Here is a 52,358-nt window from a genome sequence, read left to right as displayed (position 1 = left end):
CAGACGTGTTTTTGCAGCCATTCCACACCCACTATAATGTAACTATAAACGGATATAACTTCCATGAATAAAAGAATCATTAATTATGAGCAATTTGCTGTGGTATACGAGAAATATGTGGAATAATAATATAATATGGTGGAAAATAAATATTTTGGGGGTGATCGCAGTGGTCATTGATTTGTTGTCTAACTGTGTTTTTGTATTTCTTATGTAATAGAATATATTAATATTCAAGTGAAAATCTGCACGCTGCCGTGGAAACGGCCCACACACTAAACATCTCAGCCTGCACCAGCAACAGTGTGAGATATGTGTACTTCCTTCTTTTTATCCTCAACATGAGGGGTTGTATATTACTACATGGATGTGACAGCTATTCTGTTTACAGTAATAGATTGTTGTAGGACTGTGTGTGTGTGGGGGGGGGGCTGTTTATGGAAATAACATTCATTATCATCGTTTGGTTGAAAAAGAACCGTGTGTTATGTAAACGTTAACATTTATATTTCTCAGTGATGTGTACAACGGAAGAAGGGATGTGATTTGTTCGTTGTTCAGAATCAGCCATCACATTATGCCTAATATTTTTTTTTTGGCTGCCAAAACAGCCCTGACACCTCGAGGCACTAGATCCCTGAAAGTAAATGTGCTGTGGTGTCTGGCACCAAGATGTTAGCAGCAGATCCTTTAAGCCATGTATGTTGAGTTAAAGGATACTTCTGATAGATAGTGACCAGTGCAGCACCTCCACAAGAGCTGCTCTGATCCAGTCGTCCAGCCATGACAATCTGGCCCTTTGTCAAACTCGCTCAAATCCTTACGCTTGCCCATTTTTCCTGCTTCTAACACATCAACTTTGAGGACAAAATGTTGACTTGCTGCCTAATATATCCCACCCACTAACAGGTGCCATGATCATCAGTGTTACTCAGTGGTCATAATGTTATGCCTGATCGGCGTATAGTTTGTTTAAAAGGGGGTTTAGATGCACATCCAGTCTATGCTGCAAGGCATTACTGCTGATGTTTTTCCATTGATGCAGTGAATAATTCTAAAACTACACATTACAGTAAACTCCCCTTATTGTTTCACACTTTTGTAACTGAGTTACCGCACTGTATAAAAAATGTAGGTGTCACTGGGTGGCAGCGGAAACCTGTAACCACACACACACACAGAACCAGAGACAAGAAGCTTTGCTCTACCTCTTCCTCTGTCGCTGCATTCCAGATACGTGTATTTATTTCTGGAAAGCTTGGTCAACATTCTTCTCTGTAACTTACCAAGAATTTTTACAAGCAGGATATATATATATATATATATATATAAAAAAATGCAACTGGGAGGAAAAGCAAGTCTCTAAATGTCTCACAAGCCATTTATTTGAAATGCACACGATGGATGCAGACGTCCTCTCATTCCACCGCTAAAGACCTTGATGCCTCGTCGTTATTGCTTATTTTTCATGGCACAAAAATAGAAATACAAACATTTGCCATGCAAACGCACTACTGACACTTTTTGTTTTGTTGTTGTTACAAACAAGCAAGATAATTACAGGAAACTATGCTTGAAAAGATGGAGAAAAAAAAAATGAGTACAAAATAATGCTTGTTAAAATAAAAAAGAAACAAAACCTGCATGTAACATTTGCAAAGTGACACAGGGGCTTAACATGCATACAAAAAAAAGAAGAAAAAAAAGAGTAACATCCTTCAGATACAATTAGTGCTTCAATGTACAAGCAAATCTGAATAAACAGTGGGCTGCATTCTCAGAATGCTGTGCAAATAACATTTGCTCGCTCCTACACACCTTTTGCAGATAAACATCCCGTTTTTACCTGCTTTCACCGACACGGAGTGACTCGAGAAAAGAAATCGAGCACGTCCTCTACCCTCTCTCTCTCTCATCTAGTGCTTCTGGCTTCCCTCCTAGTTTAGACTGTACACACGTAACACGCCCTCTCTCTCTCTCTCTTGACTCGGACTCGACTGCCCATTGTTCCTGCACTTAATGCCCAGAGCTTAATGCAAATACATCAGCACTGCTTTTCACTTTCAAGTTGCTTGATCAAGCATGGAAAGCAAAATCAGACATCTAGAAATGTTTGTTTTTAACTGATTTATATATATATTTATTAATATATATAAAACTTGGTTTCAGGTCAGTGAGCTACAATGTCCTTCAGGAGGGAAACCCAATCTCAACAAGTCCACGAAATCCAATAGAAAGATAAAGCAGGCGTCCTTGAGGACACGTTACAGTCTGTCAAAGTAAAGTTGATGGAATGTATCTTAAAATGATCCGATTAGTGATTAGTTCCAACTGTGCTCACTTTCTGTGAAATTACGACGACGTCCCGGTTGACGGTTCACCAGGATTTCGGTAAAGCTGTGTTGTCCTAGAGGACACACACACACACCACTGCTTCATGACCTGACCTTCACCCGGCCAGGCTGATTAACTCCGGGTTTAACCATAACGTCCCGGGTGTGTGACATGAGTGAGCATAATGTGACCCCTTGACTAATCTTTCCTAACATCAGATTAGATATTTTTAATAGTGCACTCGTTTCCTCTGTGATCCGTTATTTACACACGAAGCCGAGAGACATGTGATTCATAAACAGTGAAGAAATGCTAATAAATAATAATATACACCTAGTTACATAGTACTTTTAAAACACAGAGCCAAAAAAGGAGTGGGAATACTATTCAATTTAACGTTAACAAGCTTCGATTTAACGTTAAATTCTCTGGTCAGTCTGATCAACCGTCCGGTTGCTGATAAGTCACGCGTTTAAACAAACAAACAAACAAACAAACAAAAAGAGCACCAACAATGTTCTCTTGTTTATCTTGTTAGAGAGTATCTAAGAAAACAAAATAACACTAACATTCAGAGTATAATATCAGTAAGTTCTTTTAGATGAAATGTGGACATAACTGTAACACAAACATATTGTGTACACATGGAGGATGATTTTTGTTTTTGTTTTTGTTTTTTACACAGAGACGCAAAATTCTGTCCAGAACACACACATTAATAGTGTATCAGGTCCCCGGGGTTTTGGGGATGCAGTTTTAATAAATGGTACAAGTCTGAGAAAGATGCTAACTGTGGATGCGGGAGGAAGTTCTGTTCTTGCTGTCCACACACACACACACACACACACACACACACACACACACACACACACACACACACACACACACTTCATGCTGAGGATTTTCTTGCTATGATCAAACAAAATCAAACAGGCACAACTAAATATATATATAAAAAAAAAAAACCTGGGACAGAAAGAAAGTCGTCCTCTGAAAGCGAAAGCAGTCGGTTTGTAGTCGTGGATGTTTGGTGGTGTTACTGATGCTGCATGCTGGGACTCTAGATGGACTTGGAGGAGTCTTGCTTGTTGATAAGGACCTCGAGCAGGCGCAATTTGGCTTTGATGCGTTTATACTCCTTGTACTCGTCCAGCATCGGGACACGGTCCTCCTTCTGTACGTTCCTATCGGAAGAGCAGTGACTTGGTCAGTGGAACAGCCGTGTGGTCATCGTCCTGAATAAACGCTGCAGCGGGAGCGGTGTTAAGATCCGATCTCTCTATTTCTTACCTGCACTGGAGCTCAGATCGGATTGTGTATAGCTGTTTGGATATATTTTTGTGTGTTTACCTGCAAGCTTGGTCATTTTTCTTATAAAAGGCTACTAACTTTGGAAACTTGGAGCAGCGGTTTAGCTCAGTACATCAAGCAAGTCTCTGCATTTTACCTTCCATTCTGCTTGTAGAACTCATCCTCAAACTCGCGAATGGTCCTCCTCAGCTTCTTCTTCTCTGCTCTGGCTTTCCACAGTTGCTCCAGGAGCTCAGGCCTGTGGGATACAGGAGGAGTTACACAACATTTTAGTATTGCTTTTACCGGACAAGGAGATTTTGATACTTATAACGGCACAGATACATTTCACCGTTTCTGTCATTCTTAATTCCAGTTTATTTTTGTTACACCGAAACTGTTAATACACTTGCTATAGTCAGTCCCTGCATCGCATAGCAACACGAAATCTTCTACCTCGCTGTGGCTTCTTTAGAAACTATTTTGGTTACTATCTATTGTTAATACAATCGTATAAAACACTTTAGTATCACTGATATTACAGCAGCAGTCTTGCTTGTGTAAAACTGCTTAAATGTCCATATATGGTATTTTTTTACATGACCCTTGCTGCTTATAAAATAAAGTACTACACAATATGTAGTAAAATAGTAGTTTATAGTTCACCTCATGTACTTATTGGAGTCACTCGTTCTATATACATCAAATAAGAAGATTTAATGTGTCCCCCCCAATGCCCCGGAAGCATGAACAACATGCTGCTCATTTCCTTCTAGAACGATTGCCCCCTCATACAGTTTGAGGTTTTGAGGTCGATGACTCAGAGACTACATGCACTTTGAATACTCTTCCTCGTGATGGTGGGTTGCCTCATACAGAGAGAATTACAACAAGAGCTACGTGCGTACACAAACGTGCGCTTGAAGTAAACAGGTGTACAAAGCCGGTGCTAAGCAGCTTTAAAAACTACAACTGGTAGGTTGCATTAACTGTGACGAAGGTCAAAGCTGGAGTTTAAATGTGGAGTAGTGACTGTGTTGTTGTTGAGTAGAGAACAGGTCGATGCAGGTGATCACACTTACATGGAGGAGGCGTTAGAGCTGGACAGGCGCAGGTCAAGGGTCAACTTGCCCGAGCTTTCGCCCATCTTGGGCCTCAGGATGCTGTCAGGCAGAGGCTGTTGGGAGCTGGGTTGGGCTGCTGGGTCCAAAGCGATGATGACCTCCGAATCGTCACTCTGCATTCCTCCACTTTCCTGCTCATCCTCTTCCTCCTCTTCCTCTTTGATCTCATCGCAGAAGTGGGCAGTCTCACCCTCGATGATGGGCTGCAGTGTCTGATTGCGTCTCTTGCTGGAAGGCGAGGCCTGAACGAAGGGAAATAGGAAAAGGAAGAGGAAAGTGGACAGGACAAGAAAGGAAAAATGAGAGGAAGGAAGGGAGGAGAAAGAAAGAAAGGGGGGTGGACAATCGTTTCAAGTTCGCTCAGACTCAAATCTCCTGTACTAAAACTGGCACAAACTTGAATTTCTATTTTTGTCCGTCGTAGAAAGTCTATTGAACTTTCCCCTACTCACTCACTGTTTTATTGCACATACATGAAAATCTATCTAAAATCTAAAATATAGTGTCGCACAATACACAAGATTCCCAGTGAATCTGAATGTGTTAGTATGTGTGTAAATATGAGGAAGGCCTTACAATAATGGGCGTGATGCTGACACGAGTGAGCATCTGCTTCACCAGCCGGTATCGGTCATACAGTGGTTTGACAATCAAGCGTTCCTCACGAGTGACCTGGAATTTACACACAAATCAGCACTGACCTGGAGAACACACACTGCTCAGATTTTTATATGTAATTAATGGAATTCTGATGCAAAGGGTTTGAGAGTATAAAAGTGTGACGGAGCAGAGACTTACAGGACGACCGTGCAGTCCCTCATAATACAGTAAGTTCTTTTGCAGCACCGTCTTCTCACAAGCGAGCTGCTCCTTGGTCATTTTCTGTCAGAAGGAACAAACATCCATCCATTAACTTTCCACATTTCCAGGTTTAGTATCTGTTTTGCAAAAACGGTCTAAAAAGTTTTAATGCCTGTAACTATAAGAGTCACTGCAACATAAAGGATACTAGTGACAAAAGGCAGATCATTAGCGTTCCTTAAATGAGGCCGTGATAAATTAACCCTTCGCTTTTATAAGTGCTTAAAGAACAGTTAAAAGCAAACAATATGTGTGAGAGGAATCGCTACAGCTGTACTGACTCTGATGTCCTCGGGCCAGCCGTCCTCCTCTCTCCTAGTTCTTAGATGTTGCTCAATGAGTTGGAGCGTCTCTTCGCAGGTGGGCCGGCACCCCCGTCCCTCACCCTCTCTGTCAGCGAGGCCCTCAGAAGTCGAGTGTTCCAAAGTGGAGCCGAAGCTCTTGGGCAGTGTGTTGCTGCGTGGGCGTGTCTGAGGGGTCAGCTCACTCTCTGCCTTGTGTTTAGCATCTGTGTTAAAACATACACACACACACACACACACAGACCGAAAGAGAAATAAAGATGTTACAGCTAGGGTGCCACAAGGAGTAAGCAAATTGTTTGTGTTTAAATCCAGTTCATATAGATGTTCAAAGTTTGCTTCGTTTGCTTGAACTGAAGCTAATAGGCTGTAATACGAAATCTTTTTTCATAAATACTATTTGCACATGCATTTGCTAAAAAAAAAAAAAGCTCTTGAGTAACATGGATTTTTATCTATCTAGCTCCAGTGCAAGAAGAAGGAAGCAAAGCTGAATAACAAACATGATCAACTACCTGGGGAAACAGAAACTGGGGAAAAGGAAAAATGGTGCAAATTCATCTGTTTTCGCTACTTAACTTTATTTTTCAGAAGGAGTAAGTTATTAAATCTTCATATTCTTTAAGCAGATATATAAAAGGAGGTCAGCACAGAGGAAACAGATTGCTTCTAAAACATCATTGAGGTGCCAGAGACAATACGTCACCCCATTTCCTTTAAAAAGGACACAACAAAAACACACACACACACACACACACACACACAAAAAAACCAAACAAAAAGAATTCTTTGCACTGGACTAAAAAAAACCTGACATATGGCTCAGAGTCCACCCATGGGGGAACGGTTCTACAAGGCCGCAGTCAGACAAAATTAAGGAAAGAGGACAGGAGAGAGGACCACAAAATAGCTCTTATGTCTACTTACTGCTGCTTCAAAGTACTTACAGAAGTGGGGTGTCTGTCTAGAGACAGTGAGGGGGCGTGACTGTGTAAAATAGGGTGTGTTCAGAGCGGAGGAGTGGCGTCTGTGCAAGTGAAGCACTGCCTGGTGCCTCAGGGAAGCTTTGGGTAAGAGGTGCTGTCGTCCTGCTGATCAGGTCATCCAGGGGTGTTTAGTTAAAGAGAGAGAAAAACTTATTCGACAGTGCACCTCTGAGGGGGCGTCACATGGTAATGGAGAATGAAAAGGGTGGCGGCCAATCAGAATCGACCAACATGTGAGAGTGGGTGGGGGTACCGTGTGACATGGAGCAGTGATGGGGAGACCGCTCTGTTTTGAGGGTCACACTGTCCATTACTAAGCTAATGTTAATCACTGAAGACCAACTTAAGACCCAGGCACCCCCGCTAGTCACTCACTCAGGGCTTACCTTTAAGCTGTTTACGGATTTTGGTGAGGTCGGTCATCCACTTCAGGACTTTGGGATTAGCTGCCTTGTCAGCATGAGATGGCTGGAAATAAAAGACATAAATAAGTTTGAAATGATCAGAGATGGCTGGCAACATTAAAAGAACACTATTTACGGCATCTGTAGTGTATGATTAGAAATAAAAAGCCTGTTGACTTAAAACTCACTTGTAATAGCAGTCAAGGTGCATTTGTTGGGGCAAACAACAGACATTGTTAAACTTTACCGTTTTAAGAAACACGCTTGTGTTACCATAACAAACACCAAAGTGTCTCAGTTCCACTTGATTATGTAAGTAACCAGAAATTTGCACTTTAAGTTTCAAGTGAACACATTTTCCATTCTGTTACAAATACTGGAAGATTGCCTCTGGTAATCTCAAACACATTTCATATGCCCATGTTGTTAGATAAAGGAATTAGGCTTAAATGAAAGAGGAGCAGTGCCAACCATGTAGTTCTTGTCTTTTTCGAACTGCTCTTCAAACTGCTTGATTTTTTTCTTGAGGTTCTGGAGTTTCTTGGTGAGCTGCTGACAGACACTGTCTCCCTTTGCACTCTCCCTGGAGCTAAAGGAGGCCCGGCGAGGCCTAGAAAAGGAATGGAGGGAAAGACAGATGAGCCATGCTGCAGCAATTCTCAAACTCTAAACTTTAAACTCATTTAAATAGTAAGGGTTGTCCATGGATCTCTTCACCTTCCACAGGATAGTGCTTTATTTGAAGATGTTGCATCAGAGTCCTGCTGCAGGAAGCGCTGACTGTGACCGAAATCCAGGAAGTGACGTGCCAGTAATGGCTGCGCGTCTTCCCCTAGAGGCAATGGCAACATGCGGCCTGCCAGTGGAGACAACTGCGCCTCTCCAGACTCACTCTCCTCCTGCCATGACATGAACACTGGAACGGGATCTATAACACACACATGCAGGGTCAGCTAAAATGAAACCACAATCTCAGAAGAGACACATTTTGGCATTATGTATTAACACCCAGAACCTTTGGTCACATGAGGCTTGGGGGAGCTGCTGCAGGACCACCGTGAAGCATTTAGTAAGGGATGCGGCCAGCAGAGCACGCTAAGGACCAGAGGGATCAGATGACCCACTGACTGCACTGCATAATAGACACCCCAAAATAGTTACGGGGGGGCTTCCAAAACAGGCTCACACAATGAGGGCATATTCACACTTGGCCCAGGAATGGCTGCAGACTAATTTGGGGAAGGTTTGTTTTCACACACACACACAAATCCCTTTCAAATTCTATCGATTGTGTAATTTCACATCACTCCTGAGGTCCATGAAACCTTTGCAATACAAGAGATAATGGGTACATTCCTTGATTGTTATTATATGGGCTTGCTTTTGGTAAAGATTTTCGGTCCAAGCCGTTTACTTATTTACAAAATTAACTCAACATTTCTATCAGCTGTAGTCAACTGGGTTTAAATGATCCATATAATCAGCTGCAACATTTTCTGTTAGAAGAAAAACCTATAAAACCATTTATTTTTCTGTCATTTACTTGCAATAGTTACATGACTATCACGTTATTCAACACCTGCCCTCAGTATTGGTCACCTTCACACATAGTGCAGACCACACATAAGTTCATTATCATTTTTAAGTAGAGATTGTTTTAAGAACCATGCCTGAGAAGGAAAACAATTTTCACACGTAATCAAAGTCTCAGGTCTGCTTGTGGAAGTGTGAAAATGCCCTTAAAAAGCACCCAAAAAAAAAAAAAAAAGTCAGCAAACGGAAAATTATGAGGAGGCTTAGAGCTACTAAATCCATTGCAACACAAGGCTTCACTACTGCTGTGTAGCACTGGGTGCAGCGGAGCATGCTAACACAATCACACTGGGTTGCAGGGTCTAGAGCGAGATTCCAACCCCTAGAGCCAAAGAGGCCCAGAGTGTCTACGGATGAAGAGAATGTACTGGAGCGCAGCCCACTGCTATGGAAACTTAGCCGGTCCACTCGACACTTTCCATGTCCGAGCCAAGTGATCATTAGGGGAAAGCTGTTGCATTTGCGGAGGCTAGAACAAGACCAGTGGGAAACAGCCATACTAATTGGGTGTGAGGGGATTGAAAGGGACACATGTTAGTCGTGATCTCAAAGGGGTGGTTAGCTGAGATGCTCGTTAAAAAGAGGAACGCAACAATGGCTTTCGAGCTAATACTTACCATGCCCTTCTCTCTGCAGGTGCATACATGTGAAGTCTATGAGGGGGAAGGTGTTGGGGCATGAGGCTGACCAGACATAAATAAAGGATAGAGGAGACAGAGGGACAGAAATTAAGAGAGAGATAGCAAAGAAGAAGGGGCTGAGCTTTACGTAATGGCATCTAAGAATGATTTGGAGTAATGGCTGAAGTGAAAATGAGTGATGACTAATTAGGTACACACTGCCCCTGAGCAAAAAAAAATATATATATATATAGGGAAATTTTTAAGAGCAGTTAATAACTGATCCATTAGAAACTGGTTTCCTCTATTAACCTTTCATTAACAGTTGAGTTATTAAACCGATCTATCTGCTTATAAGTCATTTATCAAGGACACAGGGTCGCCACCATGTACGCCGGAAGAGCAAGCACAGATTAAGTTGATATAATTGCATGACCATGTGTAAACGGAAACAGGCTTTAAGACGCGTCTCTTTGTGCTGGGCATGAATTTGCAAAAGTGCAGCGTGTGCATCGAACCTTGTTTTCCATACAGCAGTGTTCATGTATAAATGATCAGCTGTTGCAAAGTTGAAGATTAGAAGTTACTCATGAACAACACAAGTAGACTTACCTTCCCACACTCCATCATGGGTGACAGAATGGGATTGAAGTTGATGGGCCACCAGGTTGGGCTGCTCTCTGCTTTCTGTGTTGGCATTCAGATCACACACTTCTGCAGCAGACTCCTTAAAAAAGAGGAAAAAAAAAGAAGAGAGAATTGCATAAGGGTAGCTTTTGAGCCAAGAGTCAGCATTGGTTTTAGCATAAGCCCCTGGCAGTATACTCACACAGGCGGCAACATCGTTCTGTTCCATGTGCTCACATTCAGGGTACATCTCTAGCCTGTGTGGTGAATGAAAAAACAGTTAAAATGTAGACACAGTCCATAAATATGCTTCTATTATAAAAGAAGCTATAGGAGATTCCCAATAATAAAATTGAAATAATCTACAATAAGAAAGAAATATGGACAAACATCACTTTACAGGCCTTAGACATGTGCAAAGAGCCCTGGAATGTGGACTGCATGTCTATGCAAATAGCTAAATAGATTTCTTTATAAGTTAGACACTGCAGTAAAAAATAAATCCATTTACTATTTTATAGTTCAGCATCAAATACCAGTAAAATCTAAATCCAAGCAAAACTAACCTAGGAGTTGTGTTAATGTTATTCTCAGCATCTACAAGAGCCTCTGTGTCGAGGTCCATTTTCAGATTTTCCTCTGGCACAAGGACACTAGGCTGGGAATCATGAAATGCCTGGGGAAAAAAAAAAGAAAAGAAATAGGATTCTGTTTTATGTATAAACATAAACATTAATGTGTAGTCTTCTGCAAGCATTAGCAGGAACAAGATTGTAATGCTTGGCTGACTTCGTGTGGGTGTACACACACAGGACACAGAACTTAACTGTTTTTAAAGTACTTGAAACTCAAGGCAGTAGGGAAAAAACTGAGCAACAGTCCTGAATCCTCTCAAGGTTAACTAGTGATAATGACAAGTCGTTGTGGTATGTCTCCGTGTACGTGGGTGTAGCTAGAGACAGGCCAATGATTCGATTTGTATAAAAACAGAATTAGTGCTGATTGTGGCTTAAGAACATTAAACACTTTGTTTATTTGAAGAAAAAAAAAAGCTCATGTACTCTGTTCTGGCGGTCAGCATGCGGAACAACTTTGTTCTGTACCGAAAGAATTCTAAAACTTCCTGAAAACTGGAAGCACACTTTGTACTGGTGAGATCCAGGGCACACTGCAACAGCCCTTAATATCTGGAGTTCTTCTTACACAGATCTGAGTGCCCGGTGTTGCTGTGAGGAAGGCTTAATGGACACACACAAACTAATGTTGACAAACCTCTTCATCTTCTGCATACTGGTTGGTGTCTGCAGGAGAAGGCAATCCAGCATGAGTCTCCTCTTCCTCGCCATGCTCTTCTGCAGTCTTTTCACTTGTACAGACCCTGTGGAGGCCAACATGTTAGGGTCAAACACACATGAGAAACCTGAGATAAGCACTCCAGTTATTGTATACACAGAAAAGGGTTTGTTAGAACTTTGCTATAACTGTTTGCGGATCTATACGCTCACCCCAGGCCAGCTTGGCAGGATGGGCCTTGGCTCTCATAGTTGCTGAGATCTTGTTCGATGGAGTTCTGCAGATCCAGAATATGCTGCTCCACTGCAGCTCGGATGGTTCTCTGGAGGATGCTGAGGACACAAACACAAATGTTTATTACTTATTCTTTGAATTTATACTTCTACAGTATACTACAGCATTGCTGAGCGCTAGATTCTTATTAGTCAGAAGCGATGATTAATTTTCGATCAACAGAGGTAGCAGATAACACAGGAACTTCTAGGTGCATGGTCCATGTTAACAAAAGAGAGGAAGATAAGGGGACAAACTGCCATTTGTTAGGCATTATAACAATGGTACATGAGGAACTACTTTGTTTTGCCAGCATCCCAAAACAAAAACTATAAAGTAAAATGTGTCATTCTTTAATGAATTAAAATTAGAAATCCTTACTGTGTTTGTATTGCCCAAACCACAAAAATAGAAACCAAAACAAATAACAATTAACGTGTACATATTTCACCCTACTGACCTTATGTGAAACCAAGGTCATTTAGGAAGAACATTTCAAAAAGTTCTGCTTCAAGACGCTTGTGAGATTAAAAGCGGCACATGGAGACAATGTGAATATCAATCGTTCACTGGCACTGCTGTTATCTGTAAAGCGCACAGTTTTACATTTAGGCCAGTACATTCAGTTCCTGAGCTGTCTGATATTGTGTGACCCATTTAGAGCTCGAAAGTGGAGTTTAACAAGGTTAGAGACGATTCTCTCACAGGGAGGAATCAGCTCTGCCTTGAGTCCTGAAAAATAACCCACCATCTTAAGCACCCCAATCCACTGAGGTCTGCATTGAAGGTATTTTGGGCTTGAGGACACTTTGACAAAGTTTATAGCCAAGTATTTGAAGGCCACACCGCCATGTAGGGCAATGGCTTGCACAGCTGAGGCATGAAGTTTGGACTGGGATGCCGAATGCTCATGGCTCCTACGTGTACAACTGGGCCAGTTGGTGGGCCGCTCGGACACTCTACGTGCCAAACACCACAGCTTACTCATCTCTCTGTGGAGTCTTACTTTATTGTCTATGCTGGTGTAGTAATTGCTGAAGACCTGGGCTTTGGCCAAAACATCCTGAATTATTTGTTCAAAATTATATTCATCACCTTTCCCTGAATTAATGCTAAATATATGCTAAGGCTATGTGAGCAATAGCCAATAGATCAGTGCACTGACAGCACAGTTCAGTGAAATCAGTAACAGGACTGCAGCAAGTTTCCTGTTATTGCTCCTTACACTATTTAGTTTTGTTGCTATGCACTCGTGGCATGAAATTAGCCAACAACTAAAACATCTGGACAACCAGAACCAGCACCCACCAGTATGTCACTGTGAGTCTTTAACTATTCTTCACCGCTCACACTTGATACTACTGCAGTGGGCTCATAGGTTGTGTTCGGACTTGCTCTATTCATGCTAAGCATGGCTGTTGTGAGACCATAAAATATAAGTCATTGGGAATAATTTAGAACTGCTGGTCTGACAGACTCTCTCTTCTCTCTGGGGAAGCATGTCTGCAAGCCTAAGCCTTAACTGGGTTAAGGGCTATAATGTGATTTGTTCAGCTTTATCTTGCTCTCTATCCACCGTGCAGGAAATGTTTATGACATCACTGCTACTGTACAATTGGTCAGGTTTACATTATAATGCAAAAAAATATAATCATGAATATGTGGATATCACTATTGGTTAATAAAGGGCAAAGCATATTGAATGCTGCTTGCCTCATATTACTTTGAAATGAAATGAACAAGCAAATGTGTAGTGGGAAAGAGGATGCATGAGCACTTACTCTGCAGATCTTGGAAGAATGCTGATGGAAGTGATGTGTGAGCTGGAAAGAAGAAAAGGAAGGCAACGTTAGGACATTTTCACAGCCTTTGACCTTACGTGGCATCGGGCCTCAGTTACTACATTAATGAATGCAGAGGCACTGACTGCTAGATATTTTAAACTGAATTGGCAAAGGAAGCTGCAGACATTAAACATGATCAGCCTGTATTTAGTAAAATTAGGACACCCAAGTTTACAGTGTAAGAAAACTTTGCTAACCTTGGGTTAAGTGCCTGATAAATACCTTTTTTGAGAATTATGATTAAGGAAAGTGGGTCTGTTGTTCCATTTTGTCCATTACCAATCACTCCGTCACTGATACTCAATGATCAAGTCTTGAGAGATGTTTACATTCAGTCTAATTTTCTAACAAATGGAGGCATGTAACAAAGCCTTGGTGAATAAATGTAGTAGTATGCAGGTTTGTCACTGTGTAAGAGACAGGATCATGGAGTACTAGCTTGCCCATACACTATATGTATGCCCATAAACTATCTATGTCTATCTAATCTATGTTACTAGGTTTTGTGCTAATAGTACATGTAGTTCTGGGTTTATAAGCATAACCCTGAAACACAGTGCCCTAGACCCATTTACAGACAGCCTGAAGCCTTTCCTTCTCTTGCCACCAGGGGCAGGACGTGCAGTATATTTTGCCCTTCCTTGGAAGTGACAGGTTTACAGTGCACAGATCAGGAAGACGGTGTATGACAGGAAGTGTGGGGGTGGGGGGTTAATCGTCAGTCCGCGCCGCCTTATTCTTATAAACAACCTTTGGCATGCTGTTTACATGACATGCTGAGTTCCAACTTTTGCTTAAAGTCAGATTAATGGCCTGAGTAGAAGAAGAAATGACATTAACACAACAGGTGCTTTAAGAACTTGCCATTTCATCGTAATTCAGTGTAACGAGCAACAGTGACATAAATAAACACTCACGCTCATTCACAGCGGAAATGTACCTTTCGCGTCATCTAGCTATTTGGGTGCTGTGGTGCAGCCTGGATCGATGCCAGCATCTACAATGAACTGTGCTGCTGGGCAAAGCTTTCTTTACAGATCTGTGCTCTGCCTAATCTACGTGCTTTGCTTCTTTCTCTTAGTAGGAAGTGAAAGTGTTATGTGCCGGTGTCTGTGTCTGCTTTATTTAGCATATTGAAAAACACCCCCCCCCCACATGAAACGAGAAAAATATATGAATACAGTTTTAACGAAATAATTGAGTATTATGAAATACATTTCTCTGAGCCTGGAATTCTGATGTGATCTGATCATTGACAATAATATTATATTATAATATAATTTAGACAGCGACTAAACATCACTACCATGATTATTATTATTATTATTATTATTATGTACTTATAGTATACTTCTCTAAAGAAAAGCAACTCAGTGTGCTTCCTCTTCTACTTTCATCCAGGACAAAGCCACATAATTGTACTCCAAAACCAAATAACAGGAACATTAAACAAGAACTTCACTAAAAAAAAATTAGGTAATAAGAATAATGATCTGGGCAAAGCTCAAATCATCAAGTCGTCAAAACTTGAACAAGCAAATATCTTCTTCTTCTTCTACCTTAGGATAAAATATATGAATATTTAAGCCATTTACACAGAGAAAAATGTGCTGTAAAGGTAGAAATGAAAGGGGATACAGAAACAATACACTTCCTCTGACTTGGCAGTTTAGCCTGCCAACAGCTCACATACGCACAGCTCTAACCAAATGTGTGTAAAGCATAAAGATGTCAAGTACAGAAGCTGGTCATGATTCAGCAGATTTACACTTCCTGGCAAAATTAGCAATGTTTTCTTTAATTAAAAAAAAGAAAAACACAGTCATTAATCATAATATAGATGCACAGACATTCATTCTCACTCAATTCCCAGAATTACATTATCGTAAGCAACTCTGCTGATATACGTACAAAAAAACAGCACTGTCAAAAATAGTCTAGTGTGTCATTTGCTGTGAAGCTAGGCTAGTGGGTAACTAGCACATAATCTGATCCAAATGTCACACGAAACCCTGTCCAGAGCAAAAATATCAGTCAGCCCTGACCTAGAGATCCAGAGGGATAAACGCACTATCATTTGTGCTACTCCAGAGAACAGAGCTCTGAATTAGCAGCTCACCATTTCCATAACCTTTCACAAGTAATTCGGTCCCATTATGAAAGACAGTATGTCCCTAGAGATCTATCTCGCTCTCTCTCTCTCTCTCTCTCTCTCTCTACATCACCTGTGTAGGAGGACTTCACAAGCCATTTTGGGAAGCCTGGGTTGCGTGAGTGAGCCGTTTTTGCCGTGTTTCCAGCTAGGGCACTTGGTTATCCGGACTGGGCGCTTTGAGGAGATAAAGTCTGTATTAGCAGGTCAAAGAGCAGGCACAGGCTGCCGGCGCTCATCATGCGGCCTACGGTCTGCGCTGTGTGTGCAGGGCTCGGCACTCTGCTGGAAAGTGCTGCAGTAAACAAGCTGGACCCTTGCTCAAATACAGGGCTGTGTGACGCAGTGCAACCAGCAGCCGTCCGGACCAATAAAAAACCTGCAGAGGAGGGCCTTATCCTAACCTCTTCCACCCAACTCGCTGTGGAAATCTCTCACTCTCTCTCACACACACAACCATCTGAACACTGCAGATCTCAGACAGACAGACAGCCCAGCACCTGTCACGCTCTTATTTTATATAACTTGCTCATCAGCTCTGGTGTTCATTTGGCATCCTGATGCACTCCTCTGTGATCCCTTACTGGATTGTACTTGTATCGTTCTGAGAGAACAATTCAACATCTGCTCCTCGGAGGAAATCTGATGCAGATACACCCACACAGACAAGACAGTCCATTTCTTTGGTACCAGAAATATTCTTCTCCTATCAGACGTTTCTAAACTGCAGCAAGACCACAGCTAAATGTGACCTAATGCAAGTCAGGGACAATTGTATCAGGAAAAAGTGACTGTGTGTACAAGCACAATTCTGCCTGAACCTGCACCAACCCATTTATCTTCGCAACAGCAGCTTTGTTGAGTTAAACATAATTTTACAAGCAGGGCAAAATAAACTGATAAGGAAGCAGTTTGAGATTAACTCTTATCAAGCACTAAAAGCTCTCTATATGCACAGACTGTGCTCTACCTTTCAGATTTCACTGTGGCTGAGGAAGCATTCGGTCATTCCCACAAACCTAGATGTCCCTGGGCATATAGCAGCCTGCTAAAGTGACTCTGACTTTGACAAAATAGACAAAAGAAAAATCAGGTTTTGTCTAATAACATATATGGTGTTTCTGGCATATAACCTAGGAGCCAGTTGAACAAACATGGTTCAAGGTGTCTAAAAGAAGCTAAAAGTGATTTCCTCATATCTTGAATGTCACACTTTCAAGTTGACGGCTAGTTACGTGGCATAACTAAACAGACATAAGCCAGATTCCATTTGTAACCAGTCATCATAAAATTCTCCTAGTCTCCTGCCCCACAGTAAAAACAAAATCTTTCACTAGACTTTAAAGTATTACATTAGACTTTAAAATGCTATACAATACAGTACAGTACAGTAAGAATTTCACAAGCTGCTACATATTATATTTTACACATATTTTATACTATATAGACCGATTTTGTGGACTCCTGGCCAGCACACCTATATGTGCTTTTTGAATATCCCATTCCAGATATTGTTCCCCTTTGCTATTATAATAACCTCCACTCTTGTAGGAAGACTTTCCACTATTTTTTGGAGCATGGCAGTGGAGATTTGCTCATTTATCCACAAGAGCATTAATCTAGCCATGGGGTCACAGTCCAGTGACTTCTGTGCTGGTCCCAAGCCTGGATAAATAGAGAGGGTTGCGTCAGGAAGGGCATCCGGCGTAAATCGTTACCAAACATAATCATGTGAATCATCAGTACTTGTGATAGAAAAATATCAGCAAGAATCAAGGGGAAGGTGTACAAGACAGTGGTGAGACCGGCCATGCTGTATGGTTTAGAGACAGTGTCACTGAGGAAGAGACAGGAGTCAGAGCTGGAGGTAGCAGAGCTGAAGATGTTATGGTTCTCTTTGGAAGTGACACGGTTGGACAGGATTAGGAACGAGTACATCAGAGGGAAAGCTCATGTTGGATGTTTGGGGGACAGGAGGTTTGGGAGGCCAGATTAAGATGGTTTGGACATGTTCAGAGGAGGGAGAGTGAGTATATTGGTAGGAGAATATTGGACGTGGAGCTGCCAGGACGGAGACAAAGAGGAAGGCCAAAGAGGAGGTATATGGATGTAATAAATGAGGATATGAAGCTAATGGGTGCAAGTGTTGAGGATGCAGAAGATAGGGATAGGTGGAGAGAGACGATTCACTGTGGTCACCCCTGAAGGGAAAAGCCGAAAGAAGAAGAAGATCCACAAGAGCACTGATATCAGGTGAGGGCTGGGATTCAGTCAATGTTCCAAATCACCCTAAACCATGTCTTCCTGTACCTTACTTTGTGCACAGAGGCACTGTCATGCTGGCACAGGTTTGGTGAAGGGAAATAGCATTCTATACTAGAATTCTGTGCCTCCAAATTTGTGGTAACAATTTGGGAAAGAACCACATTTGGGTGCAATAGACAGATGTCCCAAAAAAAAAAAAAAAATACAAACATAGTACAATATAGTGATTTGATTCCTGACCATAAAAATGACACACCAAGAGGAAGAGATGTCTGCACATGACTTCTGAACGTGTTATAAAGGTCAGAGACATAAGCGATGAGTCAACAGAGCATTTGCTTTTGATTCCTCAACACATGATCATGTGGTCAAGTAATGAGCTGTTTGGTTTGAGCACCTAAGGGGAGGGGGGAAGCAGGAAAGAGGTTGGGTGACACTTCTGACTGACAGGCTAGTCTGAAATGTATTTAGAATTTAGACTCCCTCTGTCTGCCAGCCTAGACACAAAGCTCTCCACTCGAGAAAGGCTGAGAGAATTATTCAACAATGATTCTTTCCACCTCCCACTGACTACAACATCAAAACTTCACACACTCCACTCCCTGGCCACTAGCAACAAAGTAGCTCAAGAACACCAAAGTTTATTTCAGGGGCAGATACTTTCCATAGCTGTTGAAATGGATATACAGTGGGGTTTAAATTTAGCTTTGTAGAGAGTCGGCCTGTCGTATTCCAACTGGGAGAGCTGCAGGAATGCGACACAAACAACTCGGGACTGTCCTGACACTTATTTGTCAAAGCGTGACAGTAACTCAAACTTGTATTTACTGCTTCATGAGTCTTTGTAAATGCCTTGAGTAACACAAGTAACAAACCAGAGTACTTAGGTTTCATGCAAGCCTCTGCCAAATGATGTCTGGTGAGTCTTCTAAATGATACATGAGCAAATTAACAAACACAAAATGTATACTGTATACATGCCTGTAATATATGCTGTGACCTGGAGATTTCTATAAAAACTTTTTCCCTGGCAATAAAATAGAAATGAAATTCTGTTGCTAACGAATGTCCCCGAGGTTAAATAACAGACCAAATCTGTGTCCACCTTAAACAAGTGATTTAAGATTACATTGTTGGACGACAGCAGGGCATGATCCAGATTATAATATTTTTTTATTACAATAGTCACTATGGTTTAATTAGTATTTGAAGAGACCTTTTGTTTAATAGTTTAAAAATGTTTCTTACTAAACAATAATGGGCTCGTTAATGTTATCGCAGGTCAAAACAAACTAAAAAAAAATCTAGATTTATAAAAGTTTTGGTAACAACTGGTCTCCCAAGCTCTCAGCTGTACATGTTAAGAAATGCCAAGCTCTGGTTAGTTACAAAGCATGTTCATGCCAAAGCTGATTTAGATTTATTTCAACCACAAAACTCAATAAAAGGCTAAACTCACAGAGCTGAAAATGACAAACTGATCAGTGAACGAGTGTGTCTGAAGAGTGTAGCTCAGACAGTGTAGCACATCAGCTATCATAGCTACACACTGGCTCTTTTTACAGGGTGCCATTACTTCTTTATTTATTTGTTTATTTACGACTGCTTTCTTTCAGATCATGCATCGTAATTTTGCTATTAATTTTAAGGATAATTAAAATAAGCTATTTAAACTTAATATTTATCTTATGAAATTGCAGTAACTCATGCTATTTATACACTCTAAAGCCTAAAAAAAATCAAAGGTTCACATTAGCGAGTCTCCTTATTCATAAAACTCAAAAGCTCCTGTAGGAGACCACAATTTTCTCAGAACTAATTGGATAATTGGTCACGAACACCACAGTCACTTGTGGAATAAATCTGTTTGTATACAGTTCGATAAATCGTGCTCAGTGTCTAAAGAAGACTTGTGTTTTATGAAGGACGAAGGGGGAGAAGAAAAACAAATGGCCTCTTTGTTCAGATTAGGGTTTTAATGTACTTAATCACTTAAGTGTTTGGAAGCTTTCTTTACATCTATAGGCCAATAAGTATCTGTTAATATTATTACACGGCATTGTCACTATACATACACTACACTATCACACTATGAACTAATTGTAAATAAAGCTAATGGTACTACATTTCTGTATTATAGCATATAATGATAAATGAATGAAATATTTTCATTGAATTGTTAGTAAACTGTCTGTCTGTCTTGCACCAGGTGGTGAAAACGCACCATGTGTTTTTCATGTTTACTGTTGTGCCTGGCCATGGAAAGAGTACTAGGGCACGGACACTCGTAAATATACTGACTGGTGTCCATAGCACACAATATTTTAAAAATGTGAAGCATGTCTATAAAAACAGACACGTTTAAAACGCACGTAAATGTGGACTGTACATTTTCCCTGTTCGTACAGGCCCCTCGTGCACCTGCCTTTAATGATTTAACAGTATTTCCCCAGCATGACAGACTAACACTTAGGACACGGCAGGCTAGAGCAATACTATAAAGTCCCTGACTGCTCACCTTGCATCAAAGCTGGAACAGATGGGGAGGATCAGTGCTCAGACTGTGAGCCAATAGATCTGTTCTGGTTTCGACCTCCAGGCTCAATTCTCTTCTTCAAACAAGACTGTACCCTTTTAGCCTAGCAGGGATCATGGGAGCTTTGGTGGGAGAAACAAATACCGGCCACACAAGTAGGAATGCCAAAGCTGAGCACGACAGTGCTTACAAAAATGTGTTATAGTCTTAACTGAGAAAATAAAAATAAACATGTGTGCCATTTAATTTTTTTTTGCCCTGCTTGCACATTAACAGTCTAGATGCATGTTTCAAAATATGCTTTACATAAGATAAACATAAATTCTCGCCGAACTGAAATATGTTGAACTTAAAATGAAAAACGACCTCGCTAAAAACCCTGAGTCTTTATCTGGTACAATGTCTCACAATCAGCTGTGCGCAACACAGGGATGTCTTCCACTACCAAATCTGAAGGTCTGTGCCACTATACACTAAACAGCGCTTTTCCACCCAATGGTGACTCAGCAAATTACCCATGATCCTCCACATCCAAGCCTTACTCAAGTACCCCTGATGAAATTTGTCATACTTGTTGCCCAGGTAAAGCTGATGTGGAAGCTGAAAACAGTGCAGACCAAATCCCAAGTGTCTTTCTATTTACTTTTTAATGTCTCTAAATAAGGTGCACTCATGCATAGAATAAAACAACATTGCATTGCACAGCCCCGTGTGTTTTTAACGTCTGGCTTGGTTGAAAAAGTGACTTTCACTGAAGATTAAAGTATTCTTGTAGTTTCTTGGAGATTTGAGTGTGTAGAAATGTTTACATATTTCACTTTTTAATAGAGTACTGGTGACTGTCTTGTGATTATGAGACACACAGCAAGCCCACATCTGCTTAGACGGTTTCATTTATGTTATAGCACAAAGGTGTTGTTTTCATATCAGCAGAGAAATTCTTTTCTAAAGGACGAGCCTTGCCTGTTGCTGTTTATCTGGGTAAGCTACATTCATGCTTTTGAGACTAGATTTGGCTTTAGGCCAAAAGGATAGAAACAGGATGACAATCATTCCTAACATTGCTGACATTTCATTTAAATTGCTCTTGGTTATTTATGTTGAAAATCTGTAATTGCTTTTCGATTTCAGACATGAAGCGAAAATTCCAGAGAGGACGGTCACGTTTAGTCGGGTATATTAAAAGGCACCTACCTAGAAGAAGGGGTGACACTGGGGTGTTGGGGGGAAAGTGAAGAAGGCCCGTCCTCGCTATCCTGCAGGAGCTCCTCACACGCGTCTATCTTCTCGTCTTCCAGGAGCTCAGTGATCTACAGCATGAAGGGAAACGTGTCAGAGGCATATCCTAGCAGATATCATCTAACAAACATGTCAGGATTTTGCATCACAGTGTCAATGTCTTACAGACACAAAATAACAGTCGTCAAAAAAAAAACATTGACCTTTACTTGATCATGTGTCGTAATACACTGTGACCTCTTTCATCATGATGCGAAATTAGGCTAAATGTAGACACCAACCTAGACGTAATACACAAATCATTTCATGATAGCCGAGTCTGTAATTCAGTCTTCTGTAATAAAGCAAGCATCTTAAAAGTAGGTAGAAAAATGATTCAGTACAGGACATGACATACTGCAGAGTTATATAACCTCTAAAAAAAAAACACAGTATTACTGATGAATGCTTCATGCTGATGCAAGATGATGACAAACTAATAAAAACAGTCATTATGGTAATGCGAAAAGCCTTTTGTGTACATGTAACCCGAGGCCCCGTGGCCTACACCATCGCCCGCAGCACCGCTTTGAATCCCAAACGTCCTCTACATCTGCTGCAGTGTTACTGCCACATTGCCATAGCAACCACAACGACAGCTTCTGATTGGCTGGGTGCAGTTGCTACTCATCATGTATGCAGATATGAGTCATATGCGGCTCGAGCAATGGCTGTGCTGCAGGCTCTGGATCTTCACACATCTTTATAGGCTTAGAGTCATTATCCCATTAATGGAATAGTGATATTGTTTAGCACTAGTGTTTATTCACTATTCCTTGTCTCACTACTCGATTCAGCCCAAAAAAAAAAAAAAAAATGTTGCCCATGCTGCGTTATTGTGATTCTGTAGTGTACTAATTAGTCCACCTCCTAACACTTGTCACTTGTCTAGATAGTTATGACGTAAATGCACAGGCCATAAATGGAAATACATGTTTACCAGGACTGCCACTGTTCCGTATCGGAGCTTTAGCTTCAGTAGCAGGTACAAAGCAAACCAGCAAGCCAGTGCAAATAGTGTGGTTTTATTCCCTATACCCTAAAAGATTATCATCTTTCCCTTTGTCATGTACACCCGTAATGAGCCGAGATAAATGCAGTGCAAGGCTGGAGGATAGTGATGCCATTTAATTTACATTATCAAATGGTAAGTGTGTGCAATATGATTACTGCTACTGACAAGGCAAACTCTGAGCGAAAAAAATTTCCTCCATTAAATCCTAACCAGTTTTTGGATTTAAAGTGGCACGCTTCAGTGAAACTGCCCTGGTGGCTGTTACTGGGAAACTTCAGGCTCTCATATTAGCCAAGCTACTACTGGTTTTGATGCTTCTTGATTCTTCAGCTGGAGGGACATTGGATAGAATGGAGCAGGTCGCCACTAGCTTTGTGCAGACTCTTTACTGGAGTCCCAAAAGGCTCGATGCTTAGACCTCTTTTATTTTTCAGTAAGGTCATATACTACTGTAATACTAAGGACACACAATGTTCATCCCATGAAACACACAAGTTAGAGCTTGCATCTTCATATGTCGGGCAAACAACTCGCAATGGAAGGCAGCTTATCACCTAAACCTAAATCCCTAGAGAGCTCTCTGATCACGCCATGTGACAAAAACTCGGTGTGCTTCTGGAAAACAAACAGGTTTGCAGGAATGTAGTGACACTGCATGAAGGTATTTATAGCAAATACCATGTCATGGTCACTTCATGACTTTTTGAAGGTCTCAGCATGGTGCACACTCGGGTGTTTTGCGCTACCCCTGGTGTTTAGAAATGGCGTTGAAATAGAATGATTTTCCCCTAAAATCTTCATCCAGCATTGAAAAGAGTCTGGAATCTAATTTGAAGCCTGTTTTTTTTAAAAGCTAATACACAATTGTATGCCACCTTGATGTAGGTTTAAGCCAAGATAAACACTATTCGGTGATATTTAGAAGAGTGTAAGGGAATGATGCATTGCCTATAAGGTTCAGCACCCCTGAGGGGAGAACAGTTGTTTTTTTTCCAGAATGCTGAAGAAAAGCATTCAACATCATTTTGTTAAACAAAGAGCAGTGCTGTAATAGCTAACAATACAAGTCTCCCAAACACTAAACCCTGACATGTGGCAATCATCAAAAGCTATTTATAAAACATTAATGAGACACCTTTTTTTTTTTTGGTTTATTATAAAACCAAAAAAATACATAACCAACGAAAACACCCTTAACACATACCTGATAGCAGCAGCTACAGTAAATTCATTTGTCTGTTAGCTACATATCTTTTCGTTAATCATTAAAATAATCCAAATGAGTATGTTTCATTCTCATGGCTACAGACTTCACAGGGTCAACATTCTCCATGTTTCCTGTCTCGCTGCTTGGCAACAGTAAGCACACTGCAGTCTTTGACATCGGAATGGGGGCAGAGGAAGATGATGATGCATTAGAGTTTTTGATTATTTTGATCAAATGTGCATTAAATTATTCTATGATTCATCTTGATCATTTAGATAAAAATAACAGGCAATCACTTGAATGTTGCCACACCAAATCATATCCCAAACCAATAGTATTTATTATATTTATCTGAGTACACGTGATGCGTGAACAGCTCTAAACACAGACAATAGTCTAAATTCAGGATACGTCCTTCCGTGGAACTGGGTGTGGTGTCATGCAAGCAGCTGAAGTATGCAGAGTTTGTGTTTTGTCCCGCGAGGCTTTGTTAATATGCAGAACTTTCTGATTATGCGACATATGCGATAAAAAGTGTGGTGAGCAGACTGGTTGTCTAATTAGCAGTTGCAATGATTAATTAACGGCTATTAAGGGTAGACGTTCAAACAGACGCACGGAAGGTGTTTACTCTAACTCTCTGAGGAATAGATGATGAGCACACACTGCTGTCTGAGCACATAGGTGGAAAGTTTCAGCTGCACTGACAAATGAGCTCTCTCTGTGTTGGCACAGTTGGTTTACCCACACAAGACTAGTGGGAAGCTTCAAAAATGTGAACAACATAAAGACAGTTCCTTCAGCTTGGAAGAGATCTTAGATGAGAACAATGTGTAGGAACGGATGGCTTACGGAGGGTTATTCTTAAAAACACCCAATACATCCGTCCAAGTCCAGACGTGAAATTAGTGCCTCAAAGAGGACAATGCACAACAGAGATATTCCACCATCATTATGAGACGAGCCATCGGGAACTTGAAAGTCTTTTTTAAACAGTGTGATGTCTGAATGGTTTAACCAAGTCCACCAAATACATGCTAGGCAACATCCAAAGCAGCAATAGAGCCAATCACCTGCTCGGTTTTATTTATACAACAAACTAAACTCAGATCCACCCCAAACCACCCTTTATATTAGATCCCAAAATAGGTTTGCACTAAAGAAGTGATAATTCATCCAACTACACAAGTGATCAACTGTGTTGTTATTTCAAAAGAGAACTGATGAGAGTGTTTTTTCCATATTCTACCCCTTCTCCAGACCACATGGCGTAGGAGGTCATAACCTGCTATAGCTCCTACCCTTTCAATTAATTAATTGCTACAAGCAATAACACCATTGACTTGAATTGTGTTGAAATTCCGTAAAACGCGGCAAATTAGCAGTGAGAAGGACGAAAAGATTTTTTGTTTTCATTTCCATTTGAAAACAGCTCTGGCAAGAAGGCTCAGCCCACGTTAGGTCTACACATGCCTTCCCTTCTGCTTCCCCACCCTTCCCAGAAGGGTGCTCAGAAGGCCTTGAAACATGCATGAGGATAAATCCCAGCTCATAAACTCATTCAGGATATGGACTCCTCACATGTAGAGCAGTGAGCCTGTAGATTGTTTGCATAGGTATGGCCTAGCTCAATTCACTCAAATTAGGAAAACAAGACAGATTTGCATGTTTCAGTTCCAATGTCCATAATGCTAGCTGCCAGATTATAAGAAATATCATTTCACATGGGAAGGAATGTGTGGACTGTAGGGTTTAGGCATTGGATGGACACAGGTCTGGCTTCCTTGCATAAGGAAGCAAGAAAGGAAACCTAAGTTCAGTGACATGAAAACAATGTACCATGATCAATGTGGACTGCACATAACAACAAACTCACACACTTTTCAGTCACAGTAGTGCTCTTGTAAAAGTATTCAGTGAAATAAGCACATCAGTATAATGTATCCTTAAGCCAGATCTGGACAAGATTATTGTCTCTGGATAAAGTGTGTAATACCTCTTTTACATGTCTCTTCTGTGATAAATCTTAATTAAATTAGTGTGGGACAAGCAGGTTTCTCAGGGGTTATCGGTCCTAAAAGCCTAAAATTCCCTAATGCATTAGTGATTTAAACATAATGAACATTTACGCATCATTCTCAGTATTATTTTTCTCAAATGAGATTATGGTTCTGACAGTGATGCAGATGTTCAAAGCTTCACGGATTGTGCATCTCTTTCACAAGCAGTAACAAAATATTCTACGGGCAATTCCATGGGATCATCTAAAGATAAATCATTAACAGAAAGTCATTATATCACATCCTGATGCACAAACATGGTGAGAATAAAGATAAGAAGGTTGTACTGGCATAGATAAGGACAGACTGTGAAAATGCATGTTTGTTGGCATGATGAGATGGTGGCTATATATGTGTACCTGTTCGTTAATGGAGCTGTAGTCGTTAGAAGTGGAAAGATCATCCTCAGAGTCAAAGAAGTCCTCCCAGTTCTCAAGCAGCTCAGCCAGAATGCGGCTCATTGACTCCTGCTCCCTCAGCTCCTCCGCGTCTGTATCTAAGCTGCAGGCCGCAGAAAAATAGCGAAGAACTCAGTGAATAAAAAAAGTTAGATAAGAACAGTAATGAAACCTGAAGTTGGAGTTGAAGTTTTAGATGCAAAATCGGTTATCAATATCACAACCATGTAAGGGTCTTACTGAAAGATGTCGGGACCAAAGACGGCCGCAAGGGCGCTGGTGCTCCAGCTTTCCTCCTGAAGAGAAGCCACGTTCGAGAGGAAGCGGCACAGGAAGCGCAGCAAGCTGTAGTTGACCTGGGGAAGCTGCTGCAAGATGTATTTCATGTTTCTCGCCAACTCGTCTTCGCCGCCGTATTCTAAAATCGGTCAGAACGCAGTCAGCAAACAGATCCCAGTTGTCAAATGTGTGCGAGATAAACAAGACTGCAGACGTGAGCATATGGAGGAAAGGGTGTTACTGTTGCATGCAAGATTGGCACGCAGATAGATACAGCAGAAAAGACACAAAGATACACAGATAGAGTGTACACTGTATTTCGTCTAAGCTGACGTTTTTTCAAGACCACGTGATTGTGTAGATGATGTAATGCTTGAAGTATGGGTGGGTGGAGGGGTGGGGGTGCCAGCCATGTTTACACTTGACCAAATGTCTTTCTATTGTTTTTCTTCTCCCTTTATGGTGGTTTGTATTTATAGTTTTAGTGCATATTCAAAAACATATTCAATCTTCAATGTTTCAAAGTAATCGCCCATTCTGCATAGAAAGTCCATTCAATAACTCTAGTTTCTGGGTTTTTTTTTTTTTTTAACTTTCCAAATTTATCTATATACTCTCTATTATCAATAGTCACACCGGCATCTGCTCACTTATGACAATTTGCCTTGCAACAAGTTTCAGATGCCTGTAACAAAACCTGATCTGTTTAGAATTATGCATACACAGAACCAAGTGAACAGAAGTGGAATATGCAAAGTTTGTTCACCATTCTCCGAACATTCCAGCACACCACCCACATCAACAGGCGTCACGTAATCCTCTGTTGTGTTCATTTCCACTATAAACACGAACGGTTAATGGGAAACGAGGCCACAACACAAAGGAAACTTTGTGTTGTGACACTGTCATGCCAGCAGGTACGATTACAGGTGTGAGTATATGTAATATGAGACAAAGGAGAGTCGAATATTTATCCAATTTTACAAAATAATCCAAGAATAGAAGGTTAATGAGAAACATGTATTCACCTTGATAAAGGTGCTGTATGTGTTTTTGTAGGTCGTCAGGGATGATGGGCTCTGGGAGCTCCTGCAGGAAGAGGCGCAGCAGGCTGACGGCAGAGGCCAGATCTGCCTCTTTCTCCAAATTCACCTCCTCACCACTGTCATAGCGCTGCCGCAGCCATTCGACACGCTCGGCATTTCCGTTCACCAGGAACAGACCTTCAAGGCCCAGCCCCCCTGTGAACACAAACACGCATTCACACACAATGCTATTTTGCAAGACCAAGTGTCTGTTTACTGCTTTATACAATGCTGACATGCTTGGAATTTTTAAACAGATACAATCGAAGACACGGAGAGTCACACCTATTCACATAGCAGATCAAGTGAAGAGCTAGACTTGAACTTGCATCAGCATACAATCCACATATGGGGGAAAAATCTCATTAACTAAAAGTTATTTTCTATATTGTTGCTAAGAATTAACAACTAGATTGTTTATCAACCAAATTAAACATTAATAAACCATGATTAAAACAACACTGTTTCTCAGCAGACAAGATTATGTCCTGCCATCTGCAACCAGCAACTTCATCTGTCATAAATTAATGAACTCTTGGTAAAGGGCAGAAAAAGGTTTGTGGCCAAGTGTGGTCATGTGGTTCACATGCCTGGTTCATACCCCACATCTGCAACCCTAAAATATCTCATGCTCCATGAGTGACAGCTTATGACACACCTGAACATGGCACTAAATACCTAGTAGCTCCAGCATATGCTAAAAACTAAATTTATTCTGCCTGTTGTCCTTGATCCAAAATCAAATCAGCCTCCATTTTTCAGAATTAGCCTTTGGCATACACACTTGGCTGACATAAAAGCCTACTATCTTTTGAATTCAACTGTTGATCAAATTAACAATTTAGCTCCAGAAATGTTCCTGGAAAATTACAGAAGCTGCTTTCACTGTCGAGTCCCGGGGGGGTCTGGTTTGTCCTGGTGTATACATCACTAGAACTATAATTAGCATGCAGAAAGCATTTTGCTTGTGCAGAAGCTGCTTTTATAAATCCCAGATGCAGCGAGAAGATAACCACTTACTTGGCGGGTGGTCTCACTAACTTCCTCATAGACATTTAACTGAGCCTTGTTGTATTTAATTATGCTTTCTCTTGCATCATGTTCTAATGAACTGAAGGGAGATGCCACAGGGCTGAAATTACTGGGGTGAACTGCTAAATGGAAATAATTGTAGAGGTGACTGTCCAAGCCACAGTCCACCTTTTTTTAAAAGACAAGCAGCAATAACGGGGACTTCGCGTTTCTTTGAAGGATGCTCTGTCCTGTACTATTACACCTGACGAAGACAAACCATGTTCTCCATGACATGGGAACAGAAGAAAGCTAAAAAGGCACTTCAACTCAATGCACTAAAGAGGGCTATAAACAGAATCCTTTGCACAAAATGTCACATGAAAAATGCATATGTACAGTTGATAGGGCTGTGGTTTGTTTTCCTCTTAGATGTTAAATGCATATTATGATCATTTTACACCCAACATTGCTTTCATAAAACTTACATTCTCTTGAATGCCCACAAAATGAAAATATAAAGTCTACAATCTCCCAAATATCCCCATACATAAGAGAAATTAACCATTTTTTACCAAAATGTCTTCCAGCATTGAAATGCAGGAGGTGTCACATTCATTGAATCTGGGTTTATCTGCTGTGTTCTTGTAGAGAACTTCAAACCATACATTTTGTGTCATTTTAAAGAAGACTCACCATGCTCCTCAATGTACTCCACGATGGTCCTAACCAACAGTGGGACTTCGTGGCCTGGTTGGCCGCTCTGCTGCACCTCCTCCAGAGGGATACCGAACACCCTGGCTGTGCTGAGGGACTCGCTCAGGGTACGAGAGAGGCTCTTCCTCATCGCTTCCACAGCCGCTTCAGTCGCTCTGCATGATCAAAAGACACAAAACGCACTCATGGAAATGCTACAAAAACAAAGCAGCCTGAGGCCCCAAACCGGGAGCCGTTCTCATCTTGCTCAGACTTTGGGACGAGGAGCCGGGGGACAAAGTTATGTAAATTGATCCGACAAACTGCAAACATGGTACACAGCCCACACTGATGGTAGCAGGTGGTTGAGCTGCCCGGTTATTCATCACATCATATCCTTATCCATACATACATATTATATAACAATAATAACAACAACACCACATACATGCAGCGATTCTTTAAATAACAAACAAAATATTACTCACCGTGTTTTTACTTTAGAAATCCAGATGATTACTGTGTCCCCTGCTCTACTCACTAGCAGTAAATTGATTGACCATCTATGGCTGCTTCAGGTTATGGCAAAAGATGAGCCTGTAGTTCCTCATTGACGGACCGCAAATCCTGTTCAGGACGTCAGTAGTTAAACTGAAGAGAGGGGCATAACGAATTATTTAGTAACCCGGTCATGTTTAAAAGTCACTAGACCATAAAGTAAAGGTCATAACCTTTGATAAGCTAGAATAAAAAGCATTCCAGCCAGCCACTCCTTCCACATAAAAAAAATCTTCCATTCGATCTAGGTTTAATTCAAAACATTCAGTCCAAAGTGCCGATGTGTGTAACGGTTGCATGCATGACATATTTTATTGGTGGGTTTTAGAAAATTAGGGTTAGAGCGCCAAAAGAAAACAGAACTACTATTAGTACTAGCAAAAAGTAGTTTTAATAAAACAAAGATAAATGTTTTCTTCCATTGTTTGTGCAGAATCCTTGTCGTTTAGAAGGGTTGAATATGCAGCTCACCCAATGTTAAATAAATAAATAAATAAATAAATAAATAAATAAGCACGTAAGCTAAAACACAAACAGCCTACTTACTTAAACCAAACTTTTGTAATATTTGTCTCATTCATCAGTGATTTGAGTAATTACTGAATTACTTCAACTAAAATTCACACACGGCTCTTTCGAGATGTACAAAGCTCCCCACTTCAAACTGTATAATTACACACCATTCTGATCTGTATTTATATTTTTCTATATTTATCATCAACTGCATTAAAAAAAAAAACGGGGCTTGTAAAACTGAGTGGAAAGATGTGAAGTGACTCTTCAGTACAAACATCTTGGCCTCTGTGCAATAGAGACGAGCTCCGCTATTAATCCCACACATCGAAAGCAATGACCTTTTAGCTCACAAAGTATGCCATTGTTGGAGAAGTTCATGAAGCAGGCAGAGTGCCAGCGAAGTCAGGTGCGATTCCCCCCCCACCGGTTTGTTTTACGCACCATCTTGTTCCTCGTCGTTTACTTTTTTCCGTTGTTATAAACACAATATATATATATATATATATATATATATCAACAGACAGGTCAGTTCTGTAACTGTTCCTACTCAAGCATTAGTGCTGCATCAGCCTAAAGACAATCCTACACCGTCCTAAATCCACAAACGTGTACGTGCTGGTTGGATCTTGTACGTGTGTAATTAATTAGTAATGATAGATCTATTTGGGAGATAGCTGAACGACAGCCATGTGTCGTCCGTAATGACATGGGAGCGGGTCATCGAGAGAGCAGCACTATGGCTACAGCGAAACAACGAATCTATTGTGTTTACACCGATCTTCAGTGCATCTACAGGATGAAAAGAGAGCTTTCTTTCTGGTGAATGGAAATTTCCACTAACCCCAAAAACAGTTCAACTACTTTGCAAGGAGGCAACACAGAATTAAGCGCTAATGATTAGCATGCAGGCGAAGAGTAGCATTCGAAAGGCTCACAGCGATCAGGAGGGAAAAGGCAGAGCAGAGAGACACTGCTCATGTTCTCTGGGGAATTTTTTCAGTGCCATTTCTTAGAAGCATACAGTGGACTTCTTAGAAAAATGGGCTCAGTCAAAATTCCCCAACTGCGAAAAGAACAATATCTACAATAAATAATATCTGACCTGAAATTTTGTACAGGTTTACGTGAAGTGACCCCTCCCCTCCCTCCTAAGTACTTTTTCTATGAAACACTGCTTTTAAAACTATTGGAAAGTCAACAACCATCTGTCCATTTCATGTTAAATGCTCTTCCCCCATGGTACTGGACGTGAAGGGATTTCACATGTGTGCACACTGATATTTATACCAACAAGGAACTGAAAGCAAATTGAAAAACAGCATTATACATTATCATTATCATTCAATGATCAATGATCATTACATTATCACTTCAAAGACGATTTCTATGCTAGAGTCAGATATTTACAGACATTAATCTCAATGTGATGTTTTTGGCTTTTATTCTAATCTGTTCTCTGGCCTGTGCCTCTGAGATATGCCTTGAGATAACAAACCACACTCTCCACGAACACAACAGGAAGTGTACTCATATTTCAGTTTCAGTACTGAGAAAATAAATAAATAAAAATGAAAAGACTGAACTTCACATTACGGTAAAAACCCTATGGCAATAAGACCGTGATTTATTGTTTTGGCACTAACTGACCAGTCATCGTTTGAATAGCATTATGCCTGATAACTGCTAACATTTATCTAGTGCATGCACACGTACACACTCTCTCTCTCTCTCTCTCTCTCACACCCCCATATGGTACTCCAACTGTTTCCACAGCTCACTACGGGATGAGTCTGAAAAGAAGCTGTCGCCTGGCACAGAAGCCTTCATCTGGGCCAAGTAAGAGAAAGAGATCTCCTTGAGGACAGCTGGCTTTAGCTGTAATCTGTGTGACACACATTCAGCATGTTTTAAAGGGCAGGCCACCTTTGCGCCACGCTACACAGTACAGCAAACAGTACAGCAAGAAGTTATTCTAGCATCCGCTAGTCTGTTTTGGGAAGCGGGTTGGTTTCATGCTGGTGTGAATGCACGCGTTTGTCTCGTCTTTCAGACATTCTGTCCTTGCCTCATCGGGGGATCGTGGTTTTGTTTGGCTGCAGAGTGTTAGAAAATAAATGATGTTCGGTGTGAAAAAAAAAAAAAAGCACAAAATTTTGCAATGGTGTTTATCTATCACTTAATACACTTGACTAATGTGTCAAAAGAGCTCACAGGAGATGAGTCAAACATGGAAAATTTATCGACACATGATTAAGTGCCACATGTCACTTACTCTACCTATCGTCATGTGACATGTTGAATGGGGTGGGTGATGAGGCCAAAAATACCATGCTACAATACTTAAAGGCATTTTCCATGATGTGTTTTATAATATTTATGTGACCATTTAAATAATGCAGAGTTAAATATTATGTAAAAAAAAAAAAAAAAAAAAGGAACAAAATATATCTGTATTTAATCAGGTATGCGTGTCAGAGGGAGTGGAGTTGATCAGTATGGTCATTGCATAAATGAGCTGCTGATATGTGCAATATATCACAAAAGAATATTATCATCTAGGGCTGTACAATAAAGTGATACATAACAAAAGATAATAGAAAAACAGTCTAGTCGATAAGATATTTACTACATCGCCAATGCGTAAGATGCGTCACTAGGGTCGTAGCTAAGTGCTAGAAGCGGTGTGCTGTGACAAAAACAAAAACAAGCATGGAGAAGCGTGACACAGAGTGAAACTGCCTGAGACACAGAACAGGCCTCAGACACACTAAAAATGAGGAACATCAGCCTTAAATGGGAAGAACATTCTGTTTGAAGGTGGCTTCCCATTTTGACACTGTTATGATATTCCTTGTTCTCATCTGTTCAACGTCACTTTCAAGAACAAGGAGGAAAAAAAGGGGGGGAATAACTAAACCTAACCTTTCACTAGTGTTTAGTTCAGAGAATTCTAAAAAAGCAGCCATGGTTCTTTTATTGCCATAGCACTACTATGCAATTATTTCATATCGCCCAGCTGTGCATGTTGACAGAGGGTGTACGCGTAATAACCGATAAGAACCGAGTTGATTAGACAAGTACAAGGCAAATTCAACAAGCAATTTAGCTAATGGCTTTGTAATAACAATATATTATTTAAAATGGGATACAATGATGGGTTTATTGGCAAAACTGACCCACTTTACAGATGCTCACTGTAACACCTAGCTGATACAGTGATTCATTTGTGAAATGTTAAATAAAAAACAAGCACCAAGACCGATTTTTCGTTATCCACCAGTAAATCCTTGATGTTTTTGCCATATTTATCACCTAGATCTGTATCCACAGTACAGAATGTAATGCTTTGGAAAAGGCTAATATTCAGATTCAAGCTACAACAAATGTAGAGGACAAGCATATCATCTCTGCACTTACTCGCCCTGGCTGAAACTCAAATATGACCTCTGACAACATGCAGAAAATGGTTAGATAAGTGCTAGCTGCTCTCAACCTGGGGTCTGCTGTTGAGAAATCAGAAAACGCTACTAACAAAATAATTATATTAATAATTGAGGTGAGTCCTTGTCTTGTTGACTGATCACAGGAATTGAATTGGAACCTCGTAAAATAACACCGGAACAATACGCCTATTGTCAAGTGACATGTGAATAGGGTGGGAGATCGAATGTGCCGTACAAATAGTCCAATTGGGACCTAAAGTGATCTAAAGGTGGAAAGTTAGAGGAATTTAATAAAATAAAAAAAAAATTGCAGGAGCCAATAAACATTATTGATTAACTGAAAATGAGACTTCAGTAATTGGACTGGTGTTATAAATTAATATCTATTGAGGAGACTGTCAAATTTAGTTTAAAAGGGCATCTAGGGGCAAAAAACACTAGTTTAAGGGTTCGGGGTGAGAAAACACACACAAACACACACACACACACACACACACACACACACACACACACACGATTTGCCCAAAACGAAACTTTACCCTAAGCTTACTGAAAATGGAAAGTGATGAAGACTGGGCTGAAGAAGAATATAATATAATATAATATAATAAAATATAATATAATATATACAGAATGACCAAATCAGACAGATAATACTTTATTATCAAATAAAACGGAAGCGGCGCGTGCATCCAACCATAACTCAGTTATCATTAACAGCTCATGTTCGCTAGTAAACTTAGCTAGCTCGCTGGATCTGACAGGTCAGGATGAGTTAGCAAGATAACATAAGTCGTACAGCGATAACACCGTACATGAGACGTGTTTCTTTTTTTCTTTTAAAAAAAACATAAAGCATAAAACACCACCAGGACAACTGAATATCTAGCTAGCTGGCTAAAGTTAACTGGAGGTAAAACTTAGCAGAGGTAACGATGATTTTTAACGAACCGACACCACCATTCATTCACATTCACGTCCCACCATTTAGCTGGCGAGATAAAACTGATACTGATGAGGATGTAGAATAAATCATAATAATATTAACAATAAAAACACAGAGATAACGATAGTCTTGCCATTCTCGAAGGAGCCTTGTGAACTAGCTTCGCCTGTGATGAGCATTGGAATGTCATTGGTGCAGAAGATAAAACAAACAAAAGAGTAAAATGTTCATTCAATTAATTATTCATTGGAGGGGGGGGGCGTCTGCAATTATTATAATGTTAAAGTATAATAAAGCAAGCATGAGATAATAATAATAATAATAATAATAATAATAATAGGCAAAGCTTGTGGTGGTCATTCAGGTCGCGAGCTAGCAAGCTAAGACAGTAAGGCAGCTAGCAGCGATAGCTCGAAGCTAGTTGCCGAAATGGGTACCGAGAAAGCTGAGCACTTACCAGGTCAAATCCGACGACAATCGAGAGCAACAAATTGCTTTTTGCAATTTGTCGTCCCGCACGACTCGTTTACACAACGCAGAACGACAGAAGATTTAGCTAAGGTACCCGAATGGCATGCTCGGCTCTTCTAACTCATTCCTTGACCGCTTAAAATGGAGTAAAAAAATAAGCTTTAGAATCGTCGCGAATTCGTTTACAGTACTGCCCAAAGCCAACACACCCACAACGGACAGAGACATGCCAAAATCCAAGCCCCGCCTCTGGCTGTGCGCATGCGCACCCAAACTTCACATCCTCCAGCATCCATCCCCCTGCGTGAGAACTTGACAGACACGGCGCTGTTTCTAGAATTTTCGCGTTTTCGCTTTTGGCTGGAAATTTTTTTTTTCTTTTCTTTTATATCTGTCTGTCTTCCCAGAAGAGCCCCCCCCCCAAAAAAAAAAATTCCAATGGATATTTATTAAAATAAAATCAGGAGCAGAGCAGTGTGTTATGCTGAGCCCGACTCCCAAGTTTCCTCTCTCATGGAGCTATTCTAACACACATTTTATCATCTGATCTGTGTATAATCAATCACCAGTGACCTCTTATATTCTAATAAATTAAAATAACATTTTTAGGTTTCTATTACACTCTGTAACAAATTTTTACTTTTTTCTTGTTCCTGGGAAATAAGTGTTTCCCCCCCCCATTCTTCGTAACCCAAATGAACCCATGAAAGTCTGGGTTAGTTTTGGTCAGTTTTTTTTATTTTTCCAATAAAATGGGCTAATTTCGAGGTTTTCGTTCTCTTAAAAGCCCAAACCCAAACTTCAAGGGTCTTAATGGCTATTTTTTAATTTTTTTTAATTTTTTTTTATCATTTTCCATCAAGAGTAATTGGAAAATGTTGTTCACTACCCAGGAACAAAAATCGTGTTACATAGTATTATTTGAGTCAGAAGGAAATGTAGGTCTACTGTAATGAACAATGTAGTTTAGTTGATGTCTATTAACTAAATTACACTGGGTCGTCTGTCTGATAAACGTTCAAATCCCTTTCGCAGCATCCTCGAATGCTACAAAATAATATACTTTCAGTTTTATTTGTTGCAGGTTTTTTTTTATAACAGTGTATACTTATCTACTACACTATACTGCCAAACGTTTTGGGACATCTGCCTTTACATGCACATGAATTTAATAAGGAGTTGGCCCGCTCTTCGCAGCTATAACAGCTTCAACCCTTCTGGAGTGTGTTTATTTATGGGAATTTTTGACCATTCCTCTAGAAGCGCATATGTGAGGTCAGGCAATGATGATGGACGAGAAGATCTGGCTCCCAGTCTCCGCTCTTAATTCATCCCAAAGGTGTTCTATCAGGTTGAGATCAGGACTCTGTGAAGTTCCTCCACACCAAACTCGCTCATCCATGTCGTTATTGACCTTTCTCTGTGCACGGGTGTGCAGTCATGTTGGAACAGGAAGCGGTCATCCCCAAACTGTTCACACAAAGTTGGGAGCATGAAATTGTCCAAAATGTCTTGGTATGCTGAAGCATTAAAATTTCCTTTCACTGGAACTAAAGGGGCCAAACCCAGTCCTTGAAAAACAACACCTGAATTCAATGAGCTGGGAATATAGTATATCACAAAAGAGAATTCCACGAGTTTTGATGGAAGAGTTAATCTACAGCATGACACTTTAAGTTTACGTCCCCAAAAATCACCTGTATCATGCCGCATCAGAGGTTTACCTCAGCACAGCAGGGCCTAACACACAGGTCCAAATCATCAGCTAATTAGCTTGATGGGCTGAATTTGCATTACAATTTCTATCAGAAGAAGGAAAATACAAATTTCTGTAAGGCTGTGGCTTCCAGGATGAGAGTTTGACATGTCGTTACACTCATTTATACATTTATAGCCTTGATTTTACCATCCATACAGCACTAGCCATTAGAGGTGAATAATCTAATGCAAGATTGTTTTTTTTTTACAAGGACATGTAGGGATTATAATCATCAGCATGACCTTGGCCTAGACTGAACAAAAGCACCACCCAGTGTTGAATAGTGGGCAGTAAATGCAAACTGGTATTTCTTTTCATATATATATCTATTTCTTTTTCTGTTTCCTCACCTTAAATCCAGCCTGGGAATCTGCCTATTATACCTAATACATAATATACCTGGTTCAGTCAAAGATGCATGAGAAATTCTTTGACATCTGGAGTCCAAAAGTGACTTAGAAATTCAAATCAAATTGTGCACGAGCCTTATCCAGAGCAGAATCTGGGACACATCAGAAATCCATAACATGAAATGTGTTAAGGCATCATTCATACACTGCACTACTGCCACCTGCTGTTTATATGCAAGTGCAACACCACAGTCTGGTATCAAGTAAGACCTTTCTCCTGGTCAGGGTTGCAGTCCATCTGTAGCTTATTACAGGAACTCTGGGCACTGCGATACCAGTCAGTGACAAGGATCTATGCACAAACAGACACTTTCACAACTGGGGCAACTGACAGTTCACCTACCCGCATGTTTTTGGCAGATGGTAGGACATCCAGAGAATCTAATGCTACAAGCTACCACCTTGAAACTAACTATATACTTGTTATAATATGATATGTGACATTTCAGAAATCTGTGCATGGAGAGGTTAAACATCAACAGTGTTTGTAGGAAGAAATGGAGTGGCAAGATCGCATGTTGCCTCTGATATTATAAGTAAACAATATGAGGTATTAAATAACTTTCTACTGTATGTAATTGTGGGCACAAGTTGGGAATACACCCTGGATAGGATGCCAGTCCATCACTAGGATACATGCACACACAAACACTCACACACTCTTTCAAAAGTGGGGCGATTTAGACTTGCCAGTTCACCCAGCATTACATTTTCGGGAGTTCATTGGAAATCCAGAGAACCTAATGCTACTGGCTTCATGATCCTGCCACCATTATATAGAGTACATACTTTGTATGAATGTCTATATTATAATATGACCAAATGAGCAGGAATAGAATAAGCAGTTAACACAGAGTCAGAATAAGAGTCAATTAAATAGTTTTATTGCTGTGCTTGTACATTACACTCCTCGGAATGCAACTGAAGCAGTGTTGGGTGGGTAAACCCGTACACGAAGAATGCAATATTTCTATTATTGTATATTTAAATAGTGAAACAGCTTTATCATACAACATACTGTATAATTCTACTATGAAATTCTAAACAATACACCTAGGCCAAATATTCTTTATTAACAAGATACATACATGTGATTTACATGACCATCCATTCAGTGGAAATAAACTACCAGACTTCTCATATCAAATAAGCCTGAGTAATAAAAAACCTTATAGAAGAGGCGGCGGTGGTTATGATGAGCTAAGATTGAATACGAAGGTTCAGGTAAACAGACTTACTGTAGGCCTCAGATTTCACACGCTCATATTTCAGAAATGTGAGCATGGAGGAAAAACCTTGGTAGCGAAACGGAGTGGTATGGTCACATGTTGCCTCAGATATTGTAGGTAAACTAGATGAGGTTTTAAATAACTCTCTATAGTATGTCGCTGTGCAGAGCTGTTCATGAAGGTAAATGGAACAGTTTAGCAAATTTGCCTAGATGAGCACACACTTGGCAGTCCTAACTTACAATACCTGCCTTGCTCAGAATTCCTGTTTGACTCATCTTACCTGTTGTATAATGGTATGGCACAGAGTAAACATTTATTTACAGACATATTCTCTTTTCAAATATGGTTTTGCTCTATATCACCACATATGAAACTAGCTTTACTGAGATAACAAAATAACATATGGTCTGTATTCACGTATGGACAATGACTGGGAAAGTGAAAAAAGCCCCTTTATAACCCTATGTTGTTTAAACCATCTGGACAGCACACTACTATACACTATTGTATGGCTTCTCTCAGGTAGTTAAATAACATTTGTGGCAGAACCTTTTTAACATACCACAACACAATGAATCAGACCAAAAATAAATGAGAAGCCTATATCAGGAGAAACACATTTCACCCGAAAAGGCAGTGATCACTTGCATCTAAATCTGATTCACACAGACTTTCTTACTCAGTCTTTTTCTTTTTTTTTTAAACACTTGGAATAAATACATAGTGCTTGTTTTGGACCACAATTACATTTGAAATGTGAGTATTTGTTTTTTCTATTTTGTTCCTGAAGAAAAGGTCTTGTGCTTGGTAAGCTTGGAAAACTGGTCCTCTGCTGATCCACAGATGCACTGGTGGTCTTGTACATTCCACAGACATTTCAACCTTTTGTAGCTCTGTAACACGATGGCATTTTTAGGCTTCGTATACCCTGTTAAAACAAATATAATCCAAAAATTAATCTCGGCAGAAAATCTTTTAGGTACTTCACGGCCTAGCGGTCTCACTATGGGCCAACATGGTTAGAAAATTATTAGTCATTATAAATACAAATATAAATACATTTGTGGAGGTTGAAGGTTCAGCCAGCCACAGCACAATTACATAGCACACTCTTGCTATGTAATTGCTATTTTTCCCTCTTCCTGATACATAAGATGCTCATGCTTGGCTGATATGGGAGAGTCAGTATGCTACCATCTCACTCAGAGATCGTGGCCATTTTTGCTCCTCTGGCTTGTAGCCATAGTACCTGTGCCTTGTTATTGCTTAGTTGCATTGTGTATATACTATACATACTGTCTATGTTCTTGGTTGTGGAGTATTCTTGGTTTTTGTCTCATTTCATCTAGCTCCCTTATATGTGTTTTTCTCAGATCTGTATTACAATTACATTTTCTTTCAATATCAAGCATGTATTGGCACTTAACATCATCTAATAATCAAATAAAAAACTTTAATGCTATTACTTATTATTAGTACTTTGTACCACACACTGATTCAATCCAAATCTAAGACTGTAAGGGGGGAAGCGTTACAGCAGTTTCATAATAATCAAGCGTAAGTGTATTAGTAAAAAATCCAAAGGCGAGTGTGTTTTGTATTCGATGTTGTTCTGTTGTTGTTGCCACTTACTTGTGTTTGTCCTTCATGATCTTAAACCATTTCACCAGGTTCTTGGTGCTCTGCAGTCTGGGGTGCAGGCAGTATTCCTGACCTTTGAAACGGGACACATTCTCCATGGTGACGCTGAGCAACAGAGAGAGAGCAAGAAAAAGAAATAACGAAAGGAGCAGAGGGGATGGGTAAAAAGAGAAGGAAAAGGAGAAAACAGACATGCACTGAGTCATAATCTGCAAACAGGAGACTATCTATACATCGTTTTGTTATTAGGTTTTCATCTAGCTTGTGGCCAGTTCTGTCCTGTCATTCTGAAGTTTGAGATTATTATGACAATGCTGTAATAACATTGTAAAGCAGTTACAGGAGGACTCTGTTAAATTAAATCTGCCTTCGACCTCTAAGAAGTGCCATCTTCTGCTAGGTAACAGAATAAAATCCAAAGCCCACAAAAAGTTTCTAAATAGGTCAAAATAATCCCGCTAACCAATTAATAGTTACAGAAGGATGCTGAGTAAGACTTTGTTGGTTAGTATACTTTTCATTTGCTGCTTAAAAATTCAAGACTGTAGCCAGCATGGCCTTCTCTTGACACCAAACTCTTGACTACATTTGGAGAACAGAGAGTGAGAACTAATATAGGGCTTCGGAGGCTTCCAGAATGCTAAACTGTGAGAGCGGGTCTGCTGCCAGACACTGGAAAAGCGAGAGAGAGAGAGAGAGAGAGAGAGAGAGCGGGGAGTCTCTCTGCAGTCAGCAAGATTGTTTTTTCACTCAGACCAGGACCCAAAATTTCAGACAGATCAGCGTTTTAGTGCAGGATTAGACTGAGGTCCTCTGGCACTGCGAATATATTATAATAAGTTATAATAATATATAACATATATAAGTAATGATTTTTTCAGTTTCAATTTCGCTATCTGTCCCCTTATATGAGAATTATGAAAGAACGAGATGCTACTAATCTTTTAGGATGTGCTTTTGTTAGTTTTGTGAATATTTTGTGCCAAAACTGCTGAAACATACAGCACTGCCCCCCTCTGAGCATGAAGCTATTAAAATGCTGCGAAATGTCTCTAGTTTCTCAATTCTAGATTCTAGTTTTCTCACACATTCATGACTTCATTCCCAAGTATCGTATACATTCTAAATTTATCCAGATATCCCTATCACCATGCAGATATATACTGATCCTCTTGAATATGTTCATTGCATATATCGTTTGTAACTCCTTATAAGATCAGCAGGTGGCAGCTGTGCATCCTGTTTATGTGTTGTTGTTGTTTTTGGGTTCCTCAAGAGAGCTTTCCACAGCTGATATCCTTCTATGTCCATCCTGGATTTTAACAGCATAAACATGAGTGTAAACAGGCCGAGCAGGTCCGTGTATACAAGCCTGTTACTTCACAGAGCTGCAATAAATCTACCATAATATTTACCCCCATTGCATTACAGGCCAAAATACTCTGGATTTTTGTTTATTTATGTCACTAAATTATAGCTGACGCAAAATGTTACTATGATAATCTTAAAATAGATGCTGTGAACTTAAAATAAAGGCAGAATATTTGTTCAACTGCAGTGAGAAAATAAGGTAAAATAAAGCCGTCGCACTGATAATTGGAATTAAATAAGAGATGAGATGCCATTTGGTGTCTCATTGATTCTAATGTAACACAATGTCAATAATAAATGAGCAGTAAGCAGCTCCACTGCTAAGCTTCCAAGCTCTCAGTGATGGGCACGGCCATCAGGTTACCATTTACAGCAAACACGCATTCTTTCTCTTTATACAGTGGTTATTTCCTTACTTTAATTATTTGCCATTACTGATGGATTATCCTGTCTGTGGGGGGGGGGGGGGGGGGGTGACATAAGAATGCATAGTCGGAGAGAAAAGACAGAGGATTTAAAACTTACAATATCATCTTCTCCTGGCAGAAAGGATGTTTAGGCTTAATTTCAAGTTTTTGCACGTCCTTGTATCGTATCTTGGGGCCTTTCCTGGTGCATCTGCATTTGTATGCTGTAATAAAAAAAAAGTAAGCTGTTTTAATAGAGAATGGTTACAGAAATACTTTAGAAATCAGTGTTTCTCAAGAGAAAAACCTCCTCAGTATAATTCAATTAGAGCACATCTGCGATGTCCAATGGAATATGATAATGGTATAAGGCTATATTTTACAAATTGTTAGATTGCTACCATCAATGGGACATTTCATGTATTGTATATTGTTAGATACTGTACTTGGATACCTTTACATATTTGGAAGCTTATTAAAGGTACACCACATGAACATTCCTTTAGAAAAAGGTATTAAAGGTGCAAAACATGATGCCAACAACTTTGCTTTATTATGGAGAGCATATTCCTTGCCCTAACAGTAACCATGTGCAAATCCTTACAAATATACGTTTGCAGCACGATCCACCATGCCGAGTCAGTGGAAGGCGTGTGTGTGTGTGTGTTTAGATTGCTGGCTTTAAAGGGACGTGTGACCTACATCTTCTGCTCCATCAATCTTCTCCTGTTCCACTCAGCATCCTCCCAGGCCAGGGGCCAAAACTAACTCAACCAACACATAGAGCCACTAAACACCACTACTGTGCCAACTTTGCTTGAAGAATTGTTTTTACTCAAGAAGAAAAAAAACTAGGTGTTTCTCTAAGCAGGGATAGTTTAATATTATACTGAGCAGTAACCTGGATCAATCCCTGATATCACACTCGGACACATGCATGAAACCAAATAGAAGGCAGGAAGAAAAGCCAGTCACCTTCACACATAATATCCAAAATTACCTATACCTGCTGTGATGCACTGTTAGACTCTATTTTTTCTGGACGTTGTTTTGCCTGCACGGGTGCATGACATTTACCTTTCAATCAAACACAAACCATTTCCCTAACATTAGCATTTGCCTTCCTTGGGTGCATGGTGGTGGACCAATTTCATAACTTTCTGGGAACATTCTATTTTGGTTAACAAGGTCAGTGCTGTTCCTGAATGAGAAAAACACAACAGTCTCCAAGCCAACATGCTCAGATGTTTAAGATATTTAAAGGTTGCAATAAAAAACAAGGGGAAGATCTTCCACAAGATTCCTGCGGGATTCCCAAAACATTAGGGAAACATTCTTCAAACCAGAACGGTTAACCACCAGGTTTCCAAGAAGTTCAAATGTGATTGCTTTTATATCATGGTACCATGAAAAGGTTCCTTAGTGTTCGGGGGAACTTTAAAACACAAATGCAAGGAACTTCAGATTACTCTGTTCTGAATGTTCTGGAAAACCATCACAAGGATATATAAAAGTTATGGGAATGTTAGTGAAATGTTCTCCGAACGTTTTGCGATTTGCGAAAGAAAACTGTCCTGGATGGGGAAAAAAAAAATCCTCAGAACATTGTGGAAACAGAAAAACCAAACGTTTCCAGAATGTTCTTCCAAACCATCTGGGATTTTTTTTTATTCTTTATTCTAGAAGCTAATAAAAAAAAAAAAAGCATAACATTGTTCTGTAAGGTTCAACTATGTGCTGAAAATAGTGATTCACAAGCAGGTAAAATATATATATATATATAAAAAAGTGCATAGTCCAAGTCCAAGTCCACCCCAGTGATAACAGGTAAAAGATCCAGTTTATTAGGGCTGTTTTTCTGAGAATGTAGCATATTGTACTTGCAATATATTTTAGTCTGAGACATAAAAAAAAACCCAAAAGTAATGCAAACACTGTTTACCTTCTGTGTTCAGCGAATAAACTGCAATGACCAACAGAAGTAACGCGGCTGTGCAGCGATTCATCCCAGTGCAGGTTGAGGAGCTCCGGGTTTCTCTTCACCGAACGCACGCGCTCTAAAATCTTAATATCCTGCCTTTCAAGACGTCTTGTGACATAAACAGTGTTAAAGCTGGTCTACTTGGTACTTCCGTGTGTTTGCGTGTCTCAGCAGGTTACAGCAGTAAAGCAGGTTGAAGTGACTCCACCACTGACTGTCCACAGATCTGACCGTGCGCGCGAGCGGCAGCTTTTAAAAAGCTCGCTCGCGCCTCATTAATATGCACAGCGATTTGGGTTGGTGTTTTGTTTTGTCCAGCACTGAGAAAGAAAGAAAGAAAGAATGCAAATCTAATTTAATAAAATCGTTAGGGGGGGAAATAATTAGATGAGATTTGACGCCTTTTCTTGGAATTACTTCATTCGTGCGGAATTCAAACAAGATTATATACGCTTGTGGTTTGGCATTGTAGCCTATAGCCTAGACTTTATATAGACTTGGGGTGGACACTATAGAACACTATATATATATATATATATATATATATATATATATATATATATATATATATATATATATATATATATAAATACAGATCTAGAGAATATGGACAAGCCTTTAAACAACTGGATCGAGCTTGTACTTGAGATAAAAATCCATGTGAAATGTATTACATCATCATCAGGTTTTCTATAGTGTCCACCCCAAGTCTATATAAAGTCTAGGCTATAGGCTACAATGCCAAACCACAAGCGTATATAATCTTGTTTGATCTTATATATATATATATATATATATATATATATATATATATATATATATATATATATATATATATATATATATATAAATACAGATCTATATATATATATATATATATATATATATATATACACACAACTGTCAAACATAATATGGTGAAAACATAAAACAAGGTCATCCACTTGTGAAAAGTTGCCATGTTTTGCCATGTTTTAGAAATTCACGTAAGATAAATGTAATTGTTGATCCCATGCTATTAGTTCTAGCTAAAGTATCAGAGCTTTTCTTTTTTTTTTTAACCTCAATTCAATTAACTCAATTAACTTATTATTACTGGTTGTATTGGCATATGTTAAGACGTTTTCCCTCCATTCATTCATTCATTCATTCATTCATTCAGTCACTTATTCATCTTTAGTAACTGGTTTATTTTGTTCAAGATTGTGGCCCCAGGAACAGTAGGTGTGAATCAGAAATACTACATCTTGGATGTTAGAAATGAATGCATATGAAGGTGTATATATAATATGTTCTATAATATATTCATATATTTATAATATATGTAATATATTTTACCCAGAGCATATACTACATAGTTGGGTTTGACATTAGGCCACACCTTTTGCCCTCATTGCGAAACCCATGATGATGCATTCTCGTCATAAATGACATTCATCAATCTCAATTATCCTTTTGTGTGATCATTTACGTAACGAACAAAAGTGCTTTATGCAACAATTTTAGCAGTACACTCGAAGACTGACTTTTTGAGTCAGCTGTTTGTCTGTCCGTAATAATTCTGCACATCTGAATGATGCAAATGTAGAGCTGTCAGCCTACACATTCGCCCTATGATGACTATTGTGCGGGGTCGACGCTAATCTCTCCACCCTTTCTAATGAGTCATCACTGACATTTGTCGTACGGTATGTTTGATTGGCCCTAATGGTTAGACAGTAACGGTAACTGGTGCATGATTTTGTTTTGAGAATTGTTTTGAGTCATTTGCTTTATTTTGATGTATTTACTGATTCATGAGATAAGATCAGTTCAGCTCTGCTGGATTCATCCAAGTAGATGATTCAATTCATCAGAGTCTTAAACCTAACAGAGGACAGCTGGGAATGTTCAGTTTGTTGATGAGACTGGATAATAGTGAATGAATAAATGATAAGCTGAATTAGTAAATGACTGATCAAATTGTCGTAGTCCAGATTGGAAAGGTTTTCAAGCCATGAGAAAGCTGATACATGTTTAGACGTCAGAGTTTTTCCTCTGATCTCTGAAGCATTACAGGTTTCCAGTGATCCAACCCATTTGTATCACCCCTATTCTTTACCTGTCTATTTGGAGGGAACAGAATACTTATTTATTTGCGTACTTTGTAAATCATGCGAGTGCATTCAGCTATTGTGTTCCTCAGCAGCACCAGGCAGGGATTAGCTCTGTAAAAGATAGCCCTGAGAAGAAATTTTGCTCCCTCTTCATGAATCAGTGGTAGGAGGCACCAGAATGAAATGTTTGAACACACCGTGCCTGGGTCTACAGCCAAGTGCTCAGTCCCTTGTCTCCACAGCCAGGCCATGGTCCATCAAATGCCCATCTGCAGGCTATCATCTGCTTTAGGGAAAAATCAAAAGCATGACAATTAAATGTGAAGCTGCCTGCCACTCATCATCATGACAGGTGCCTATTTGGGCAGGAATATTAGTGGTGATGTAACGGTGTCAGACACTAAGAGTGCTGAAGCCAAATCCAAATCAAACAACTGTCAGTTTTTATCTTTCTTTATTCTTTCAAAGAACGTAGTGGTTTGCAGAAGTTTCTGCACTGGGAATGCAGGTACAAAAGGCGGTCAGATATCCAAAACCTGTTCATCATAGATGTTTTTCACTGAAGGACCAGTCTGGAAAAAATATTTGCAGTGTTGTTGTTGCACACATTTCTGCTAGCTGTCCCTGATCTCTGATATCCTTTACTCCAGTCAAGAGGCTTGCATCTGACCCCCTTCCTCTGCCAAACAACAGCCCAGGAAATGCCGCAGACTCCCACTCTGTCCCATGACATGCAAATAATGCAAATCTCAACTCTACCCATAAATATGATGCACACTACCCGCAAATCATGAGCAATCAAAGTGAGGTATTATGAAAAAGTCCTTGTTTGAACATTGCTTTGGCATATATTTCCAGTGAGCCAGTACTCCAAGGTATTGTCCAAATCAGTCATGGGCTGAACTGGTGTTGATATTGGCAGGAAAGTAAAGCAATTTTCATGGCTGCCTAATTGGTCTGTGCAGGGGGAGCCATAGATCATTCTGAGCGGTAATTAGAGAGTAGGTTTTTCACTGTGGAACATTGGTGTTTCTCATCAACTATGTTGGGACGGTGGATATAAAGTCAAATCTGACCTGCTGATGGTGTCACACTCCGATAAACAGTATTAACCATCTGGACAGCCAAGGACATTCTGATCAACCATTCCAGTTAGTTAGCCAGATCATCTTGGCTCTAATTCCGCACAGCATGTTTCTTTTGAAGTATTTTCAGTTTTCCCAACTGCTTTAACACTTTGTGCGGTATTTTATATTTTATTACCATTTCATGGAGCACAACAGTATTTTTTGCAGTTTTTTTTATTACTTAAAAAATTAATATACATCTAGAAATCAAATCCAGGTATGAAAAACTACCCACTGCAGTGCATCGTCAGCCTTACCTGGAAACAGGAAGTAGGATATTCTACAGACTATTCTATTCTATAATTCTATGCACACTTATTATTCTGGTTTAATAAATGATTTGATATAAATAGGATCAGAATTTGCATAAATAAATTCAGATATTCTTAAATAGCAGTACCTAAAAAACAACAACAGGCTCTTTTAGTTTTTTTTTTCTCTTCGTTTTAGTTTATTGTATTTTAAGCAGAAATTAACAGCAGTCTGTAATTTACCCTTCTTACTACCTGCTACCCAAGGATTGCATATCTATTTCATTCAAGTATGTCTTTCCTCAAAATGAATCTGAAATGATGGAAAACCAAAGCACATATTTTCGTAATATTTTTTTGTTTTAAGGCCAAACCTGGTTTTAATATTTTGTTATTTTTATAAGTTAGTTCCAGTTCATTAATTTGATTGGTTGAGCAGCATTCCCAGTGTGACTATATGCGTAAAAAAAACACATTTCACTCACAATCGTGTGGTTATAGAGAATATCAGCGCCTACGGCACTCGCCCTGTGGGGTCAATATACAATATACTTGTGTAGTATTACTTAAATAATATGCATTTCCCTAATTGGTTATTTGACATTAGTTTATTATTGTTTGGGAGAAGCTTGAAATTCAGGCAGCTAACACGCAGGCAGGTAAATATTTGACGCCTAGATACTGTGTTAAAGGACCTTGTTTGCTGTTAAAATGCCCATCAAACCTGTCTGTACAAAGCACAGAGGCAGGCAGGTGTTAAATCTTGGTTAAATACACATAATGGTTTTCACTCTGGTGAGGAAATGGCCTGTGGGGTACGATATTCTTTGTGTTTACTCATCTGAGTTTCGTAACACCTGCCAGTAAGGAATTTCAATGCAGTGTGTCATTATCATCTGAAAGTGCTGGAGATTAGGGCCAGGATGATCTTTCTTGTGTGACATGCGAGCAAGCACGAACGCCACTTGGCTAATCCCACATACTGCACATCTTTTTGCAATATACTGTGCGCCAGACGACAGGCTTATGTCAAAAAACCTTTTCTTTTCGCACGCCATTTATCACAATTCACAATTTGTTGTCTGTCTGTCTTCGTAACGATTTGTCAAGAGAGAACTATTTAGGGTTTTTGCTTAACCTAACTGTTCCTGCAACCCATTTGACACATAAACAGACAGAGCATTAGCGCATACCAGAAAGCCACAGATCTGATTTTTTCGGCATCCTACTTTCCCAGAGCACAGCAAACCAGGGCAAAGTTTCCGTATGCCTTTTTCATGACTTGTTATGCAGAAAAAGATCACTTGCAGTATCAAATAACTGTGAATCTAATTGAAATTCAGTGTATGGATCAGTGATTTTCCTTGTTATAATGTTATATATATATATATATATATATATATATATATATATATATATATATATATATATATATATATATATATATATATATATATATATATATATATATATATATATATATGATCTTTCAGCACAGAGCATAATCTAAAAATGGATGCATTTATTTAAAGCTCATCTGGAACAAGAGTTTAAATACAGAATGATGCTTGAATATATTCTGAACGTTTGTATCTTTGCAAAGCATCCAAGGAATATGGGAAGACAAAAGCGAGATGAAGCACTGAAGTAATCTGAAGTGTTGGTAATTATGTAATAGATACGTAAAAGAAGCTTTCATTCCGGTCCTGCAGTGGAGAATTCCACTCGTGATATCTCTGTCTTCCAGTCCTCGCTACTCATATCATATCCCTGTCATTTTCTCAGCAGTCACTTCACTATAATAAGTCTCAGGAGGCTGTGGCACGGCTGGACTTCAGATATCCTTCCTTAATGGAGTATATATACACAACAGTGCTGAATTCTCAACTCTAATTAGTCTGAAGGTTGATTACTTTTCAATAACAGTAGTGTCGGCTGCAAAGTTGTTCTAATACACTGTTGGTTCTATAGCTAGAACTTACAGTGTGACTTGCTCTACATGCAGTAAAACAAAGTTGTGCAACTGTTGATACTGTGAAACTTCCAATGAGAAAAATGTTTATTTAGCATTTTTGGAAGGAGTCCTCAGTGTCAGTAACATTCATAGGTTGAATCTGTATTATCTGTAGTAAAACTTACAGCTTTCTGTGAGGAGATGTTTATTTAATGTTTTTGGGAGGAGTCCTCCTCAGGATCAGCAGGTAAAGCTAAAAGTTTACACACTTATGGAAGTCTTGAAGACGTCAGGCTCTGTGATCTCTCAGCAACATGAAATTTAAGTAGACAAGTCTTATTAAATCTAAGAAAGAAAAACAGAGGCATACCTATTAGCTGCTACAAAATAATAACAGGTACCAACTTGTCTGATTAAACTTTCACAGAATTAAAAGTAACCCTAAATGGACAGTACCAAAATGTGTTAATTAATAAAAATGTATTGTATCGGCCTGCTTCACATGACCCCCGTTGTTGATTATTGTCCTATAGCAGCATGCAGGGCCTTATTTAATGGGTTTTTTTTCTGTACTATAAGAGAGTTTTATAAGCTGTGAGTTGAAGGACAACGCTGTGTATAATGCTGTGCTGTGGAAAATAAACAGCAGTCATGTAGACAGCTGTAATAACTCTCAGGAGAATCAAAGCTCTGCGATCTAAGATTGGTCTCGGCTGAAGTTATGGAGACATGTCACAGGATGTACATGCCATCACACACAGTATGCAAAAGCATCGCACAGTTGCTTTTATATGCTATGAGCCGAACAGAAATATGTGCTTTGTATAAATATAGATTGCATGTCTGATAGAATGGAGTTAATTGTATTTGAGCTGTTAATAAACTAATAAGAATGATTTAATCTACTGGCATGCTGGACTAAAACAAGCTGTCTTAAAACCTAGTGTCGTCTCCAAAAACTCCAGAGTGACAAATAGTGCACTTGTGTCTTGGCCAGAGTCAGTCCTGGAGGCAGAGTGCCCCATGCAGACTTGTGTTTTATTGGAAAGAGGCCCACAATAATCCAGCTTGCATGTGTCATGAGCTTAGAGAGGCTCATGGGAAAAGAAAGCCCTGCAGGTCTTAGCTGTCAGTGCAGCAGGCCAAACCATCATCTCAGAAAAGCGTAAATTGCAGTTAAATAACCTGATTAGTCCCACTAGACCCGGCCCCCCAGCCCCACAATCACCCCCTCCAAATATTCTTTGATCTGCTTGATAATTTAGAAAGTCTGTTAATGTTTCTAAATTGTGTATATTTGTTCACCATTAGACGAACCAGCTGCATCAACAAACATTTCCCTTCCTTGAATGTTTTTCATGAAGTTACAGTACCCAGATTACATTACAGAGGTATTTATTCAAAGTACCGTTTACTGTGAATGGGATATGAATCAGCAAGGCGACACATGAGTAACACGACTAAAGTCTTAAATACTTAACATGACAGGTAAAAGGATAGCTATTAAAAAGTCAGGGACTGTATGGGGACTGCCCGTGTAAGATATATAATCCAAAGGGAATGTGCTGCCATCCAAATAAATTGCTCTTGGCTATGCATTCAGCTCCTTCCTCATTGGCTTTTCATGAGAGCCGTGAATTTTTAAAGACTTTTTCTTTGTCCAGTCTCCATCGCCAGGAGCTATTTTTGAAAAACGCGGCGGTCTGAAAGACAGCTCTTTCATGTTCTTTTGTCACTTGACTCTGATATAGCATTACCAGTTTGGTGTGATGCCACACATCCCAACAGAGACTGGCCACATGCCTTTCTTCTACTCCGTAGCTAACAGATAATATAATTATACATCTCTCCTACGCCAACTTGTTATGGCTGCAGGTAAACTTTACACCAAAAGCACAGATTTCTGCTATGGTATAAAAAGCATGCACCTCTCTCCGAGCTTAGAGCGCGACCTTGGCCGAGACGCAACACCGCTAATGGGCAGCGCGGGCAGCATCTTAGCAACTGCCATTGACCTGCTGCGGAAACTATTTGTGAATGAGACACAAGTCTAAAGGCAATTTTGCGCCCAGGGCGGAGGGCCATTTCTTCATGGACCATAATGGCGGCTTTGTACACTTATTATCTCAATGCATGCTGAAGCCTACTTGGAATGGGTGGCACGGGAAAGAAAGCAGATGCCCGTTGGTGTAATTGCACCAACAACAGTGTGCCACTCTTCCAGACATATCTATTGTAAGAGGTAAGTCTAGGCATTTTCCCCATCTTTGCAGTTGCTTCATTTCATGTTTATTTCTACTCGAAAGCATACACCGAAAAACAACACGAATAAAATCTCTGTTTAATGAAATATGACTTCTTTCTATTTCTGCCACAATCACATAACCTCTTTGGTTGTGACTCATGAAGCGTCAATCGAATTGTTCAGAGATGCAGCCCCCTCTGCCATGTAATTGCTGCTATGTTATGATACATAAATTATTGGAAACCAATAAGACAAAGGTCTCTTTTATTGTATTTTGAGGGGGAGAGTTTGACGTCTTTTTCGTCACAGAATGTTCGTCTTGTTATTCACAGTACTGCGTGGCGTGACACATTAACGTTACGAAATCAAAATGAATAGGACAATACCCACCGTCCTGACTTTTACAAAAAACAAAAG

At 39.8% G+C, this 52,358-nt stretch overlaps 2 protein-coding genes across 11 annotated transcripts; both read right to left on the bottom strand.

Moving 5' to 3' along the window:
* Positions 1 to 1,359: 1,359 nt before the first annotated feature.
* On the bottom strand, positions 1,360 to 35,686 carry fam13b (family with sequence similarity 13 member B). Of its 10 annotated transcripts, none has more exons than XM_058397983.1 (24): positions 35,454 to 35,686; positions 30,022 to 30,184; positions 29,534 to 29,709; positions 27,770 to 27,982; positions 26,703 to 26,880; positions 26,424 to 26,565; positions 21,699 to 21,814; positions 13,489 to 13,530; positions 11,647 to 11,766; positions 11,414 to 11,519; positions 10,708 to 10,817; positions 10,344 to 10,398; positions 10,127 to 10,241; positions 9,512 to 9,577; positions 8,019 to 8,229; positions 7,773 to 7,911; positions 7,284 to 7,347; positions 6,859 to 6,999; positions 5,891 to 6,117; positions 5,547 to 5,630; positions 5,325 to 5,420; positions 4,707 to 4,990; positions 3,782 to 3,883; positions 1,360 to 3,518 (listed from the first exon to the last, which is right to left on the bottom strand). In XM_058397983.1, the coding sequence occupies exons 3-24, from the start codon at positions 29,682 to 29,684 to the stop codon at positions 3,395 to 3,397; spliced, it is 2,886 nt and encodes a 961-aa protein (XP_058253966.1). In that variant the 5' UTR covers positions 29,685 to 29,709; positions 30,022 to 30,184; positions 35,454 to 35,686; the 3' UTR covers positions 1,360 to 3,394. The 10 variants fall into 10 exon arrangements, with proteins under 10 accessions (XP_058253966.1, XP_058253961.1, XP_058253962.1 ...); XM_058397978.1 differs by having other exon boundaries at positions 6,859 to 7,002; positions 7,284 to 7,365; positions 35,454 to 35,685; XM_058397979.1 differs by having other exon boundaries at positions 7,284 to 7,365; positions 35,454 to 35,685.
* Positions 35,687 to 38,498: 2,812 nt separating this feature from the next.
* cxcl14 (chemokine (C-X-C motif) ligand 14) lies at positions 38,499 to 44,511 on the bottom strand. Its single transcript, XM_058397794.1, has 4 exons — positions 44,230 to 44,511; positions 42,406 to 42,511; positions 40,501 to 40,614; positions 38,499 to 39,796 (listed from the first exon to the last, which is right to left on the bottom strand). The coding sequence occupies exons 1-4, from the start codon at positions 44,291 to 44,293 to the stop codon at positions 39,781 to 39,783; spliced, it is 300 nt and encodes a 99-aa protein (XP_058253777.1). The 5' UTR covers positions 44,294 to 44,511; the 3' UTR covers positions 38,499 to 39,780.
* Between the last annotated feature and the right edge of the window lie 7,847 nt (positions 44,512 to 52,358).

The sequence above is a fragment of the Hemibagrus wyckioides genome, linkage group LG08 (assembly GCF_019097595.1).
Source record: "Hemibagrus wyckioides isolate EC202008001 linkage group LG08, SWU_Hwy_1.0, whole genome shotgun sequence".
NCBI lineage: Eukaryota > Metazoa > Chordata > Actinopteri > Siluriformes > Bagridae > Hemibagrus > Hemibagrus wyckioides.
This window is presented reverse-complemented; position numbering and strand designations above follow the sequence as displayed.

Bases quoted from the DNA above. Each gene is read 5' to 3' on its own strand.
- fam13b (XM_058397978.1), bottom strand. From the start codon at position 29,684: ATGAGGAAGAGCCTCTCTCGTACCCTGAGCGAGTCCCTCAGCACAGCC. The intron at 5,421-5,546 runs GTAAGTCTCTGC...TGTAAATTCCAG, and splicing joins AGGGACTGCACGGTCGTCCT to GTCACTCGTGAGGAACGCTT. The intron at 4,991-5,324 runs GTAAGGCCTTCC...CCCTTCGTTCAG, and splicing joins TCAGCATCACGCCCATTATT to GCCTCGCCTTCCAGCAAGAG.
- cxcl14 (XM_058397794.1), bottom strand. From the start codon at position 44,293: ATGAATCGCTGCACAGCCGCGTTACTTCTGTTGGTCATTGCAGTTTAT. The intron at 42,512-44,229 runs GTAAACAGTGTT...TTTTTATTACAG, and splicing joins TTATTCGCTGAACACAGAAG to CATACAAATGCAGATGCACC. The intron at 40,615-42,405 runs GTAAGTTTTAAA...TCTGTTGCTCAG, and splicing joins TGCCAGGAGAAGATGATATT to CGTCACCATGGAGAATGTGT.